The sequence below is a fragment of the Paramormyrops kingsleyae genome, chromosome 19 (genome assembly GCF_048594095.1).
Source record: "Paramormyrops kingsleyae isolate MSU_618 chromosome 19, PKINGS_0.4, whole genome shotgun sequence".
NCBI classification, from domain to species: Eukaryota; Metazoa; Chordata; class Actinopteri; order Osteoglossiformes; family Mormyridae; genus Paramormyrops; species Paramormyrops kingsleyae.
The window spans coordinates 20,026,815-20,098,903 of NC_132815.1; the positions used below are offsets into that span (position 1 = coordinate 20,026,815).

General features: G+C 43.7%; 1 protein-coding gene and 1 long non-coding RNA gene across 3 annotated transcripts; one reads left to right on the forward strand and one right to left on the reverse strand.

Annotated features, from left to right (window-relative positions):
* Positions 1 to 21,112: 21,112 nt before the first annotated feature.
* On the reverse strand, positions 21,113 to 53,185 carry flrt2 (fibronectin leucine rich transmembrane protein 2). Of its 2 annotated transcripts, none has more exons than XM_023807757.2 (3): positions 52,808 to 53,185; positions 28,452 to 28,725; positions 21,113 to 25,812 (listed from the first exon to the last, which is right to left on the reverse strand). In XM_023807757.2, the coding sequence occupies exon 3, from the start codon at positions 25,364 to 25,366 to the stop codon at positions 23,390 to 23,392; it is 1,977 nt and encodes a 658-aa protein (XP_023663525.1). In that variant the 5' UTR covers positions 25,367 to 25,812; positions 28,452 to 28,725; positions 52,808 to 53,185; the 3' UTR covers positions 21,113 to 23,389. The 2 variants fall into 2 exon arrangements, with proteins under 2 accessions (XP_023663525.1, XP_072558891.1); XM_072702790.1 differs by lacking the exon at positions 52,808 to 53,185 and adding an exon at positions 28,888 to 29,072.
* Positions 53,186 to 67,956: 14,771 nt separating this feature from the next.
* On the forward strand, positions 67,957 to 70,869 carry LOC140581115 (uncharacterized). Its single transcript, XR_011984147.1, has 3 exons — positions 67,957 to 68,068; positions 68,817 to 68,937; positions 69,056 to 70,869. It is a non-coding gene; the product is annotated as an uncharacterized lncRNA (long non-coding RNA).
* Positions 70,870 to 72,089: the final 1,220 nt, after the last annotated feature.

The following is a 72,089-nucleotide window of genomic DNA, read 5'->3' on the forward strand; positions in this document are numbered from 1 at the left end:
TGTTTATTTCTTTTATTGGTCAGATAATTGTCACGATTTATCACGGGCTTCAGTTTTAAAGCAGTGTCAATTGCATTTTGCAGATTAAATTAAGCAATTAACTTAATAATTAAACAAATTCAGTGTGGCGTCAGTGAGCGAGTGGGCTCGGCTGTTTTGCCACATTTAATGCATTACTTTTTTAAAAAACAGCCGCAGATGTGAAAAGAGTGCTGCATATTCACACTCAAAGCTTTCATTAAATCCTTTATTTTGGCAATAAATGTGCAATGTTTTACTATGATAATTCAGCAGAACAATGAAATCTATTAGGTGGCGCAGCTGTGTGATACAGACGCGCCCTGGTAGGCTGTCAACATGATTGGTAAATATTAATGCCATTCATTCTAGTTACAGTGTTCTGCTGTCAGTTTTGTTTCCTGTTTAAAAATAATAATAACAGCAATGCATATTTAAAAATACATTAATCTGCCAGAGAAGACAAAATCACATGATGTGAAGTCAGCTTTCCTGCTCCTACATGCACTGTGCATAGTTCTACAGTAGTATTTTTGCTCCTCTTTATGTTTTTCTCTGCCCTTGTTTTGCATGATCGTGGGTTCCGACCTGCGCCTATTTGCAGCATCCTGAAATCATTGGTCTAAGGGCGCTCCCATGCTCCGGTATGAAATAATCCTTGCCCTCTTTGGAAACTTTTCAGGAGGGATTAATGCCACAGCACAAAGGCCACGCTGTCTCCTCACTCCGCACCTGTTTCTCATCCTCTGTCTTGCACCGCAAAGCATGCTGGTCCGTCGCTTCCTGCGCACTGGTCTCCCCTCGCACTGGATTCTGGAAGAGCGTCTCCTCCAGCACAAACCCCCACTTCTTTTGTCACTTTCGATGAATCCCCTCTGCTGTGCTTCAGGCTACATTTCAGAGCTCGCCGTCCTGATTGCCTAATTCTGGCCATACTATCACCCGCTGCAGTTTTAATAAGCATTTCATTTGTTCGATTCATATATTCAGAAGACATGAATTATGTACTATATTCTTCATCTATCCATCCATTCATCCATCCAACAATCCATGCACCCAGTCAGGGTCACTGCCCCTGACATACATTGTTATTTACTTGTCTAGCTGACTGCTGTATCTGGCAACACCTACAAACTGCCGAATGGTTAGTGGACACACATTTTCCCAACTTCTTGATGAAACACCTAAAGTAAATTGTCTGCCAATGGGGTACAATAGCTGACTTTGGATTTCATCCAGCACTTTCACACGCCAGAGTTCACCGCCCTAACAATTTATCCGTCAATGTCTCCGGCGCCCACAAAAACATCCCAGAATGAAAGCATCATAATGAACCTCAATTATGGACACATTCCACAGCTCCAGAAACGCGCTGGGATATTTTTCCAGGGCAGACTGTTTTCAGAAAGGAATTAATTGTGAGAGAAATCAATTTTGGACTGCATTTGTCGTTGAATCTGTAATCACGCTGTTTACCCAAATGCCTGCCGTACCAGGTACTGTTCTGGATCCAGAAGACCTCTCTGGCAAGGGCCGTTTCGGCTCCTCCCCCCATCAGATTGGCTATGAGTGCCAGGCTCTCTTGTTGCCAGGGCATGCCAGTTATTTATTTATTTAGTTTGGATCTGCCATTGGCATCGCCCTCCCTCTGAGGTTTTTGTTTAGCTTACAATATACTAAGGTCTGGCAGTGAGCCTCTGGTTTGCCTGTGTGTGTCCAATCATTAGCAATGATTACATTGCAGTGGCTATTACAGTCTTTCCCCTTCCTCTCTCTCTCTCTCTCTCTCTCTCTCCCTGCCTCTTCATCAGGACCCCGGGGCCTGCTCCGCATTTTAGTCACATTTCCCCCCTCTCAGATTAATCCTCACCAGACAGTTTGAAGGTCCATTGCTTCAATCAATATCCATCATTTAAATTAATCCCCAGCTTTTTAAACTCAGTACAGTTGTGGGATTTGATGGATTTAGGGCAATCATTAAACTCCCCGGCAAACAGACTCGCACGGGACCCTCCACGCTGCCCGAAACCAGGGCTGGTAATGCAGCAGGCATCGACATCCGTAAACAGGATGTCTATGCATGAGTTGTACAAAGCCGAACAAACCAGATGCCATTGGTGCCTTTTTATTCTTTGTTAGGGTCATTGCTGACTCAGAGATATATGTCTGGAGGCCATTTTATTTACCATGAAAAAAAAAATCAACAGCATGTAGGGACTACTTAACAACATATCATCATTCCATCCATGGTGGCTTAGTGGTTGGTCGTGTTGCCTTACACCTCTGTCGGGTAGCCTGGTTTCCCCTCACAGTTGAAAAACATGCTAATATGAATTCATGTTGGCAAAGCTGTCTGTAGGTGTGAATGGCGCATGTGCCCTGTGATGGGTTGGTGCCTTTGGGTTATTCCCTACCTTGCACGTGTTGCTTCTGGGACCCAGAGTAAAACAGGGTTTAGAACAGTGTTTCCCAATCCGGTTCTCGAGGACCCACAGACAGTCAAAAAAAATATGGACTGTCTGGCAGGGAGCAAGAACATGGACCGAGTGAAGGTCCCTGAGGACCAGATTGGGAAACACTGATTTAGAAGATGAGTGAGTGGGTCACAGTGAGCCCAACAAAGCCAAAGGGGCAGAGAATGGCAGTCGATTGTGCCAGTCCACTTACACATGAAGGGCAGCTTGGGGATGTATTTGATGTCTGCATATTTTTGGAAACTGGAGGAGCATTCAAACTCCACCAAGTGATCACCCCAACTTCCAACCTTCCTACCCACCGAACCACCCTATAAGTAAAATCACATATCCCACTTTCATTTTTTCATTAAATTGGCACTCTCTGTTCCTATATATTTCATCCTAGGTAGCAGTTCATTAATCCATCACATGAGCGCGCCCTTAATCATTCTGTGTGTGACCTTTAAGAGAGGAATTGTAACTGATGTATGATCACGGACAGACATTTCAGCGCGTTAAGGCAGCAGCGGCCATGGGACTCGGTCTACTTCCAAAACCCAATATCAGGTGGGAAATTTAAAAGAGAATGAGAACGGGCCAGGTGGTGAAGAAGGTTTCATTTGGCACGGGAGAAGCAGCCGCGAGAAACATAAGAAGGCCGCCTTCCTACAGAAGATATAGTTTTATTTATATGTTTATGCCTAGGAAAAAAAATAGCCAATGTCAAGACTGCTAGAAGGGAGAATACGTCTTTAAAATATTTGTTAAAGGCCCTTGAAACTCTAGTGCTGAGTGATTGTTGAAGGTCTACACATTGGATCTCAACATAGTGCATTCTGGGTGTCTTTATAACCCAACCTTGCTCTTGAGTGTCTCTTTATTAGAAAGATGTGCAATGACTGCACTACGCTATATTTTTCCATCCCTGGGGCATTTGTCTTTTTCATGCTATTCTTATTATCTATTTACCCCTCAGACTTTTCGCTGTCTGGCATGTCAGGCATTAATTTAGCGGATACCAGTTGCGAATAAATAAGATTTTATGCACTGCATTGCAAAAACGAGTAGATTTGTCTGAATAGTGAAACCTCATTGGCCTGAAAAGAGGGCTTCTTACTCTCTGATTGTCAACCGGAATAATAATGTGCAGATTTAGTTATGATCCTTTTGCAAAAAAAAAAAAAATGGCCGTTCCATCCATCTGTCCTTAAAGAGCCACTTAACCAGTGCAGGGTTATGGCCAGCCTGCAGGCTATCCCAGTCCATCACAGGGTATGCAAACACGCACCCAACCACGCAGAAAAAGGGCAGCTTAGAGACACTAAGACACCTAGGCCATGTGTTGGGACTGTTGGACGAAAATGGAGCCTGTGATCACAGCCAGAACAAGCAAATTCCAGACAGAGAGACGCAGGAGAGATATTGAACTCACAGTGCTGGAGGGGACGAGGCCACAGTGGGACCTACTGTGCTGCCCTACATAGGAGTTAAAACTGGGGCACCGTTATAACAAGAAGTCTCATTAGAAAATGATTAACCTGTGAGATTAGCTATAAAACAGCAAACATGGGACCTAGTGGAGAAGGATGGAGTTTGAGGCAAAGTATAGACCCAGAAGGTTGTCTGCAGTGCTAAGATAAAGCTATTATATACATCTGGTGAGCAGCAACAAATATCACACGGATTCATTTGGGGAATTTTCTTCACTGGTGACTCTTCCAGCGATATGGGCCGAAACAAGCATTCAAATGAGGACCGTACGTGAGGTCCTTTCCGGAAGGTTCTTCCCCAATAGATAACCACTATACTATTTCCAGAAAGTTGAGCATCAAGAACAGCATCACACCCTACATTAAAATAGGCAGAGTGAGGGCGAGATAAAAATAGAATCGATATAGTGGCCCAGGAGTGAGCGTAGTAGATTTGAATGTAGTCCGTGTAATGATGGGAACGTCAATGAGGCGTCAAGTATCCTGAGCTGTTTTAAACTGATGTTCAGGGATAATTTGTTCATTTTTATTTATCTCCCCTTTCCCTTATATTTCACTATATCTCATATAGTGAGGAACTGAAATGAAATTTTTCTGCCGCCCCTGAGTGACCCCACTCACTTGTGCACGTGAATTTGAATTAATACAAATACAGAAATAAATCAATGTAGCAGGTTGTTATACATTCTTAAAATTTGTTTTCCAGCTATACAGACTGCATACAGGCTCGTATCGGCCGCACGGCTCCCCCCGTCCTTTCAGCTGAGCTGCCGGCTGTAGCGCACGTGCGCCCACCGCGTTGAAGCGCAACAATTTACCACCTCGGAGTGACATGCTGTAAAGAGGCCGCGGGTAAAGATGCATAAAACAGTCAAATAAAAGTCACGCTGGTCACAAAGGCAAGGCCGTTTCATGCGAGCGGATACTTTACAGCTTAACAAATACCTCCCAATTCTCTGGGGCTTTTCTCTTTTTACATCCCATTCTAAACTGTACTACAAATCATTGTAATTTAATTTTAATGCCCGTCCCTTCCTCTGTTTATTTTAAATAATCGCCGGCTTTTCCTGCCGCCGCTCATTTGATCCCTCACGCAGTCATTTTCACGGGCCTGACCGTTCTCTACGGTGTCAGAACAATGCTAATGTAATTTAGCGACAGTGCACATATGCATTCTGTCTTAGTAATTATGAGATAAAGTGTCTTTGCGGCCTGTGCATTAACCTCCTCGCCAAGCTAATGAGGACATTTAAATAGCTGGAACCCAAGGGCCCGTAGTCTTCTGTTTTCCCCAGGTAAACAAAGAACGCAAACTGGATCTTGCCGAGAAGAGAGTTTGTAAACTGTCAAACGGATTCCGCGAGATATCGAATCAGCATTTCAGAGGCGAAGTCGTGCCCAGCAAAGGCATCGGGAAGATTTACTGTCCCAGGCAGGAATATGTCCGATACCAATCCAAAGATTCACTGTCTGAGAGATTCAGCTACGTATCTGTCAGCAGCATCTGTTCCGATGGCAGCCATGTGCTGTGACTCGCATATTAAATAGTGGATCGATTGAAAATGGTAGCAATTAATTCTAGGTATATCGGGGCCAACCACTGACAAATGTGTTTTGCATAATATGTGTGTGTCGCACAACCATGATTGGCGTTAAACTTTATCTTTGTTCTGGTCTCAAAACCAAAGTCTGTTTCAAGAGTATATTTTGAGTTGTCATGTTCTGACTCCTCAGGTCAAGCTACCCTTCAGGATGATGTAGTTGGACTTTTCAGATTTTAGGGGTAAATGAGCTGTCATATCAGTGTAACTCGGGATCACGCCGAGCAAATGCTCTCATTTTGCCGAGACAAACTTCAATGCACACTTTCTGAAGATGTTGTTTGGCATGTGATGGTTGGGTTTTGACTGTGATAATCTGGCATTCTGTCCAAGATGTCATTTGCCCCTGTTCTTCATGGGATGGACTCCAGACTCAGAGTGACCCTGTGCTGGATAAAGCAGTTCTGGAAGGATGGATAGTCCATCTTGTTCCTGGTTTGAAATTCAGGGCTGGATTTGCTCTTTCAGGGGGGTGGTGCAGCCCACTAGGGCGCCTCAGCATAATTCATTTGAAAAGTGTAGAGATAATTACGACATTGCTAAAAAAGCTAGGGGTGAGCGTCTGTTGCATTAAATTGATACCGATATATTTCCAAAACTAGATGTTAGATAGTAGGATGACGTAATTACTTTAACATGGATGTACTTAATTGTGCATTAAAATTAGGACTTTATTAAAGGTTACTCATAGAAACCAATAATAGTCCTTCCTGATTGTAAGCGGCAGGAGAGCTTCGGTTATGACGTCATGCAGAATCCCAGAATTCGCAGCTAAAATTAAACAGTTCTGTTAGTGTCTCACAGAGATGTGGATGGAGGGGAATGGCGAGGAATTGTAGTTACTTGGTTCATTTAATTTTAAAACATTGTAAAAAAAATATCGTAATTTGCAATGTTTGTTTTCTTTTGTTGGAGGATAATACCTTATTAAGCATACTTTTAGTGCTTTTCAGCCTTCTGATATTAGAGCCCTTTGCCAAATAGGTTTCAGATTTACATTTACCTTCTGTAAGGCTTGGTGGACATAGTGGAGCTAAAGCTTTGAGTCACATTTAAAAGAAATTATACTTTTTGGCTGTGTTACCAAATTAAAATGTTTAAAGTTGGCAATTTTTGTCATTGATGCAGAACGCATACGCGAAAAACAATTTCTTAACCTGTGTAGGGGGCCCAGACTTGTTTTCCTGCACACAGGGGGTCATTAAAAAAAGAACCACTGCTCAAGGCAACTGCCCACTTCGCCTATAGCTAGAGCCACCTTCCAGCTACATAACCCGCGGCGTTAATCGTCGACGTGTTTGAGTCACATTTTATAAAATTCAACTTGTCTGTTGAGACTTCTAACTGAAGGTGTCGCAAATGTATGTGCTGATTTTTTATTCATCTGTTTCTTTAAATATTCCTCCCAATGATCATTAATTTAGAGATTGAGTAAAGGCATAATTAAAGATCTGGTATTTGGAAAGCAGCCAATCCCTCCTGAGTGCCCCCCTGAACCACCCCCCCCCCCACCACCCCCCCCCCATCCATGGATGCTGTGCAAAATCATCCCATTGCTAACCTTTCACACTCACAGAGAGTCGCACACAAACACCACCCTGCTAACGATGAGCGACTCCTCACCGTGGGAGTCGATTAAATTAAACCGCCTCACGGGCAATTATACCAAGGTCAGAATGATCGGGTGCTGGTGCATGGAAATAAGACTGCACTCGCAGATGTACGTCGTTCCGGCTCCTCCGGGGACGAGCCCGGCTGTGATCGTGAAATGGGGAAAATTGAGTTGTCAGTATTGATTTGGATATTTGCATATTGAGATGGGAATGAGCATTTTAACAACAGACATCAGGGCTGGAGGTCAAACCTCATATTATACTGAGCACAAATAGGGGCTGGATCATAACGCTGATCATCACTGCTGCATGTCCTTAGAATGCAATACAGTGTCTGTTTATATTTAAGAACGTGTCACCGTTATAAACTACGTCAGTTAGGAATTTCCAATGGATCACCAATCTCGCTGAATACTTAGAACTAATTTGAACATTCATCCATAAGGCAGGGCAATTCTTCTCAAGCCTCCAACCTTGACCTCCCAACCTGTGTCATCCATCTAACTTGCCCGTTATTCATATATGTGCAGATATATCCCATTACATCGACGTCGAAGCTTCAAATTGTCTTTGTTCTCAAGTTATTTGTGTCTGTGGGCTTGCACGGCCGTAATGATGAGCATAAACAGAATGCTATTATGAGCCAGTCACGGTGGATTAGTGGGTCGCATTGATGCCTCATACGCCCCAGGGTGGGGGTCCAAATCTGTCTCCAGCTCGGCATGTTTCCTGCCTTTGTGGTTGCTCGGGGATTTTTGTTCAGGTTCTCCGGTCACTTGCACAGCCCAAAGCCATGCAGGTTACGAAGATGGTGACTGCCACCACATCTAGTTCTTAGCTGCCTTGTGCTATGTATTTCCTGGTAGACTCAAGCTCTCGAAACCATCGCCTGTTTTTAATAAGGTAACATGGTTTTAAAGCAAATTAAATAAACGCACAGCAAAATATAAAGCATATTCTTCCTGCAAGCTGCCTAAAAACACATGCGCCGATAATAAGGGCTAATGCTTAAGGAACTTTCCGGAAAGACGGCAGTGTGTGGGTAATGTGGAAGTATCTGTTGTACAATCTGTCGGTTTCTTTGCCAAGACTCCCCTGCCATTTTGCATTTCGGTCAGGTTCTGAAATATGTAGAGATGCGGTCGCAACTTAACACATCCTTCTGAGTTGTTACAAGCTGCTCATTGGCTGCTTCTAAATTTCTCAAAGAGTAAGTGCTTCTCATACATGTTTTACGGTTACCCTCTCGTTCCCCGAAGGACAAATTGCATCATTAGCTGAGCAGTGCTGGGGCTCTCTGAGAACTGGCTGAAAACTGTCATCTGTCCTTATCTCGCTTTCATCCAACGTCTAAATCCAAGCTGAAACCCAACCCAGATTCCACCCTGTCACACTAAATTACATTTGGTATGCAGCCATTTTATCTGGTTCTATACAATAATGAGGTCTCTTGTCCTTTGCCCTATGAAGTTGTTTCCCATTAAAAAAATAAGAGAACAAAACATAACAGAAGTCTTAACAAAAATCCTGAAAATGAAATGCTGTTTATCGAATCAAAACCAGAATATAGATTATAACGTTTCCCCCCCTCATCACCAGACGCCTGTCAGTAAAAGACTGGGCTGATGGATGCAGAGAGATGTAGAACAGCAATCCAGTCCTGGGGACCCTCAGTCGGTCCATGTTTTTGCTCCCTGCCAGACAGTTCACATTTTTGCTTCCTCCTAGCTCAGTGGGAGCAAAAATGTGGATTGTCTGTGGGTCCCAAAGGTCCGGATTTGTAAACAGTGATGTAGAAAGTAGAGTGTCTGTGAGTGTGCTGGGAGACGATGCTCCCAAACCTTGATCCTGTGATCACACTGGGCTGTGGGCCCCAAAGACACTGCTGGTGGTAACATTAATGAAGTACATCTGGAACTCTGAGGAAGCGAGGCCCTCGCGGCTACACTGGGTATGCATCAAAAGTTAATACGCAACGAGCAGAAGCATCTGCGCCATATCCTTAATTAGCACTTTGTTTCTTTGCCGTGCTCTCCAGATTCCGAAGGCTCCATCATATTAAATGAGTCTTGGAGCAGAAGGCTAAGTTTATACTCTCATTTGCAATGGAGCTCCACTTTAAGCCCTGCATCCCCGTTATCTCCACAGAACACGAATCGTTTTAGGAAGCAGAATTTGGGGCCCAGCCACCTTAACTCTTCTGTTGCTCTAGGGCCTAAGGCGAAAGACTTCTGGGCACGTACTCGCTTTATGCACCTGATTGGAAAAAAATGTATGAAAAGCCAGTGGGTGTGGCTATTTTATATACCTGGAGGGGTGACTCGCGCTCATTTGTGTTCCTGCTTCCTTCAAAGCCGGGGGAGAAAAATTGGAAAATGTGACATATTGGTTTTGGCACTTATTTGGGGAATAGTCCTAGTGCCTTTCTCAGGGACACCAGCCATGTGAAACTCGGGGCTGTCTCTGACTATCTGTGCGTCAAGAGCGCTTAATGGCACTCCTCAGGAAGCTGTGCTAACAATTCCAGGCCACAAACACTCTCAGAATCTGGCCTCGATTCCTTAGCAGGTGGTGTTTTAATCATTTAAATTGTTCTTTCATACTGGGTTTTGGAGGGGTTGACTTTGTAAACTGAATTTCTGAGGAAAAGACCAACTAAGCTACAAATTAGTTCTTTACATATAACATAGCTGTCAGGGGAAGAAAAAACAGAAAAAAAATCTTATGCCTGTTTGATAAATAAAATTAATCCTTATGCTTTTCATTTTATCGCATGGCAAGCTTAAATTAGATGCAGTTAGAATAAGAGACCATTTTTATGCACAAAAAAAAATAATAATACAGGTTACTACTGTCTGCTCTTTTACCATGTTCAGGGAAGATCACCTGTATCAGACTGTCCCAACTCAATCAGAATTTAAACAGAAATATTTGTATAAAATGAACATACATACTTAAAAAAATGCCAATTTCTTTTTTTACCAGTATAAAAGTATAGGCTAATATTGAAAATAGAACAGATTACGAACAGCGCACAGCATTAGAATTTCATAAAAATTGTAATGAAGCATGTGACTTTAATGGCATCCTTTTCAGATGATTATGCCGTATTGAGCTCCAGGTTTGTAAAGTATCAGGACATTCACAGATGCAATTACCCAAGTTCGACTATTCCTCTACCAAAAGAAATTTACTATTGTTAGATCCATACATTAAAGGCATGTGCCTTCCAAATGAATCTCAATTTTTTATTTTTTTAAATCTTCAAATACCTCTATTCTAATTCAAAGTCCTGCGGAGGCAGCAGATGAAAGTTTCCTTTGATGCGCGAAGCTAGAAATGAATAGAAGTAGTTCCTGTGTCACACGCAGTGTTAGTGTGAAGCGTAAGCGAGGCTTTCATGTGATACGTTCGTATTTATTAGCTGGGATGCATTAACGGGATTCTTACAAAGGACTTCGGAATGGCAGAGGTCAGGATGAATACAGTAACTACAAAGCTGAACAAGCTTCAGTCTCATAGCACAGCAAGACTAGGACTTTTTGAATAGCTAAGGCCTTTAAACACATTTTAAATAAGTATCTGTATGAACTAACACACATTAAATAGAAACATTGTCTAATTGCATCTATCTAATTGCCTGTAATTTGTGAGCAGACCCTTATTGCCTATTGTTTGCATTACCTTGTAATACTTGAATGAACATTTTTCAATTATCATTATTAATATTCTTACTGCTACTACTACTGCTACTAACACCTACAACAATACTAGAATAACATAACAAAAAACAGAATCATCTAAAGGATTATCTAATGTGATCTGAGTCACCACTATTTAAGGCTGAAGTCCATCCTTTACAATTGGCTCATAAAATGTGTTGTAGGAATGACAGTATGTAGAAATGGGCTTTGTTTAGTCTTACTGAAAATGCAATATTCAGATGTGTTGGGGGCCTTGAAGGTTACGCAATCTATTTTCTTTATAGTGCGTCAAAGAACAAATAGCTTTGTTGTTGTTCAAAGCGTTCAGAAGTAGTAAGCTGCGAGCAGACTTGGGGTTTTTTTCGTGTTTGTTATTGCGCTACGTGGTACTCCGTAGGAATCCGCTCCAATTCGGGGCTATCGCGGAAGACGGGGAGGCGGGCACCTCGCTCACAGGAGCCGGCGCGACTCCCTCGGCTCCCTCGCCGCGCTTCCTTCATCTCCCTGGGCTGTCAGGCGGCTTTGCGCAAAGCCGCAATTTCAAAACAACCGGCAGACGGTGAATCCGCCGTTTCACGTTTCCAGGCACCAGAGCTAAAAAAAATTTCAAAAAAAAATCTTCCATATCATTACTGCCCCCATGACTGTTCAGTATAATTTAAAATGCATAGGTCTGACTAACCATAACGTCTTGTTTTTATTATTTATTATAAAGTTTAGGGTCGACGTGCGGTCCAACTGGACCTCGGGTAAATTCCTTTGGATCCCCTTATCCCTCAGCCTTTGGTGAGCAGGCAACAGGAGATTCTCAACCAGAAGGATGAAAGATCTGATGGTTAGCTTGATAAACATCAGGGGGCTGCTGAACTGAATGTGATCTCCAGAAAACTGTGGATTTTATATACTAATTTCCTTCCAGTCTAAACAACAGTAGTTAGGAACTAAGCAATCCTAAAGTCAAAAAACCAGCCCTCAGATTTTATGCCTTGTTTTTATTCTCAATTCAGCAGAATCTTGCCTAGAATACCAGAACACCCAGGGATGGGCCTGCTAAGGTCTATTTTTTAACCCCATGCGTTTAACCTTTGGGGTTGGCATGGTGGCCTTACATCTCTGGGACTAGGGTTCAAGTCTCCAGCAGGATTCCATGTGTGTGGAGTTTGCATGTTCTCCCTGTGTCATCATGGAGTTTCCTCCAGGTACTCTGGTTTCCCTACACAGTCCAAAAACATGTTGAGGTAAATTGGAGTTGCTGAATTGCCTGTAGGTGTGAATGGTGTGTGAGTGTGCCCTGCCATGGGTTTTTGCCCCAACCTGGGTGGTTCCTGCCTTCTGCCCATAGGCTCCAGACCCCCTGTAACCCTGACTAGGGCAAATAGTTACAGAAAATGTAAAGATGGGTCGGTGGGTTTACTGTTTGCTCTGAGGGAACACTTGTACACCTGCTCGTTCATGCAAATATCTAAACATGTGATCTATGTGACTTTGACCCCAAGCATGGTTGTTGGTCAAAATAACTTACATTTCAAACCACAGAGTGGTTTGAGTATTTCAGAAACTTCTGATTTCCTGGGAGTTTCACACACTAGAGTCTCTACAGTTTACATAGAGTTCTGTGGGCTGCTGATAAGAGAGGTCCGAGGAGAATGGCCAGACTGTTTCGAGCTGACAGAAAGACTGCACATGACCGCTCTGTACAACAGGGGTGAACAGAAAAGCATCTCTGAGCACACAACATGTCAAACGCTGAGGTGGATGGGTTACATCAACAGAAGACAACATTAAGTACTGAGGCTGATGTGAGCACAGACTCACCGAAACCGGACTGTTGAAGACTGGAAAAATGTTGCCTAGTTTGATGAATCTTGATTTCTGCTGTGACATGCAGAACTGCAAAGAGCATGAATCCATGGACCCAACCTACCATGTGTCAATAGACTTTTGATGGCGCAATAATGGTTGTAATGTGTTTCTGGTCCACAGAAATACCAATAGAACATCATTTTACGAACCATAGTCTGTATGGGTGTTGTGACTAACCATGCACATCCCCCTATGGCCACAATTTACCAATCTCCTTATGGTTACTTCCAGTAGGATTATGTGCAAATGTCACAAAGCACAAGTCATTCCAGACTGCTTCTATGAACATGACAATGATATCAGTTACTTCTCTGGTCTCTATAGTCACCAGATCTTAATCTAATAGAGTACTTATGTGATGCAATCATGTCAACACGGACTAGAATATCTAAGGAATGCTTCCAGCACAGTGATGAGTCTGTGCAATGGAGAAATTGGGCTGTTCAGAGAGCGGGGGTGGGGGGGGGTCCTACAACATATTGGTGTTCCTAATAAAGTTGCCAGTGACCGTACATTTTTGCATGGATGCATGCAACATGGAGAGCTGTGAGGAAACAGCAGCAGGGAAACACTTTTAGCTGTATTAAATAAATATCAAATGTCCTGTTTCCAGTGAAAAGAAATGCAGCAAATGAAAAAAGCAAAACAAACATTTAGTTTTGCCAACATCACTAAGACCCATATGTTTCCTTGATGATTAAGCACTGAGAGTTTTCGCTGTGTGAGATTTTTGGGCTTAGGCAAACCACTGGTGTGCTTATGTGTTACAAAAACTCAATTAACCAAATAAATATTAACATTAGGAAAATAGACTGTGTGCATAGATCATGGCATATGCAAAAATTGTAGATGTTTTCTAGTGTTTCCTTTTTAATAGGCTTTCTGGCAATAAGATAATCACTAAGCCTAAACAAGCCAATAGAGATAATAGGAGGGTAGGAAATATCATACATAATATGGACAGAGTGTGGTCATGTGATGTTGTTGTAGGAAAGTATTGATTTTATGTTAAAGAGATGAGAGTTTGCTAAATCCTGCACCATTTTTCAAGGATAAGGTGAATCCAGTGCCTAATTTTCCTCCAGAGTCCTAAGATTATAAGCATGGCTGATGAGAGTCTGTGGAAGCTTCTGGAATAAGGGTGGCAGGGAAATAAGTGGGGGCATTAAACTGGGATCTGGAGGGAAAATAAATTAGAAGCAGCTATTTTATTTGTTTTTTTTTTTTGGGGGGGGGGGGGGGGGGGGGGACAGCATCTGGGTTAATTTAGTCCTCCTGCTGCATCTGTGTGTGTGTGTGTTTGTCAGATATACATTACATTGTGGGGATCAAATGTCCCCACAATGTAATAAAAATCTGTTAATTTGACGTTCTAGAACCATTTTTTCAGTCCCCAGAAGGAGAAATTCAATTTAATTAAAATCTATGACTGCAATCAAAAAACTAAAATCTTGTGTTTTGTTTGGTTACTTCTGGTTAAGGTTAGGGCTGGGTAGGCATTAAGGTTGGCATTGAAGGTTTTGCCCATAGAAATGAATGGACGGTCCCCACAAAGTACAGGTCTGTGCTTGTGTGTGTGTTTGGATGTACTTTTTCCCCTTATACATCATTCTCATTTTTTACCAAACTCAGACAAACATACTTTTGGATTTTTGGTTTATATATGCAGTATCTACCGCCCTTCTATGGTGTTTGTTTAGTGATTGTCCCGTCCTTGCCCCATCTACTCCCCCATTAAGCTGCTGGTCCCGTGCCAAATCCCCGGCTCCCTGCGCGCGACACTCTCACACGGTGTAACGGGAGTGCACTGACATGTTGTCGCGGATTATCTACGAGGTCTGTCCATTGCCAGGGGAATCCTGGGCTGGGGGGTGATGAGATATGCTTGTGTGTTCACTTAATGGGGGAACGGGCAAGTGTCTGCTGTGTGTGTGTGTGTGTGTGTGTGTACATATGAACACACACACATGCGCGCACACACACGCACACACATATATATATTTTGGGCACACACACACACTCACACACCATTCATTTTTGGCATTAGGTTTTCCCTATTGAAATTAATGTATGATTCCTGCAAAGATATGGATACAAACGTATGTGTGTGTGTGTGTGTGTGTGTGTGTGTGTGTGTGTGTGTGTTTGTGTGTGTGTGTGTGTGTCTGTGTCAGGAGAGCAGAAAGCACTAAAATCAACTTCCATGTACTTGGTGAATAAATTCGACTGCGACTCTGATATGGGTATTTTTTTGTTCTGCAAACATATGTACTTTTTTTTACATCGATGCACCATTTTTTTGGAATAATTTAATGCTTTGAAAATTTTTTTCTCTCTTGCTCTTTTTAATGGGTTGCAGCTGGTTTGAAGAGGAAGATGTATAATAATCTTATTTTATATAAATAACAGAGTGCCACTATGCATACACACACACACACATATAAAAAAATCCTCAGTTATATTCCTACCAGAACAGGCTGATGCCCTGGACCGTGACCCAGCCCAGGAGAGTGAGGCCAGTGCTGCTCATTGTGCCTGAATCCCCCCCCCCACACACACACACATCACGGTGGCAGAGAGATTGACTCCCCGGGCTTCCCCCAGCTTTACAGCACTCTCCAGCAGGCACTTGGCAGCATGCGCGCTGATCTCAGGCCCGTTGTCGGCTGCTCTCCCGTGGAAAGCGGCACTGTGAAACCCCTGTTCCAGCCGAGGACATGTGATTTTTACGTGCTGCACGCTTCAGCGCGCATCCTCTCCGAGTCTGCATGGCCCTACCACTCTGCCGCTGAGCTCTTTGTCGCTCCCAAACGTTCCCACTTCACAATCACTTCACTTACGGTTGACCAGGGCAGCTCTAGCAGGGCAGAAATTTTATGAACTGACTTAGGGAAGATGGTGTCTTATGATGGGGCCACGGTGAGAGTAACTGAGCTCTTCAGCATGAGTCATTCTACTGCCGCTGTGTTCTGCTGGAGATTGTATGGGTGACTTAATGATACACCGGTGTTAGCAAAGGTTACACCTAAATAACCTATCCCCTAATTTGAATGGCTGCCTGGATACTTAAAGTATATATACTCAGGCGCCACTTTATTAGGGACACCTAGCTAGTACTGGGTAGGACCCACTTTATTAGGGGCACCTAGCTAGTACTGGGTAGGACCCACTTTATTAGGGACACCTAGCTAGTACTGGGTAGGACCCACTTTATTAGGGACACCTACTGTAGCTAGTACTGGGTAGGACCCACTTTATTAGGGGCACCTAGCTAGTACTGGGTAGGACCCACTTTATTAGGGGCACCTAGCTAGTACTGGGTAGGACCCACTTTATTAGGGGCACCTAGCTAGTACTGGGTAGGACCCACTTTATTAGGGGCACCTAGCTAGTACTGGGTAGGACCCACTTTATTAGGGACACCTAGCTAGTACTGGGTAGGACCCACTTTATTAGGGGCACCTAGCTAGTACTGGGTAGGACCCACTTTATTAGGGGCACCTAGCTAGTACTGGGTAGGACCCACTTTATTAGGGGCACCTAGCTAGTACTGGGTAGGACCCACTTTATTAGGGACACCTAGCTAGTACTGGGTAGGACCCACTTTATTAGGGGCACCTAGCTAGTACTGGGTAGGACCCACTTTATTAGGGGCACCTAGCTAGTACTGGGTAGGACCCACTTTATTCGGTACACCTAGCTAGTACTGGGTAGGACCCACTTTATTCGGTACACCTAGCTAGTACTGGGTAGGACCCACTTTATTAGGGGCACCTACAGTAGCTAGTACTGGGTAGGACCCACTTTATTAGGGGCACCTACAGTAGCTAGTACTGGGTAGGACCCACTTTATTAGGGACACCTACAGGTAGCTAGTACTGGGTAGGACCCACTTTATTAGGGACACCTAGCTAGTACTGGGTAGGACCCACTTTATTAGGGACACCTAGCTAGTACTGGGTAGGACCCACTTTATTAGGGACACCTACTGTAGCTAGTACTGGGTAGGACCCACTTTATTAGGGGCACCTAGCTAGTACTGGGTAGGACCCACTTTATTAGGGGCACCTAACTAGTACTGGGTAGGACCCACTTTATTAGGGGCACCTAGCTAGTACTGGGTAGGACCCACTTTATTAGGGGCACCTAGCTAGTACTGGGTAGGACCCACTTTATTAGGGGCACCTAGCTAGTACTGGGTAGGACCCACTTTATTAGGGACACCTAGCTAGTACTGGGTAGGACCCACTTTATTAGGGGCACCTAGCTAGTACTGGGTAGGACCCACTTTATTAGGGGCACCTAGCTAGTACTGGGTAGGACCCACTTTATTAGGGGCACCTAGCTAGTACTGGGTAGGACCCACTTTATTAGGGACACCTAGCTAGTACTGGGTAGGACCCACTTTATTAGGGGCACCTAGCTAGTACTGGGTAGGACCCACTTTATTAGGGGCACCTAGCTAGTACTGGGTAGGACCCACTTTATTCGGTACACCTAGCTAGTACTGGGTAGGACCCACTTTATTCGGTACACCTAGCTAGTACTGGGTAGGACCCACTTTATTAGGGGCACCTACAGTAGCTAGTACTGGGTAGGACCCACTTTATTAGGGGCACCTACAGTAGCTAGTACTGGGTAGGACCCACTTTATTAGGGACACCTACAGGTAGCTAGTACTGGGTAGGACCCACTTTATTAGGGACACCTAGCTAGTACTGGGTAGGACCCACTTTATTAGGGGCACCTAGCTAGTACTGGGTAGGACCCACTTTATTAGGGGCACCTAGCTAGTACTGGGTAGGACCACTTTATTAGGGACACGTAGCTAGTACTGGGTAGGACCCACTTTATTAGGGGCACCTAGCTAGTACTGGGTAGGACCCACTTTATTCGGTACACCTAGCTAGTACTGGGTAGGACCCACTTTATTAGGGGCACCTAGCTAGTACTGGGTAGGACCCACTTTATTCGGTACACCTAGCTAGTACTGGGTAGGACCCACTTTATTCGGTACACCTAGCTAGTACTGGGTAGGACCCACTTTATTAGGGGCACCTACAGTAGCTAGTACTGGGTAGGACCCACTTTATTAGGGGCACCTAGCTAGTACTGGGTAGGACCCACTTTATTCGGTACACCTAGCTAGTACTGGGTAGGACCCACTTTATTCGGTACACCTAGCTAGTACTGGGTAGGACCCACTTTATTAGGGGCACCTACAGTAGCTAGTACTGGGTAGGACCCACTTTATTAGGGGCACCTACAGTAGCTAGTACTGGGTAGGACCCACTTTATTAGGGACACCTACAGGTAGCTAGTACTGGGTAGGACCCACTTTATTAGGGACACCTAGCTAGTACTGGGTAGGACCCACTTTATTAGGGGCACCTAGCTAGTACTGGGTAGGACCCACTTTATTAGGGGCACCTAGCTAGTACTGGGTAGGACTCACTTTATTAGGGGCACCTAGCTAGTACTGGGTAGGACCCACTTTATTAGGGGCACCTAGCTAGTACTGGGTAGGACCCACTTTATTAGGGGCACCTAGCTAGTACTGGGTAGGACTCACTTTATTCGGTACACCTAGCTAGTACTGGGTAGGGCTTGCTTTATTAGTACAACTAGCTAGTACCAGATAGGACCAGCTTTATTAAGTACAACTACCAAGTACCGGGTACTGCTTTATTAGGTAAACCGAGCTACTACTGGGTAGGACCCACTTTATTAAGTACCCTTAGCTAATACTGGGGCAGGACCCACGTTAGCCTCCAGAACTACTTCAAGCATAGATGACTTCTGTGTTGTACTGAGCTGTTATTCTTGTATTTGTAACTTTTCTTTTAGTTTTAATGAGTCTGGCCATTCTCCCCTAACTTCTCCTATTAACAAGGTGTTTTTGGCCATAGAAATGCCACAGAATTCTTTGTAAACTCCAGACACTGCAGTGTGTGAAAATCCCAGGAGGGCGGCTCTTTCTGAGAGCTGGAACCACAGTTCTGGCACCGACACTCACACCAACTTTAAAACCACTTGGATCAGGTGTCTTAGCTGTTATAATGCTGCACAGTAACTGAACTTCTTGACCCTGGCTGCATGCTGTGGATTTAAAGTTCAAGTCCCATGGTTTGTAGGATCTAGAGGAGCAGGCTGCCTGTGTCCTGTGTTAGCAAACAGGTGTGGCCAACCAGTGTACACTGGCCATATAAATAGTGATGTATGTCCTGAGCTGAAATAAAGGATACTATTTTAAAATGCCCTTGGACAATATAGGATATATATATATATATATATATATATATATAACAGTTATAATCCTAATGCTTGTTATTTTGCATTCAGATCCTTCACTACCACTGCCCTGGTCCATCCACCCATTTATCTGGTACTGCATTTTTTTTTATTTTTGGAGGGGGGGGGGGGGTTATCCCAGGTAGGCCAGGGCATAATGCAAAATGTGGACAGTGGTGACCTAATGGTTAAGGATGTGCACTTGTAATTGAAGGATTGCTGGTTTGAACTGAATGGAATAGTATTATTCGGAATCCAGTCTGAAAATTTTAGTGGGTGAATACTATTGCAAGGCACCGTAAATGCAAATAAAATACAACATGAAGTATAGATTATATGGAAAAGTAATGATGGATGTAAGTTATTTTATGTCTGTAAAGAACCTCGATGTCAGCCACACATGACAACTAAGAAATAACAAATCTGATAGCTCCCCACAATTTGGATTTTAATTTAAGATTCCATAGTGAAAAGCTGGCAATGTCTAAAAACAAGGAGATTTGATCTTATGCCTGCTTTTGCTGTGGTATAATGATAAGCTGTGCTCCTTCTATCTGCAGATGGACACTAATAAACTCAATTCGGGTCTCTGAAACGGGACTTGCCATCACCCCCAGTCCCTGATGGGTGTTTATTAGAATGGAAAGAACCCATCAGTTCCGGGATATAGTCTCACACATGGGAGGCTTAGTAAATAACTCTGAATAAGACTGGGGAAATCAGGCTGTATGACCCTAAGGGCTCACTGAATTAAGCCGGCTGAACCGTCCCCCTGTCTCCCTGCGGCCGTTATAGCGCCGGGGGCTAGCTACCGGCAGCAGGCTGACGCGGCGCTCTCAGCGACGTGGACTCCGGCCGCAGCTGCCGGTCACCAGAGAACGCCAGGGCTAGATGTCCCCGAACGGAGTCCAGGAATAACAAACGGTGTGAGATCATGGAAAATCGGGGCTCGCCGAGAAAAAAAAAGTGGTGAAGTTAATAAAGAGGTTTTATTCTTCTTTTATACGAGTGCCTTGTCGCTGGAGTCCTCGGCTGATTGATTCACGTCCCCCATTAATGAGCGCCAGCAGAGTTTGCTCCAGCCCCCAGAGTGCACTTGGTGAATTCGTCTCCTGATATCAGTTTATCTACTGTGCAGAGCCCTGTTCCATATAAATTACAGATGCAGCTGAGCGTGAAAATCCCACCGCAGAGACACGCATGGATCGTTCAGGGTCACACTGAAACAGTTCAGCCATTCTGGGGCTGTACATGCAAACGGAAGTCATCCGGCCCATTGACAGTGTTCATCAAAGGTCCAGCACGCCGTAAACACCTGTTACAGACCCTAAGGTGACTCTACAGAACCTAATATTTACAACATCACTGTATTTACAACTGTAACAGAAAATGTTAAAATGAACAGAGATACTTGTAACATAAATGGCAATTTAAATTGTGAAAGTAAGACCGTAATGGATGAACGAACCTGAAATAAAAATCAAAAGTGTTGGGGAAAAAAAAAAACAATCTTGGTGAGGTCAAAATATTATGGGTCCTAAGGAGGATTTGTAAGAACTGGGGAAAAAATGTTTGGTTTGTAATTCAAAAAGATTAAATAAGAGTATAAATAAATTTAAAATAAAATTAAACCATGGCTTTTTTATTTCCAAAAAGCTTCACTTTTGTATTTACATTTTGTGCAAAAAACATTTAAAGGTTTCAAAGATTTTACACTGTAAGATAAATTCAAGGCACATACATCATACAACAACAATATTTTCTAAGAGAAAAAAGTAAACTTTGGTTCCTAAAGAGGGTAACAGATTTAGATGTCGACTGAAAATGCAAACAGAATGGTAAAGCATGGAACTGGCAAAAAGAGCAGTAATGAGATAAAAGGTAGTATTACCTATTGTCACAGTAAACACAACATACCGGGATATACTACTGTTTGGAAAATGGCTGTTTCACAAAAATCAATGCAGTCTTTGAATCTAATTTTTATATATCTGGAAGAGAACCTTTGCTTAGGTCAATATAAATCTGATCCAAAAATGTTCCACACACACACAGTAATAATAATAATAAAATAATAATAATAATAATAATTTACTGCCTAGTAATTACTGAAAATCCTTAAATCAAAAACAGATTTTAGGTAGCATAAAAATCCAAATTACGGGTATGTGTAGAGCTGACCTTTAATATATTTTTTGTATTTGGATTCTGACTCAGATTTATTAATTTTTTTTTGTCTATGTAATCCACAAAATCGGCATTTATACTGCGTAATAATCACTCTATATTACTCATTGAACTTGTTTGAAGAGACTTGATAATAATAAAATAATAATAATAAATAAGGTGAACAGATTTGGCTCACTTCAAAAGATCATTGTTTGATAAGCATCTTCCATTTTATGAAGCCATAAAGGGCTCTAAAGTGTGACGCTATCTTCATCTCGCCACCAAATGGCATAATATGCTGTTAATGGGACTTTGTCCTGCACAGCTAACAAATAAACCTAATGTGAGCCTTCTCAGATGGATGGCACAGAAAGAAGATGCACTTGCTGAACGTACAAAACAATCTATTACTGGTGTTATTGATGATAATCACATTCGAAACACATTGGTGTTTGCAAAAAACACTATCATCGCTTCTGCCTGGATTACCTCCTGTTTACTCTTGAACGAATAATGATATTGTGCTGTTCAAAATAAATCAATAAACATTTATTTTTCCCCTGCAAAGGACAAATCTAAAGACACATTCACACATCTATGTTCCCCTTCTTTTTTCCTGCTTCTTTCTTTTCGGAAACGAGTGAATGTCTCACTCCTCTCTTGGAGGGATTACTGGAGCACAGTGGGGCTGGAGCCAGCAGACTTTCTTTGAAAAGGGCCTAAAACAACATCTTGCCAGGGAAGATCATGTCTTTGACTAGGAGGACTAAGGGACTCTCAGGCTTTATATATTTAAACTATGGGTGGTTTCACTGACCACGAAAGAAGAAGAAGAAAAAAAGTTTAATTTTCAGTAAAACATCTTATCTTCTTCTAACTTAAGTCATCATGATAACGTAAGTATGTTCCTGTTCTGATGAATCAGCATTGGTTATTTCTAAATTAATTTATCCATCCATCCATCTTCCAACTGTTTATCTGGTACAGGGCTGCGGCTGGGGGATCTTTTGGATCGTATTTGAACTCAAAAGCAAGATAAACAAATAAATAAACATTCATTTACTGACACAATGGTTATTAATCAATGCTAAACCCAAAATATTTCACAGGCCATAATGGATGGCATAATTATTCTAATTCCACACTAATTCATCACAGTAAACAAAAACAGCTATTTCTTGTTGACTTGGTGTTTTAACTGTATGTGCAGTTTGTATTGTGTATTGTTTGAATACAGCATTCATCCTACTGATTAATATAAGAAATCAAAAACATATAATTTAGTCCCACATTCAAAGTTCCCGTTTCAATGTAGCATTTTAACATGTTCCGGATAATTGAATGTCTGGAAGCTGCATATCTGTGTTAGTTATTTGTTAAAGACAAGAGTATTGCAGCATAAATTAATAAGCAAAGTTAAAGAACACTGGCATGTGCAGAGATTCGAGATCGTCTCATGTATGCTGTACTGCGGCCGTGCGTTCGTCTACTGTTGCGGGTGAGAGCGGCTCCACCTGGTGGCCAGCACTTCCATATCAGCCTGAGCCAACAACTGAGTCAAATCTTCACATATCGCTAAAAACATTCACTGGGCTATTTTCAACAGTCTACTTTCAGCCTACACAGAGCTAGAGGGTGCTGAAATTCACTCTCTTCTTCCGAGTGACTGCATTTCCAAAAAAGTTAATTTCCTGAATGGATGGTTATACTATCGATTGCATTAAAAGGGCCTCCCCAGTTTTCTTTAAAACTACGAGACCAATATTTCGGTGACGATTATATCTCTCAGCCAGTGTGCTGTTCTAGTGGCCTCGCAATGAACACGCCTGCGCACCTCGATAAACAGCACGTTCCACCACGCTGGCTAGCAGATCACCAAGGTTCTATCGGCATTCAAAAATAAAACCAAAGACCTTCTGTAAGAAGTAAGAAGAGGACCTTGATTGTACAAATGAATCTGTACAGCACTTGAGTAATACCACTCAAAAGCCAACAAATTATAAACCAATTTGTATTTCATTTTTTTTTTTTACTAAGAAATAGAAAAGATAGCAGAATTCCACGTTATCGTCCACAGTATAAATTACATCGTAGACAGGTCTTGGAAATGTATATAGTTTTGTACAGATGTATTGTATTTAACTAGGTTCTTATTACAAAGGCTCGACATCCAACCGGAAAGCATCATGTGTGGCAGCAGTCTGCGTTTGGAACATTGCTCTTGCAGTACGCTGTGCTATTGTTACTGAGGTGACAGTCTCTAAAGCCAATGCCCCCATTTGGAGTGTAAATAGGCTGTATTCTGAAATCCCCTTTCAGCAGTTGTTCATTGTTCAGGGGGACTATCTGGAAACTAGTTTCAGTCATTTCCAGGATGGAGTTGTCCTTCTTCGTGCCCGCCTCACAGTAGTCATCTTTTCTCCTGCCCCGGTTGTATTTCCATTTTGAGGAGGAGGAGGAGGAGCCTGCCCTTTTGTGCATGTGCCAGCAGAAGACGCTGAGGAGCACCACCAAGACGACGAAAACGGCGCCGCCGATCAGGCCGGCCAGCAGTAGCGGGGAGCTGGCGTCCTGCTGCGTGGCCTGCTCAGGGCCGCCGAAGGAGGCCGAGCCCGTGGTGGCTTCGGCGCACACGCTGTCATCTCCGGGCCGATAGGCGTTGAAGGCGTCCAGCACGTGGACGCAGACGCGGTACATGGACCTGGGCTCCAGGTCAGTCAAGTCGTACTTCTGGTGCTCCCCGCTGACGGTCCGCTCCTGCGCAATGCCCCCACTCAGGCTCTGGCCCAGCTTGACCCAGGACACCTTGTAGGCCGTGACAGGAAAGGTGGACTCCCAACTCACCTGGATGCAGGTGCCGTTGACGACGTGGAAGGCAACCTGGAGGGGATCCGGGAAGGGGGGCATGGGGGGATCCGTCCTCTGGGTGTCATCCTCGGGTGTGGGTTCCGGGAGGATGGGGGCTGGGGATGTGGTTAAGGGGAGCCCCGCGGAAGGCAAGGTGGTGCTGACAGCAGCAGTGGTATTAGGCCAGTGTGGGAGCATAGGGGGTCCCAGAGTGGGCAGCCCAGCACCATCCGGGCACTGGATAGCATCCAGACTAAGCTCCCGGATCACCATTCCACGCAACCTCTCCGGCTTGTGGCACATGAACCCGCGCACGTTGAGCGTCGGTGGCAGGGCCTTCAGCCAAGTGATGACCCAGCCAATGGCGCAGTCGCAGTGCCACAAGTTGTTCCTAACGGTCAGCTGCCGAAGACTGACAAGGCCATCAAAGACCCCCTGTGTCAGCGACTGCAGCTGGTTGCTGGAGATGTCCAGTCTCTCGAGCTGCCGGAGGTTGGAGAAGGCCGTCACAGGGATCTCATTCATCTGATTGTCCTGCAAAGAGAGCTTGACCAGGACCGCCCCCGGCAGGAGAGGGGGAGGGGTGGTCAAGGAATTGCGGGCCAGGGATAGCTCCCGGAGATTGCCTAAATCCTGGAAGGTTCCTACGGCTATGTCTTCATCGGTGAGCAGGTTCCCGTCCAGGAGAAGGCGCTCTATCCGGGTGACGTTGCGGAAGGCTTCCTCGGCGACGGACGCAATGCGGTTCTCATCCAAGCGCAGCTCGCGCAGGTCCTCCGGCAGCCCGATCGGCACGCTGCTCAGGTGGTTCTTGGTCAGGAAGAGCATCTGTAGGCTGACGGCCTCGCGGAAGGCTCCCTCTTCCACGCCCACGGTAGAGATGGAGTTATCGTCCAGGTGGAGCTCCACCAGGCGGCTGAGCTGCGCCAAAGCGGCGCGCGAGATGGTCTGGATGTTGTTCTCCTGCAAGTGGAGCACACGCACGTTCCGGGGCAGGTTGAGGGGGAACTCGTCCAGCTGGTTCCCGTACAAGTAGACGGTCTCCACTGAGGATACGTGGTGCAGCTCCAGCGGAAAGCCTGCATTGTTGATTTGGTTGTTGTGGAGGAAGAGGATCTTGTAGCCCTCCTGTATTCCCAGAGGCACCGAAGTCAGACTGCGGTCGTTGCAATAAAGAAACGTCCTGTCGCAGCGGCACTCCTGCGGGCAGCCCGCGGCCTGGTAGAACTGCAGATGAAGGCTCAGCAGAATAGTTATCCAAGATTTGAGGAAGCTCGGCCAGTCCTTATTCCACAGCGCCACCTGTAACTCCATAGTGCCAAGTAGGTGGAGCCCAGAGACAGCCAATGAGATGTCAAGTTGGAATGGAAAATTACCAAAAAAAAAATAAAACAATATCCACCAGAGAGGAGTTCTTTGGAAGGCCCCCCGCCGACGCTCACTCTGTTGAGGGGTGTGCTATGGCGACGCGGACGGGGGTAATCCTCTTATAATTGCTTGTCCTAAGTGCAAGGGGCCGAGTCTCATTAACTAGTGCTGCTTTGTGGCCAGCCTCGTCCATGCTCCGCAGTCAGATGGCGGTGGGGCCCTTCACGGCTCGCTCGCCGCCTGGCGAGGGCCAATTTAGTAGCGTGCGGCGGCACGGAGGCACTGTCAGGCTCCTCTCACAGCCGGCCGCCTGCCTGCCCGCCCGCTCGTCACACGCGGTTGATCCCGCACCGGGGTGGGCTGCCTGCCTCTTGACATTTGGATCCGGAGACCTATCGCAACAAAATAAACAGGCGATTAGGAATTTCCGCCGCCGCCTCGAGATAATCGCTCGCACGCTTGCGCACGCACAATCCACATCTAAACGCGAAACAGGCTGTGCCAAACGCAAGGCCGTGAGGTATTTTGCATACTGGTTGGGGTTGGGGGGGGGGGGGGGCATAAAAGGGACATTCATTCCCCCCTCACAGTCGACAGAAAGAACACTGTATTCATTTTTAAAGTTTCTTCCCCTGGTACGTAAGCGGGCTTTGCACGTATGCTTCTCTGACAGCAAAATCTTTCATAATTCAGTTAAATCAGATTAAGCCTGTCTATGTACAGAAAGTATAACTGAAGCCGGCGTAATCAGATCACGTTCGGGACGTGCGTCTGTTCAGTAATTTCCAAAGCCCCCAGTCAATACGATCCCTCCGTCAATTTAACTCCCCCCGTCCGTCCTCCGCGGTCTCCCCAAGTGATAAGTGCGGAAACAGCAATCAGAGTCAAAAAAATGGCACTGTCTGGATTGTGATATTTCATCCCCGACTTTATGTTTTCTCCCAGAAGCATTTCATCTGCGAAGATAAAATATACTGCTGTCACATTCCCAGGTGGTTAAATTGTGGCATGAGTGTTGGGGACTGACAGCAACAGAAATGAGATGAAGGGATGGAAAGGCTGTGAAGATGAAGAAGGGAAAAAAATAAAGTTTGGGGGAAAAAGGCCTTCATTTCACGTTGAATAAAGGCCCGTGTTTACGAGATCGTTGCCTCTCTTCAGTCCAGTAAAAGAGGACACTAGAAAAACAGTAGATGGCCTGGGAGGGACTGTGATTGACAGGCCCGCCGTTCAGGCCTCCGCTTTCGAAATGCAACCTTTTCACGGTAATAATTCAAAGAAAAGCGTTTCATGCTGCTATAAAAAAATCCAGCTCACTGTGTCCATGAGGGCTGTAATGTTATCTGTAGCGTTTCCAAAGACATGGCAACTAAAAACACAAAATAGAGTAAAAGTTTATAAAAAAAAAAGAAAAGAAATAAAAACGTTCGTATGACGAACATGGGCTGCCAGACGAAATGTGATTGGAAAATAATTTAGCTGCCCTACAAGGGATGTATGATCGATCGTGGCTATTTTCTCAGTGGAAAGGTTTAGAGCGAGCACAAGGTCACAGGATTACACTGAGTGTGACACCCAGTCTACCTGTTTTATAGTGCTTTGGATTAAAAGGGAGCACCGGTGGTGCATTAGAGAGCCCAGACATAACTTAAGGCCATTATTGTGTAGATGGGTCTGGAGGAGGTACGAGTTTCCCTTCAGAAAAAGCAAAATGAAGACATAATTAAAGCAGCTAAGCTGTCAATCACAGGAAAAGCCCGGTGCCAGTTTATTTTAGGATATATGCCAGCCGAATAATCATGACGTGCTGACGTTACGGCCGGTGCGGCCCGCCGGGCTGGCTGTGGATATATCTGCTAAGCGCAGGAAAGACAAGTAAACGGAAGGGTATTTTAGCCTTGGGGGAGCCAATGAGAAAGAATTATAAAAAAGATTAAAAACCGGCAGCAGTACTGGCATGTTTGTTCTGCTGTATTACCGCATTAAAAATAAATAATTAATAATAATAATAATAATAATAATAATCATAATAATAATAATGCTATGGAGTCTGTTATGGACATATGTGCTAGATTTAGGAAAAATCACACAAAAAATAAATATATAAAGACTACGATGCATCAATGAATCACTAGACAGTGAGGTCAGACATAAGCCAGAAAATAAAACTGTCAATAAATAAATGGCTGGAGAGGAGAGCAGCGCGTCTGTAAATCAGGTGTTCTGCACTCGCCGTTTCGTCTGCCGCGAGGGCACCACGTCCTTCCCGGGTTGGCGTTCAGCTGGGGGGGGGGGGGGGGGGTGGCAGGGAGGTTATCTTCTGACTAACAGGGCTCCATGACTCCCGAAGCCAGCTGCACCAGCGGCTTTCGACGGCCTCGGAGTGCGGGTGACTGTGTGTGTGTGTGTGGGGGGGGGGGGGTGCATCAGAGGCTATGCGCTCGGAGCGGGGGCGCCTTTAACGCCATTAAAAGTTGAAGAGGGTTATTACGGAAATGGCGGGCCGAAGATCTGGTGAACTTCAAAGGCGGCTCGGTGAGGGCCGATCGTCTCGGCGCGGCATGACAAAGGGGGGGTTTGGGGGGGGGGCTCAGGGACAGCGGGCACGGCGCGCAATGAGCCCCCGCGCTGCACAGCGCACAGCTGGGGGCTGGGGGGCGGCTGTAGCTCATTGATCCTCACCATAATGAAAATGTAATTAATGAATAAATTAACAAATAATAGTGCGTGAGAGGCATCAGCCTAACCCTTACTGCTCAATTTAAATCATGACTTTCTTAAGCCAGGAAAATAGAATAATGTATTTCGGAGGCGACACTGAGTTACAATATTTTAATATGCAGAATTATTATTATTATTATTATTTAATCTTTTGCCATTAATCATGAAGTAGTTGCATGCAGAAAACTAGGCAAGTTGACACTAATCATCTAGGGGATTCATTAATAATTAATTAATAAAACTGAATAAAGGAATAAATAAATAAACAAACAAACAAACAAGCAGAATGTGATGTCATGTTAGTTTTTACCTTCTGGGGAAAGTCTCTTGCCCTTTCCATAGTAAATCCTCTCAGTACGCGCAGCACTCCTCTCGCTCTCCGTCCTTCATGCAGGCTGGGGATGCAACAGAGTCCACGGCTCCGGCTGGCTTCAGGCTGGCGTGGACGGGTCGGTGGCACGTTCCCCACGGCTGCATGCTGCCCGTGTCCCGAGGCGAGTCTCCTGCAAGCGCTCGCCGCTCTGCTCCGCTCCCCCCGTCCGCCCCCTGACGGCTCAGCCTGGCGATGTGAGCTGCGCTGCTCCCTTGGAGAGATCAGAGGATTACATTAGGCGCTGGGAGCGCTGGCAGGGACGCGAGGCTGTCTCTTCCCCGTGCATCTCCCCGAAACGGCGAGCCACTTTCCCCGGCTCTGCCCCAGCCATAGTGCCTCCACTCTCACTGTTAGCAGCTCATGTAGGACTTGCCTGCTCCCCTCGAGACCCCTGGGAAATGTTTACAGTAATGAATTCTGTTGATAGCGATCTTTTTACACTCCTCTCTCCTCTCTCTCTCCTTCCTCTCCTGTTCTCTCGCTCTCTCCTCCTGCTCTTGCTTCCTCTCGCCTCCTGTGCGCACTCTCTCTCTCTCTCTCTCTTTTCTTTCCTGCTCACTCAGTGTTTCTCACTCTCTGTCCCTCCTACCCTCCTGGAATGAAAAATGCCTCCCTAAGAGCCAGCAGAAGCAGCTGTAAATGGCCCAGAGCCACCCTCTTCCTCTCTGTTCACCTCATTTGTTATATTTTCCATAGTTCTGAAACGGATTTGATACATGCTATTTATTTTTCGTACCCCGAGATATGCGGGAGGTAAATATCCTGTTTAATGATTCTACGAAGACTTTAATATAAAAACATTAATTATAATTACATTGTGTATTTTTGTTCTTTGAGCTTTTTATTATTTATTTTTAGTTCTCTGTTCCTTTTTTTGTTTTTTCTCGGCCCGAAATAACGTTCGGTACATTATACTGCAAAACTGGATTTAATTTGTCACTGAACTCTGAGGTCGAAATGAATAAGGGAAAACATTAGCTTTGGCGAGGTGACCGGTTTGCGCTTGCATGTAAACGTCGGCACGCAGCGTATCCGCTGGCTCCTCCACAGCAGACCTGAGCTGTTTTTCTGTGCAAAGCGCCCATGGCAGATATAGCTGTGATAAACGGAGCGACTGGCTGCTTTTTCCTTCCCCTTGCCTGTAAGAGAGGGGTGGTGGCTGCAAGGTTTCTCTCATGCTAATCCCAACACTGTGATGCTCAGAAGTGAACCGTCCTGGATCTCCTGCAGCTGGGGGAACGCCCCTCTCCCAAATCGCTCACGAATCGATGGGCCCCCCACCCTGAGAAATGCTTATACCCCCATCACTACTTTTTAGATCCATCCAAAAATCCTCTCACCGTTTACCCTGGTCAGAGTGCCTGGGGGGGCTGTGCCAGGCAGCACGGCGGACAGGGCCGGGGGGGGGACAGGAATGGATGCCAGTCCATCATACGCAATTTAGAGACTTTAATTATCCTAACTGCATGTTTTTGGGCTACAGGAGGAAACTGGAGAACCTGGAGAACACTCATGTGACATGGAGGGAACATGTAAGAATGTACAGGGAGAGCGGTGACAGGAATCAAACCACAGGCCTGGAGGTGTTAGGTGACAGTGCTGCCCACAGAGCCACCGTGTCACCCTGCTACCATGTCACCCAGCCGCTGCTTATGTAGGACTCTCGCGGACAAGGAATGGCTGACTATGTTTCGATGTTTCGACAGCGGGTGTCCACACACACACATACACACACACACAGCACATGTGCACTGGGACTCACACATGCACACACACACACACACACACGCAATATACAGACACCCCATCCGCTAAAATTATCCACCATGTCAGATATGAAAATTTGGCTGCTTGACCAAGACCCGAGGCGTCCGCATACCGCACAGACCCACGGCCACTGGAAGACAGGCGTGTGTCAGGCCCCTAACGGCTTCTCAGGAAGGACCGAGGCACTCAGGCATGCTGGAAGACCTGGGCCTAGGGCACTCCTAAGATAGTTATATCCATGCGACCTCTGTGCTGCATCGACGGCCTCCTGGAACCCCCCTCAATGCCCCCCAATGTGCTATCTGCCCTCTGTCGTTCAATTACCGCTAACATCTCAGCTATTAGCGCGGGTGTCCGGGTGACGCCCCGCGGACAGCGGCGGGGGGCAATAATGGATGGCCTGAGTGTGGGAACAGGACGCGCTGGCTGCGTCACGCCCCGCAGATCAATCGCTCCCCAGTCATTAGTAGGGGCTGACTGGGGGGGGTTTGGACACTTCACTGACAGTGAGATACGTCATACTCCGACTGCAGCATCCACGTGGCTCAGAGGCTCGCTGGACGGCTTCCTGGAGGCGTGGCCTTTGTTCTCTGAACTCTCCCTAATTCATTCTCGCTAGGTACCGTCCCCCAGCATCGTCACACTCCATTTCCGCGTGACATTCTCGCTGTCTTTTGGGTTTAATTTCCTACGGTAAATGCTACAGCTGTCAAGTCCTCCCCTGTGCCCTCCCCCTCTGGACAGACGTGCCCGTCTCCTTCCACGGAATTAAATTCCGTCAAAATTTGCCCGTTGGACATTAATTAATTACTGGCCTGTGCGAGGCGTGTCCGACTAGGGGGTCTGCCATATCGAGAGGTCATGCGCGGTTAGATAAACACTGACAGAGATGTCAACCAAAATGGCAGGAAGCATGCGGCTTGTACACAGGTTCCACTTCCTGTTGCATTACTACACTCTTCAAGCCATAATGGACCCATGCTGAGATGCAGCTCCGGCCCAAAGTGAGTAAGACCTAGACGCGGCATCCCAGACAGTGCCCCAATCCTGTGAGTGACGCCAGCGAGGATGAGCTTAGCGGGGGTGCCGGCGACACACCTGCCGATGAGGGTGGCCAGATGTCCTGGCACAAGTCCCTCAGGCGGCACCGCTGGGACGCTCTCTCTTCACCTGAAGTGCCCGAAAAGGAAGCACCTTCTCAGATCTGCAGCGATCATCTGGTGCCAGCCTTTCCTCTTCCCTCTCAGACACTCAGTCGACTCCCCTGAGGCGTCATTAGCTTTGCGTGTCATCTGAATTTTACACATATGTCTCGTGTCGCTTCCAAGCTACCCCTCTCCACCAAACACGTAAACACCCCACCAATAACGGTAACGGCAGAATAGGAACGTTCCTGGGTTTCACCGTCATGATTCCCTCGTCACCGTCTTCCCGAACTGTGAGCGATTTCACAAGAGCTGCATTAACGTGTCTGTGTCGTATCACGTCTTAGGAAACTCCTGGAATCACTCTGTTTCTGCATTAGCGCGCTCGACGGACTCCGTCTCTCCACGGAGCCGGAAAATGGTCATGCAGAGCAAATTCACGGTAGATCGCACACCGCTACCAACTCGGCAAAAAGCATTTTTAACACACCCAGCCCTGCGGCAAATCTATAGTGTCATTAAGCTTTCATTACATATAAAAATGCTGAGCATTGGTAGAATTGCCCATGGATATTTTTTTCCATCCGAGCATTTAATTACATTATTAGATAAGTTATTAAGTATAATTAACATGTTTGAGTCTGTGCTTATCATTTTCAATGCTTTATTTTTCATTTTGGTGTCACAACACCCAAAGATTAACGCTACCCTTTCTCTGAAAATATATTTTAGACCAAGAGGCAATCAATAGGTTGCTGTTTCACAGTCTGTGCATCGTAATAAGGTGGCAGTAGTGCACAGGAATTCATTAATTACTAACCAAACACGAGGAAGACTGTGACGGGAAATGGTCAAGTGTTTTTCCATTGAGTGTTTTCCATGATGATTTTTTTGTCCTCCAACAGCATTTCGTTAACTGGTAACTAAATCCACTGATTTTGTTTCTTCCCATGACTAGAATGAAATATCCTCCAGAGACCCCATCCATTCATTTATGTCCATTGCAGTGGACATTTTGTTTTTGCATATATCTTTTCACTGATGTAAGGAAACATATGTATTCCTGTTGTACACTAAAGAGGACATGCTGTGAAATTAAAAATAAATTTGAAAAAAGATGTCTTATTTCCTCCAAAGACAGAAAATCACAATTAACCTAAAACTGAAGGATACTTTTTTCCTTGGGTCTCAGGAGGATATACATTTGTATCCAACACCAAAACACAAACCATAGCCCAGTACCAGGCATATCTGCCAAATAAGTTCATTTGACTTTAGGATGATTATTATAGTATTATAGTATGTTGATGCTTCCATGTCCCACTCTCGCCAATGTGGGGAAGCAATAAAAAAGGCGAACAGAATGTTGGGTTATATCTCTATATGTGTGGAGTTTAAGTCAAGGGAGGTGATGTTACACTTATATGATTCCTTGGTAAGACCCCACCTAGAATACTGTGTGCAGGTTTGGTCACCATACTGTACCTCAAGAAGGACATTGCTGCCTTAGAAAAGGTGCAACGAAGAGCTACGAGAATGATTCCTGGTCTTAGAGGAATGTCTTACGAGGAGAGGTTAGCGGAACTGAATCTGTTCAGCCTTGAGCAAAGGAGACTAAGGGGGGATATGATTCAGGTCTATAAGATTCTAACGGGTCTGGATGCTGTTCAGCCAAATGACTATTTCAATATTAGTCTAAATACTAGAACTCGTGGCCATAAGTGGAAATTAGCGGGAGAACATTTTAAAACAAATTTGAGGAAGCACTTCTTTACACAGCGTGTAGTCAGAGTATGGAATAGTCTTCCTGCTATTGTAGTGGAAGCTAAAACCATGGGTTCCTTTAAATCAGAGCTAGATAAGATTTTAACAACTCTGAGCTATTAGCTAAGTTCTCCCCAAACGAGCTTGATGGGCCGAATGGCCTCCTCTCGTTTGTAAATTTCTTATGTTCTTATGTTCTTATGATTACATGTAGCCTTATTCGTCTAGTGAAAGTCCATTTATATATTTTGCCACTTCACAAAAACATGCAGTAGCTCATTGTAGATAAAAAAAAATCTACTACATAATTCAATAAATGGACAGGTCTCCATGACAACCTCTCTCACTCTTCTTCTGTCTCTAAACTTTAAAGTATATGAATTTCATAAAATAAATTTCAGAATTAATTCTGTAGCCTTGACACTTAATTACTTGCAGCGCATGAAGGTCATCACAGGCGTCTCTGTAATGGAACAGAGTTGTGTACATCTATTTGATGCAGTCGGATCGCAGTGTGCCCATTTATGCACTGCAAATCATTAGAGGATATATACATTCAACAGATGTTATCATGCTACACTGTATCAACTTTAAGATTTCACTGAAAGGTTACGCAATTTAACATCAGTGTTTGTCAAAAAGTCCATTCACACTAAATGACTTGTAAACACAAACGATTCGTGTAATCCAGAGCTTGTGAAAGACAGATTCCACTACACTTACATGCACACACCCACACGTATCCCAATACACAGCCTGAGGAGTGCAAAACATCACCGAAGTCGTACTCAGACAGATTTCCACACCACCTCCAATATTTACATACCCGTGCCAATAGACTGATTTGAATTTTAGTGAGATTAACTAATCGGTCCGAGAAAATGAGTGAGAAGATTTGATTTGAAATTGAAAGGAACATTTTCTTAATTAATGGTGCACAAAGATGGAGGTTAGAGGGAATTAATGCAAGAAGTAATTATACAAGGCTGACTTTATGGTATATTTACAACGGCCAGTCAAAATTAAGTATAGTCACTGTTTAGATTAAAGCAACCATATTTCAAAATGACAGTGTGCGAGCTAAGGAAGAATTCATCTTAGCCTTTATCAATTACATATCCATGAAGAAAGCAAAGTACCATTAAAACGGGGAAATGCAAACCAGACGACTGCCAAAGAAACATGAGACGGAGAGAAGTTGAGAACAGAGAAACGAACAGAATTACGTTCGCGATGGAGTTCGATCGACGGAGCTGAGGCGATCCAGGGCTGCAGGGGGAGGTTGTTGGCTCACGTGGTATAAACTGCAAACCCACAGGCCCCAGCCGGTCAGCGGACAGCGAACATCATTCCCGGGGGGGGGGGGGTCACCGGGCATGGCCCCCTTTACCTTATATTCCGATCCTGTCAGGTCACATCTGCTTTTAATACCCAATCCCCATCTTCTCCCCCAGCCAAAGCGTCATTGAGAACCATGGGAACGTCCAGGTATTCGGGGAGTATCTTGGATCCGATTCCCTCCTCTTTCGAGCATCTGCTGTAGCTACAAGCTGTCTGACCCAACAACAGCCACCACATCCAAACCTAAAGACCGTGGTACCACTTCACTGGAGGCTCGGCCTCCGGGCCGGCCCGCCGCGGGATCCTGTGGTGTCCGTGTTCAGCCGTCTGCGCTGGCCACCGTGCAGCCGGCAGGAATCGGTGTTTGGTGATACGAGATCGAGCGAGAGGCCCTCGTTAAACGCACGTCACCCCCGTCTCATCAGTATCACTCGACTGAGTAATTATTCCTCCTGCTTTCTCTGGGGGATAAATAAGCAAGAAAGTTAATAAATAAGCAGACAAACGGCGACTGCAGCTTAGCGGGTGTTTAGGGGCCGGTTCATTAGCGGTGCTCCTAATGAAGCGGGTAAATACGACGCCTCGGGGACGCACTGCTGGACAGATGTGTGCTCCCAACGTGGGCTCTGCAGCGGCGTCCCCGACACAAGCGCTGTTGTGGATATTAATCTGCCTCGCCGCCACTCGCGGTAAACGGGCCCCGAGGCACCGCGAGCCGGGCTCCTATCTGTTAGCGTCTCGTACCGTGTGCCGACAGGTGCCCTCCGCAGAGAGCCGGCCCGCCGCACGGGCGGCGACCTCAGGGACCGGCAGCATCTCAAACGGGAAGCAGATGCCGGGAACGCAGGGGATGTGGGCCACCTGTCAGAGCGTGTCGGCGTCGAGGGGCGGCGGGCGCGGCAGAAGATGCCGCTGTCATGTCGGGATGTTTTACGCTGGGTATCAGACGGCCTTCCGAGCCAGAAGCTCAGAGATCCATCTTCCGGGCCTGGTGGTATCACCGTGCACCCAGATGGTGGGACCCATTCTGCATCGGCACAGCACCCGCCCCCCCCCCCGACCACCCCCCCAACGCCACCCATTAAATTTTAGTTTTAACACGCCTTAGAGCCTCATTAGTGCGACCCAGATGCGGGGGAGGGAATCTGCTTCCGTGTCACACAGCGGAGGCCATGTTAACAATGGCTCCTCTCTGCCAAGAGACTTTTCTCGAAACAGTGAACCGTTTCTACGTTTTTGCTTATCAACACACCGAGCAGTGACTTAAATGCGTAGCTTATTTATTTATTTATTTATTTACTTACACGTGAAGAATGATTGTAGCGACATGTGATTCCAGGAGTGAATTTCAACAATGGTGAAAAAAAAACATACCAGGGTAACGGCGTGGCACCACTTACAAGTCGCTCACGTCCGTGGTCAATAACTTTGGATCCCTCACCCTTTCACTCTCGCTTTTGCCTTTTGGGTTCAGTCGTTCGCTCGGCGTCGCGAGTTCACTGCTGATCAAGTCATTTGTCAGAGGATCATCTGTGATGCCCTAATTCAGTGGCGAGAGTGTTATCTGCCTGTCCACCTTCACGCACCGCTATGAGAAGCTGTCCAAGAGACAGGGGGATTTTTCCGACATCCAAAGCTTAACCATGCAGAACCATGTCCAAGCTGTCAGATAACAAACTCTGAGATCCTCTTAGTGACACGCAGAGGCAGCGATCTACACATAATTCCAGATTAAATCAATCCACTAATATGTGACTGGGTTATACAGCTATACTTGCATTGTTCAGGAAACAGATATTGTGTTATAACTAAATTACCACCCACTCCACATCTATCTCAGCTCTGGACAGAAGAAATAAATTATAAAATGATGTAGTCAAACAACTGTCAAATACGTTTCAGCTCTGTTGTTTTAAAATGTCAGTGAAGATAAAAATATATTCGTCATATTATGATTCAATATTCGGATTTGCATGGCTACTGCGACACTGACCAGTGACACCATAATTACCACTAGTTTTACAACAACAGAGAACAAACAGAAGATGACAGTGAGAAAAAAACAGCATTTTATTACACTAAAATTGAATTAAAACTCTCCTAGTCTCTTCCTTGGCAGTGCTGATTATCTTAGAGCTGAGCAGAGGAATCAGAGTGAGCTGTTTGTAACTTCTTTATTCTTTCCATATGGCGTCGCTGAAACCATAAACCCGCTATCTGAAAGTCCATCTGGTGCTTCCAGCGAACGCTTTTTTCGGTACGTTTGAACTTTCCCATTTCTGCACGTTCCCAAAACTGTCAGATAAAAAGGCACCGTCGGACTAATTAAAGTATAATTTAAGAATCGACCACACTGATAGGAAATTTAAGGAAAGCAAACAAACAAACCAGACAAATCATAGGCTTGTGATAAATACAGGGTGTCGCAGGTTCCCGCGGTGAGTGATGATATTCTGTGCTGTATCAATGAGAAAGATCGGTTTGTGCTCTAATTAATCACAGCCATACCTAGTGTGGCGCTGGGCCGAGTCCCGGCCTTTGCTACCCTGGGCAGATTAATTGAAGCATGGTGCCATAAATGAATCACACATGGCTGCTATACCTCAGTGCAGAATAGAAACGAAAAAAAAAAAAACAAAGAAAACAGGAAGTGTTTTTTTTTCTCATTTTACAAACTTCCTTAACGATATTTCAGTTTATACACCAAGTCAGAACTTCCGTCTCTTGGCACTGTGAAATCCATGCGTCCCCTCGCCGTCCCGCCCTGCCATGCACATGCCATGCTCAAATTGATCGCCGAGGTCCGGTGGAGCGAAAGACGGCACACCTGTCCGCCTCCCCGTCACACGTCGCGATTGGGAAAGCAGAGCCCCCGTGCCCGTTAATTGGTGGAGGCCACAGAACGCACAGCCGGCCCGGAAGAAGGGGGCCGCTGACTGAGGCTGTCCCATCAGCGCCAGAACCGGGAAGTTGGTATTACTCTTTGTGTGAATGTAGGTGCGCAGCAGTAACAGCTGTGTAAATACACATTCTAATACAACTTTTATTACTACAAAAGGGGCTTGTGGTTAGACTTTAATGATGGCTTAGACGAGGTTAAGTTTGCTGTGTAACTGTGCTGCTTATCTGATTACAGTGTGATTACAACGGCACATGTAGAAAACCATTTAATATAACAGCACAGTATATAATTTCCTTACTATTCAATTTATTTCACGGCAGACTGCCTTGTCTAAAGACAAACTCACGCCCCATCTATAATTTGATCTGTTCCTTAGAAGTATGCATTGTGTACAGTCCACTCCTACACAGGGGTAAACTCATAATTCTAACACTTAATTAAGTCGTCAGCCGGTCAACTTTCTACTTGTTGCCCAATCAGATAAGCATTTCCCTGGTCTAAGAAAATCATGTCTGCCAAGATCAATGGACGTCTTTGCCTTTGTAGGGCTTTTAAAAATGCACAAAAAAATTGAAAAAAATCATAAACCAGTAGTTAGAAATACTAGTGTTCCAAGAGGCTGTGGAGATTGTTTCATTGATTCAATGGCTTCTAATTCCTCTCTAAGCTCAAACGCAGGGTAGAACACAAATTTGAAGAACAAAAAAAAACTGACTAAATTGCAGAAATGAGGTCCTGTATATAGTATATGGTGCTGTGTGTTTTACTGGACCTACAGATTCTGTGCCTGCTGACTGAAGTTCTGCTGTACTTTTAAGCTCCATTTGATAAAACTATCTACAATGCTAATAAATGTAAATGTAAAATCTGTCCTTCTGCAAGGATTGGATTAGGAGGATTTATTTCAGTGAACTTTTATTAGGAGAATTTCCTTTTAAATTAAATGTGCACAAATCTTTGGATAAAAATGGATTTGAAGTATAATTTTACCATCATTAAATGCAAGCTTTTTTATTTGACTTCTTTTACACTTCCACAAAAGGGTATATGGGAATATTTGCTTTAAAAATATATATTTGATTTAAGTCAAAGAAAAAAAAAACAATTAAAAGATAAACATTTTATATTTGAACAAATTGCAGAAGTCTTGGAAAATAAATCATTTTGTCCGATAAACAGAAATATTTCCATAATGCAGTACATACTGTTACTCTGCGTCTTTAGCTTTGTTATTTATTTCAAAGCCCTGTATGAAGTGTAGTGTCATTTATATGTTTTTATATTTCATATGTCGTTGAATAAAAAATGAGTAAACAAATAATCTGTACATGCACCCACTGCCCATCAACATACATGAAGGCCAGCGGCTTATTAAGACCAATTGCTCGTTCTGTGGGAACCAGATGCTGTCGTCTCGCCACTGAGCAGCGCAGCATGCTACCACGCGTCTTACGTCACCTGTGCCATGGGAAACAAATGCCACAGATGCAAAACCGTTCCTCGGACACCGACGAGGTGACTTTTCAAACAACAAAGGCATTGTTCCCACTGCACATTCCTGTGTTCACTGCAGAGATAATGAGCTCCAGTGCACGGCCAGCCGTCTGCGTCAAGATGCCCATTCACACGCACACGCACATCCGATCTCTGGCATCTCACCTACCGACGTAACCTTTCCTCCTATCTTCAGAAGGGATTTTCTCATGAGTATCTTGTTGTTCCTGGCTGAAGCATGGAATCGGTTATTACCATTGTCAAGGCATGTCGGGGGAACCGCGGAGCCAGAAATGCAGGCCGACGCCGATCCTCCGCCAAGCGTGAGCGGACCCGCGGCTAAGACCCAATGACGGACTGGACAGGGAGGGATGCTATGAGAATGGGGCCGGTGATTAGCGCCCGATGAAAAGGCAAATACGCCGCTGTCACATTTTCTGTAGGCTAAGCGGCCGTGCGCTATGCAGGAACATGCCTCAGGGGTTTGGGCCTGGCCCACATCCAGTCGAACTGATAGGTTAACAAGAAGAACTTGTTTTTCTTTTTTATCAATAGGCTCTTTATGCTTTCTGTGGTGACATGGGGAGCTCACATATACAGCTTGTGTTCATGTCCCGCAGCCATCAAAAGATCCCACCACACCAGCCTGGCCTTCCCTCACCCCGGAGTACACATCACGTCTTGCGTAAGTCACATCCGTACGGAGTTTTTGTTATCGTTATTAATTTTTTTCTTAAGATCTGTAGTGTGCACCGATCTGATGAGCACAGGTCTGTCTGCGTGACAATAGAAACGTTTTGTTTTTTTGTCCTCATAAAAAACACCCTAAAAGCCATTTTGTCAGTGAAACTTTTTTTTTTTTGATGGTTTGTTTGGCCGTTAAGTGAGAGACGCCTCAAAACAAGCTGACCGTGGTGATGGTGTCAGCGAGAGACGGCAGCAAACCGGTTTTTAACGGCGTTTAATTACTATCTGTCACCCGGAATGATCACATTTCAGCCCGCTGCACTTTCATTGTTCCCCAAATATTTTCTCTCAAGTAGCCAGAAGACAACTGGCCTGCCCATCCTGGTAACGCGCTCAATGGAGACGCGTGTTTAAAGTTACATGCCGCATCTTGCCTTTCGAAAGGCGACACGACGCTGAATGAATGAATACTTCTTTTTTTTTTTGGGTCTTTGTCTTTGGTTTCTTTTACACATACTTATTTTTGTTGGCTGAACTGATTTGTTTATTTAATCTCCCTTAGTAAAACTCCCCTTAGCTAACTGCTCATTTTTATCGAGACAAGGCGGTGACACCTTTCAAGAACGGGGCGAAAAAAAAGATTGACTGAAAAATAGCAAAGAAACAAATAAAACTCAGACTCTGGGGAAAACTTCTAACAAATAATCTACAATCACTCAAAGTGGAAAAGCTTTAAAAACAATAATACCAGACATTTTCCATATGATATAAATTCATCTGGCATTTGAATTAAGAAGTGTTTATTTTGACTACAGAGGTTATTAAAATGATCATCTCTGAGACTTTGCGTTGTGTAGTAAGTATTTCCTCAGATGATTCATATCAAAATGCATTGTTTGGCATTTAAAGGCCAGCATTTCTGCAAGAGATAGCTATCCAAATAACCCTAATATGCTAATGTTGTCTAAATGTCTCTCCAGTCTAATTGCATTGAAATAATTCATTAGTATTTTTTTTTTATTACAAATTGTTAATTTTGTAAAAATAAAAAGAAACAGCCTTTAATTTCTGCTGCTTGTCGATTGAGTCATTCTGCTCAAAATACAGGGTCGCGGGGCGTGTGCAAGACGTCCCCACTGGGCAGACGGCTGGTCATCGCAGTCGCTCAAACTGTCACGTGGCCGAGGTGCGGTTTGACCCCAGCGCCACGGCACCAGGCCGCGCGACTCCCGAACCGGCTGGGCGTGAGAATTATGTACTGAGTCTAGGGAATGATGTAAACCCACATCACTGAGACTGAGAGTAGGAAAAACCCTACCCACAGTGAACTTACACCACACTGCCCAGACAAGAATAATATCTCTTTATCTGAGAGCCAGGTAGGTGGTTTAGGCACAGCGAGAACAGCAACAGTATTAACAAATTAGCTTCGCTTTCAACTGAAAATGGTCTCCCTTTTTAACACTTACTGAGTGCTGCTTTGTACCTGCAGTACTCCATTATTCCACTACTATAACAATAGTGCGACAAAGCGTGCGAGCACGCTCCGTCTCGTGGCCCTTTCGTGCACTTCCCGAAACCTCACTTGCTTGTCAGAAATGCAGCTGAATCTAAATGTGTGTTCTTGCCGAGCACTTTGCAGGTGATAGCCAGCTAGACATCATTTTATATATATATATATATATATATATATATATATATATATATATAAATAAAAAAAACAGACACCAGTGAAAGCAGCAGGGAAAGTGAAAGGGCTTGTCAGAACATTCCGGAGACGGAACGGAACATTAATGGCCCTGACATTCCATCACAATACATCAGTGTTCCGAAACAATAACCTTAACAATAAACAAAGGACAGTAATGGATTTGTGAACATATAAGCAGCATTAAAAAGGTTACAAAGCCTTGCTTACTATCACTCGTGCTATGAAGCCTATTCATTACGGTGCATAAAAGCATATTTGAAGTTACTCTGGTTGATCTCAGCGGGAGCAGTACTGCGTGGAGCTCCTACCATAATCCAGTTAAACACTTGTGAAATCTCTCACTACGGTGACAATGTCGGCCACCTCCGTTAAATGTTGTTAAAAACTGCCCCAACTTGCTAGACGTTTCCATTCATACAGCAGCTGTTAATGGGCTCATTCCAGCGTTTCATAGACACAGACAGGCAGCGCACATTTATTACAGAGAGACAGCACTGCAAAGGAGAGAGTGTGTTTGCAAAATAAGCAATTTGCCCCCCACCCCCCTGCCCAGGACAGGTTTCTACCCCTCAGGTCACCCTCATGAGCTTCATTTCTTTTCCCTCCCTTGTCCTCTGGGGGGTGTCTGACATTCAACCCTGTACTCTCTTCTTCCCTCCAATCACAGGCCACCCCATCCCCCCCGATTAAAAATTGAAAGAAGTGTCCCAAATGTGACTGTCAGCTGGATGTCATAATAAAGCAAAGCTTACATCCATTTCCCGCCGAGCTCCTGTTTAACAAACTACTGTACTAATGTGACACGAGTCCCGTCGATATTTTCTGGGAGCATATTGTCATTCATGTCCAGTGTGTGGGATCCCATCACAGTGACTATGCAGTCCCCCCCCCCGCCCACACATTTGTAATGTTTATATTTACCTATATGATATTGCATTTTATTTAAAAACATCATACAAGGAATGACAGGAAATGACCTGGTGGGACACTAGTCTGCACACAGCAGATTTCCATCAGATGGCGTCATAAGGTGCGGCCTCATCCCAAATCTTACACCTCGTTTTATTGACAAACAACCTGGTTTAAAAGCTGCAGTGGAGTTTCCTTGGGAACATCATGCTACCCTGACCTGCCGACCGGAGGACAGATGCTTTGTAGGGCTGGTGAGAGTTCTGAAGCTCAGGAGTGAGGGCGAAGTACAATAAAAAGTAAATAATCACCATAATTTAGTTCACCTCAACGGAAGCCCGGCCCCATCAAAGGGGAGCCTCTGCAGTTTTACTGAACCGTAAAGACTTTAGTGGCCTGGTGAGCTGAGGCAGCCCTGGGTCCTAACAGCCAGGGCAAGCGGTCGCTTCAGCACCATTACGCAGATAAGCAGTAACGCTTGTGCCAGTCATACAGCGGGACGGCAGCTGGGAGCCGCGAACGTCGCCGCAGCACGTCGACAGATGTCCGAGAGGTAAACAGCTTCCTGTCACTGCCTGCCTACCCCATGCCCCCCATCCCCCCCACCCCCCAATGCGAGACAGTCAAACCGTCGTCACGTAACTTTTAACCATAATGTATTTTCAGAGCGGGAGCAAGATTTTAAGTACTAGCAGATGGAAAATAAATGCTTGCCATTTAAAGAAAAAAAAAAGTATCATATTGCCAACAGTTCATGAGACTATTGCGGTGCTTTCTGTGGGGGCGTTTTATATTTCATACCATCGCACATCCATGTTTTGTTTCATTTTTTATTAGAAATATACATTATATATTAATATATTCACGCATTAATGAATTAAAGCATTTCCCTTCCTAATTGAAACCAGTGATTCCATAAAAAGCACAAGTTTTGCGACGTGATTATGATGGTTTGCATACAAAAGATCTAAGGTTAGAGCTGTCTCTGGCTGTGAAAGGCCCAGAACACGCCACGTCATTCTCTCATAAAATATTGATGCCAGAAGGTGTTACCCACCTGATTTTTTGGCTTTGAAAGTTTCTCAAGGGATAATAGCATGTGCAAGCTTACTGAACTTATAGAAGACACATCATGTGGCTGAACTTGAATAAACTGACATATTTTCAGTAATGAATGTGAATTTGCATCCTAATTTAATTCATGGTTTTCAGGTGGCTTTCTTACGGTGGCCCCTAGAGACAAAACACACACAAAAGAAAAAGCAGAAACAAAATGAAAATGCGCAGCAAATTAAAAAAACACACAAAAGAAAAAGCAGAAACAAAATGAAAATGCGCAGCAAGTTAAAAAAACACACGCAAAAGAAAAAGCAGAAACAAAATGAAAATGCGCTGCAAATGAAAAAACACACACAAAAGAAAAAGCAGAAACAAAATGAAAATGCGCAGCAAATTAAAAAAACACACGCAAAAGAAAAAGCAGAAACAAAATGAAAATGCGCAGCAAATTAAAAAAACACACAAAAGAAAAAGCAGAAACAAAATGAAAATGCGCAGCAAATTAAAAAAACACACGCAAAAGAAAAAGCAGAAACAAAATGAAAATGCGCAGCAAGTTAAAAAAACACACGCAAAAGAAAAAGCAGAAACAAAATGAAAATGCGCTGCAAATGAAAAAACACACACAAAAGAAAAAGCAGAAACAAAATGAAAATGCGCAGCAAATTAAAAAAACACACGCAAAAGAAAAAGCAGAAACAAAATGAAAATGCGCAGCAAGTTAAAAAAACACACGCAAAAGAAAAAGCAGAAACAAAATGAAAATGCGCTGCAAATGAAAAAACACACACAAAAGAAAAAGCAGAAACAAAATGAAAATGCGCAGCAAGTTAAAAAAACACACGCAAAAGAAAAAGCAGAAACAAAATGAAAATGCGCTGCAAATGAAAAAACACACACAAAAGAAAAAGCAGAAACAAAATGAAAATGCGCAGCAAGTTAAAAAAACACACGCAAAAGAAAAAGCAGAAACAAAATGAAAATGCGCAGCAAGTTAAAAAAACACACGCAAAAGAAAAAGCAGAAACAAAATGAAAATGCGCAGCAAGTAGACAATCCCAAACCGGAAGTGCTCCACCACCCTAGGGGGCGCGGTGAGCTCATGTGGCACAGTCGCTACACAGTAGTGATGGGAAGTTCGACTGAATTAACTGATTTGATTCTTTCGAGCTGTCCGTTGTAATGAATCGATTCTAAAATCGATTCTGTGATTCACTTTTTTTTCCGTCTTTTTTGCGCCTGACCGTATGAGTCAACGAATCATGGGATCGGATAATAAATCAAACGGTGTATCAAGGTTACGTTATTTGACTGAAAGATGGGGCTGGTGTTCAACAAAAATGTTCAGCTTGACTATTCACAATAAAAAAAAACAATATATAAAAAGCAGAAAGGGTGTCGATGCTGAATAAACACGCGTGTATATATAGTTCTTATTTTCTTGACTTTAGCCAAATTCATGTGCATGAGTATCAAGGACTACATCACAGTTAACAACAATTGAAATATTACCAATACAATCACACATACACATACAATGAGCATGAGAAAACTTGCATACGTTGTTGTGTAAACGTCAAAGTTAATAAATATATTTGGTTTTTGATGAAAGACATATGGTTTTATTATGCAGAAATGCAATAATTTACTGTTGTGATAAATGAACACAGGGCTGCCAACTCTCACGCATCTGGCGTGACACTCACGCTTTCGGATTCTCACGCTCGTGCAAGAAATCTTACTGCAAATTTATATTATTACATTATAAACCTAAAATTAGCTGCAGCAAAAGCGTTGGGGTAGTTTGCAAACCCTACAGACCATTTACAAGGGAATAAAACTGTCACAAAGGTGTAAATGCGTGTGCGGACTTGTCTGAAATGGAAAATCTCTGGCCAACCGGCTGACCAAAGTTGACAGCCCTGTGAACAGCTGCGTTAATTTTATTCCTTTCAACAGCGTAACTGCATTTCCGCAGCAAATGCCGCGAGGCGGCGAGGGCTCTTGGGATCGGTTCGCAAACCATTCGTTTTAGTCACCGACCGAGTGTCCGAAAACCGTAAGTTCGATTTGTTCATCGAACGGACTCTCGGACACTCCGTCGGCAAGTCAAACGGATGGTTTGCGAACCGATCCCAAGAGCCATTGCGGCGTTCACAACAGTAAATTATTGCATTTCTGCATAATAAAACCATATGTCTTTCATCAAAAGCCAAAGATATTTATTAACTTTGACGTTTACACAACAACGTATGCAAGTTTACTCATGCTCATTGTATGTGTGTGTGATTGTATTGGTAATATTGCAGTTGTTAACTGTGATGTAGTCCTTGATACTCATGCACATGAATTTGGCTAAAGTCAAGAAAATAAGAACTATATATACACGCGTGTTTATTCAGCATCGACACCCTTTCTGCTTTTTATATATTGTTTTTTTTATTGTGAATAGTCAAGCTGAACATTTTTGTTGAACACCAGCCCCATCTTTCAGTCAAATAACGTAACCTTGAGACGTTTGATTTATTATCCGATCCCATGATTCGTTGACTCATACGGTCAGGTGCAAAAAAGACGGAAAAAAAAGTGAATCACAGAATCGATTTTAGAATCGATTCATTACAACGGACAGCTCGAAAGAATCAAATCAGTTAATTCAGTCGAACTTCCCATCACTACTGTGTAGCGACTGTGCCACATGAGCTCACCGCGCCCCCTAGCGTGGTGGAGCACTTCCGGTTTGGGATTGTCTACTTGCTGCGCATTTTCATTTTGTTTCTGCTTTTTCTTTTGCGTGTGTTTTTTTAACTTGCTGCGCATTTTCATTTTGTTTCTGCTTTTTCTTTTGCGTGTGTTTTTTTAACTTGCTGCGCATTTTCATTTTGTTTCTGCTTTTTCTTTTGCGTGTGTTTTTTTAATTTGCTGCGCATTTTCATTTTGTTTCTGCTTTTTTTTTTTTGTGTGTTTTTTCATTTGCAGCGCATTTTCATTTTGTTTCTGCTTTTTCTTTTGCGTGTGTTTTTTTAACTTGCTGCGCATTTTCATTTTGTTTCTGCTTTTTCTTTTGCGTGTGTTTTTTTAACTTGCTGCGCATTTTCATTTTGTTTCTGCTTTTTCTTTTGTGTGTGTTTTTTCATTTGCAGCGCATTTTCATTTTGTTTCTGCTTTTTCTTTTGCGTGTGTTTTTTTAACTTGCTGCGCATTTTCATTTTGTTTCTGCTTTTTCTTTTGCGTGTGTTTTTTTAATTTGCTGCGCATTTTCATTTTGTTTCTGCTTTTTCTTTTGTGTGTTTTTTTAATTTGCTGCGCATTTTCATTTTGTTTCTGCTTTTTCTTTTGTGTGTGTTTTGTCTCTAGGGGCCACCGTACTTTCTGGTGCTACGTAACACTGTCAGAACATTTTCCTTTCTCACAAACCAGTCCTTTCAATGAGTTTATAGCCAACATTGAAGCTCCTGACATAAACGTACCAGGAGTATACAGAATCACATTCCTGTTAATAGATGTGCCTATTCAAGGAAACATTAAATTATCACAAAGACGGGATTTATTTTAAGTAAGCCAGTCCTTCAGAAACACAGGAGGCTGTCATGGCTAATGTCCTCTGTCGAGAGATTCGCCATCACGAAAGTGGGGCTATGATCAAATACCCTTACTGCCGTCGATTTCCACAGCAGTGTTTTAACAAAGTTACTCTCTCCGAATTGTGATCCTACCTCAACATCTTGACACCAGGAGCTGCCGTCCGTCTGTCTGTCAGCCAGCTTAAGGCCTCATTTCTCTGAGTGTACATTACTCGTATATAAATGGAAAGTGCTTGACCCCCTGAGTCATAATTTACTGTGCAGCCTTAGTCTCTCTCTAATGGTTGCTTTCCCCTAAAAGTGCAAGCCTGAAGAAACACCAATATTTTATGTCAAACGGACTCTGGCTTGTACGTTGTGGCAGGCCAATGGATGAGTGGTCGTGAGGGGGGGGGGGGGGGGGGGGGGGGTGCAGGATTTAAGTAGTGCAGCGGTATTACCGAAATAAAAGCGCGTTGTGTTTCTATAGAAAAACCGTTGCAGTGTTATTCTCGCTGCCCCACTGCTTTGCAGTGTTTCTGTCTATGACTCTTTGATTACCATCAGCTTGTAACAAAGTATCGGCACAATGCCTCTATCATGCCTGGAGTGAAATGCTGTGAAAACTAAAAAACCATTACTTTAAACACTGTAAAAAAAAGTCTACGATTTCATTATTAATATATTAAATACTGTCATCTGGTTACAGGGAAGTGTTTATCAAGCCTTCATCCGAGTCTCCTGCAGTAACACACACATTTTTATCGTTCTGTTTTTTTTTTCTTTGTATGGTGTCACTATTGTTTCTTAAATAGCTTTAACTACTTTTTATTAGCGTTTACTATTATAATACGGTTACTGGAGGCGATTATATTTGTGTTCTCATTCATAATTCACTTTCACGTCAATTAAACAGGTTCATTAAGCAGCTGTAATTTAACAATGTAACACAAGTAGTCAAGACTTCACTTTTTGGTTAATGTCCTGAACACAGCGCCTTGTACTAGCCTTTGGGTATTGAAAAGGACCCGTATGGGATAATCCGGCAAATATTTCAGACAGAAATATGTCTGGACTTGCCGCATAACATCATCTCAATCTATCAGGTGCACATCTCCTCTCTGTTTGATTTTGAAGTTGCATGAAGATACACTTGGGAGGATTCGGGAAGTCGGCGTGACGGGCCGCCATCTATGATTTGATATTTTTTATAAGAGTGATAGTGGCCTTTGGGATAAATGCAGTGTACAAAAGGGGGGAGGGGCTTTTTCGCCACCATGTTGACTGTAACTGACCCGCTCTGCACTGTGCCAACACAAACTGACTCACTTCTTGGAATCTTTCAATTTGCCGTAATAAATCACGGTAGGAAGTGGCGGGAGCCCTTTCTGCTGAGGGACTGAAATTGAAGCTGTTGCCGTGCTGGGTCGCCGCTGGGGGGGCACGCTCACAGGGGACCCGCTCCCCAAGGGTTTCTCTGACATGTGATCCCAGCTGAACAAATCGGGTGGATGTTGTTCACAATTGTGAGCCCCTCTGCTCGAGCACACATGAGAGAGGGGGACGGAGACATGGAACCGATGTCACAGATGTCATTAAAGGCGTGACGGACTTACCATCTTCCCCTATCATTCACTGTGTTCACGTTAAACAGAAGCTAAGATATCCCACTGGCAACAGCAGTCAGTATCTATACCAAACAACCAGGCTTTTCTCAAGCACCAGGTGCCGGCCGGAGAGCCGGTCGGCTGTCGTTCGCTAAAACTTAACCCGGGCCTAACGTATTTTTCCTAAAACGTAACACGATAAAAGTTATTTGAGACTTCACGGTCCATACCGCAACTGGAAACACAGACGAAATCGAGTGTGTCACCCCGCTGTAATGCAGACAGAATGAAAACAACCAGCCCGGAAATTTGTCTCACAGGTGTTGGGGCATCTCGCAGGTGTTGCCGTTTGTTCATAGACCGTCAACATTCTTAAAAATGTTATGGATTAAATGGAAGCATTACTGGATACCTTTATGTGAAGTTAAATGCAGCTGAAAATTAATTATACAGGTGTCTGCTTTCAATTTGCTGAAATGTTTTATGTGTACGTTGCCAGGAATATAAAAAGTAATGTCAGTCTGTATCATATTGTCAGTTTTGGGTAAATCAGATGATCCTTTAGAATGTCAGCAACAGCATACAACTGAGCCATACTGTATATAAATAAAAACGTGACAAGCAGTCTGGAGAGGGAACAAACGTTGTGACTGGTTCCACCTGCATGAAAGTTGTGTCTGCCACACATATCTAAGGATCAGTGATTATCCTGATGGCGTGAATGTGTTTTAAAAACACGTTGTTTTTTTATTTTTTGACCTTGATGTGTTTTTTTCTTTTGACAGCCAGGTTACATCGACATCTGGAACGGCGGTAGCGGCAGGGGCGGATTAATGCACAGGCTAGATATGGCTTAAGCCTAGGGGCCCCACGTGTGCCTGCCTGCAAGGGGGCCCCCATTGGCGCGGAGGGGGGCGGGGTTGGGGGGCCCACAGACTACTGTAGCCTAGGGGCCTCTGTGCACCTAAATCCGCCCCTGGGTAGCGGATATGCCATCGATCCGACTGCATGCCGGTTTACACCCACCGAAGTGCCCTAAAGTAGCACCGAGTTCAGGAATAATCATTACCGATTAGCTTTTGACCACAAAACAACGGCGCAAGAAAAAGGAGGTCCTGACACAGTATTCCCTTTTTAAACTATTGGTCATTTGATCCTGTTGCGTTGAGGGTGATTTTTTTTTAGCAAAATCCCATTCGGCAGACGGAGAAGGGTACCGCCCAGTTAGCGCCCCCTCATCTCCCACCTTGGGACAGCAGTACTCACTAGCGCCCCCCCCATCTCCCACCCTCGGACAGCAGTACTCACTAGCGCTCCCCCCCCCCCCCCATCTCCTACCCTGGGACAGCAGTACTCACTAGCGCCCCCACATCTCCCACCCTGGGACAGCATTACTCACTAGCGCCCCCCCATCTCCCACCCTGGGACAGCAGTACTCACTAGCGCCCCCACATCTCCCACCCTGGGACAGCAGTACTCACTAGCGCCCCCACATCTCCCACCCTGGGACAGCAGTACTCACTAGCGCCCCCACATCTCCCACCCTGGGACAGCAGTACTCACTAGCGCCCCCACATCTCCCACCCTGGGACAGCAGTACTGTGGCACCCTCACCACATCTCCCACCAGGCTGTCGGCAGCACCGAACCGCCTCATGCCCGAGATGTGAGGTCAGGAGCTCTGCTTGCCCAACGGCTCAGTTACGGGCAGCTAATCCACTGAGCGTGGTGTCGTAATTCGACCCTACACCCTACTCTCCCCATTAAAAGCCAGTAGTGGTGGGTGCGCTGTAGCAGACAAGCAGTGGTGAGCAGGCAGGCGTAAGATCCACAAACAGCACTTTATGTTTTAACGACACGATAACGTGACCGGCTATGGCTGCACTGCTACGAGGAGAGGAAGTCGGCAGCATGCAACATTTGCATTCACTCTATGTGCCGAGCGGGACGTGCGAGCGACGGGATAGCTCGCGGTCAGTCGCGGCCCTGGTGAACGAGCGAAAGCCTTCGGCCCGGGAATGCGATTCAAGTTAAATTAGACGACTGGGACCCAAACAGAAAGCAGAGACGGAACACTAAGTCGCCCCTTTTGCCAGGCCAGAATTCTGCTCCAGGGTTTCCTGACTGCACTATTAAAGAGCACAAAACAAATAACAACTGCCGGCCAGACCTTACACAGGCCCATAAAATCTCAATCAAAATTAATTCAGTCACATATTCCCTGACTTTGGAATTATTTTCCTGCCAAGAAGAAAACAAAACTCGACACATTCATTAATAGCGGCAAACGCTGGAACGCTTTTTGAACGCCTACCCTTGGCTAATGGAAAACACCAGGTTTCTATAACGATAAGCATGACTCGGCCCGTGATTCTTTATGAAGCGGCTTCGTGAAAATTTGCGTATTCTGCTTGCTGACGCAGCAACAAATGAATATAGATCAAATGAACAAACGAACAAAAGTGAACTTAGAAAATAAAATATTGGCTCTGAATCTAGTTACTGATGCTGAAGCAGTGTTAATATACAGTACTACATTTGTAACATATCAAATTCAGGAAATAAACTGCCTAAAAGTACAGCATAATTTAAACCGGTTTGTCATAAACTGTACATATATAAATATCTATATATTTAATGTTATGACTTATCATAAAGTATGTGATTGGCATGGTTTTGGACCTTGTTTACTATATGGCAAAATGTAACCCCTGCCCGTATATAAAATGACTGAAATGTCCAGTCCATGTTTATATTTGACTATAAATTAAGTGTTTTAGGAATCTTGGAATATGAAATAATTTAATGATTTAAATAATTTAATAATTTAAAATGTTTCTGCGAAACCCAGGCCAGATTGTGATGAAATACCAAACACACTCTCATTCGGCCCGAACTGGCAGTTCATTTAGTCACAATGTGTTCTTCCTACATATTTCATAGACACCTTCAGGCCAAAGTCCTACTTTAGATAACTTCTAATTCACTGAAGTATCTCAGTTCTGGGGAAAGACAGAGAGTAAAGTTTGAGACACCATGTGATTTTTAAACCGTTCCAGTAGCTTCAGTACAAAATGAAGGCTAAGCAAGCATCTGTTTGTACAACACAACCGCTGTATTGGTATAACAGATTGAGAAATGGGCATCTTCCTCAGGGAAAGGTTTCAGCACAAGATAAAAGGTACACTTAGATACAGCCAAGTTATATGATGAGGCATTGTGAGTTTCTGCTTTTAGGTAGTTTGTTTAAAGTAAAATTATTTTATTTTTATTTTGACGACTGTATGCGAATTTCCCTTTTTAATTATAGGATGATTACGGGATTACAGACAAATTACACTGTTATACTTCAACAGTATTGATTTCATGAACAGAATAAAAAACTTTGGGCTAGGCTTCCCTCCGTGAGTTAGTAAAACCGAATCGCAATAAGTTCTGCAAAGAGCTCCAAATGTGCACATTTTATAGGCTATGTTAAGTTTCGGTTACACCTTCTTTTGTCTACAGTGCTGTAGTCACTCCAGCATTTTTCAGGTACTAAAATTAGTGCCAGTTGCCTATAGAGATAATGTGGTTAATCAGATAAAACCGGGAAACTCCATAAATTCTCCGTGTAACAAACGCCAATGTTGGATCAGTACTTGGCTGTCACTCTGTTTCACCTCCCGTGGTGAATTATTTCTAAATTTTTAGAGGCAAGATGAATGAGAATCAAATCTTTCCATTTGCCCCTAATGTTTTCTACAGCTTAGAGATGTCCTGCACACTGCCTTTCCCATCCCATAGATTTATTTTAGCGCTGGATGGTCTCAGACTCGTAGCGGCCACTTATCACGTTTATTTCACTCAATAAAACGGGCCTGTACTTATTATTGTTACAGTTAGATCAATTTAACTGACTTCGGGATTTACTGCTGGGTACACAAAGCACAACTCCGGTAGGGTTTTAAGTGCGTGTGCAAATAAAATAAAAATGAACGGTGTATCACCATCAATGTGCCAGGAAAACAAGACACCATCTCAATAATTCACAAAAGCAAATCCTATTATTTTACCGTATCAATTAAACCTTAAAAAGTACCTCTAAAAGTTTAAGCTTTAGTTACTTCTCAGCAAACATGATCAACTTCAGACCGCCAGCCGACTGTGTCGAGTTTGATTTTGCAGCGACTTGTTTAATTATCATTACACTGATTATATTTGCTTATTCCGATTGTCATTATAGTTCCTGTTTAAATAAGCCGAAACAATTAAACGGGCGCTTAAATCCGCAGCGGCGGACCAGCCCGATCGTATCCAGGCTCGGTTACTGGGTCTCTTAGGTACCTGGCGAAGCGGCGCTTACCTTAAACGGGCTGATCGCAGCAAAGCGCCTCCGGTGCGGTTTAGTCCTTGGGTGCGATGGACCCGACGCGCTTCTCCGCTCAGGAGCGCAATTTGACAACTTAGATGCAGCTTGGGAGAGGATCAGCGGCACGGAGAAACTGCGGACTGCGCTCGGAGACAGAGACGCCCACTTCTCCGCTTCCTCTCCCCTGGAGAGCCTTAACCCTTCGCCAGCCGGTTAAGGATGTGCCGGTACAAGTACAACCCGCTTCAAAACATTTCTTATTTTTTCCTTTTCTTTTCCGCTCTCGCTATCTGTAAAGCCCACAGACGCGGCCAGCTCACTGAGTGAAAAGCCTTCAGGAATTCGTGAGCATGAGTCAGAGATGCAAAGGGGGACAGCAGCAGGACTGGCGAGGTGAAGGAGACTTCAATGTTGTAGGGACTGTGATCTCCTACTCGGATGGGATTTTCCTCCTGGGAGTATTTAGGCTAGTTTAACTATTGAGTAAAAAGCAAGTAAGTAAACAAACAAAATAATAATAATAATAATAATAATAATAAGAAGAAGAAGAAGAAGAAGAATACATTATTATTGCATGCATTGAAGTGTGCGTGAAGAGCTCTATTAAACAGGATAAGAAACAAAGACCTTCTCTCTGAGTGACAGCATACAAAATGACCCAAATTCTCATTAATTATTGAAAATGTGTTAGTTTATTCAAGTTCAGCTACAGACTGTGCCTTCTATAACTTTAATGAACTTGCATGTGTTATAATCCATTGAGAAACTTTAAAAGACAAAAAAATCAGGCAGGGAAATGTATTTAATACATAATAACAACAACAATAATAATAATAATAATTATTATTATTATTATATTTACACTAGATTTAATCTTTCACTATACTTTTTCTTCTGAAACATGCAAACTAGTGAATATTTTAAATATAAAAGAATTGACAAAATTAGCTGTCTGCTGCTCTGCAGACTCTCGCCTCGGGCGCCAGAACACCCAGGGGGGGCCGGATGTATGATACGCTGCTCACAAATGTACACCACAAGTCATCACACAATGATAATGATGTTTCTAAGCTTTGAACAGGTCCCCTTATTTAGGATAATCAGGGCCTTGAGAGACAACACAATAGCAGTCCTTCCCATGACACTCTTCAAGCAGAACTGGTAGACTAGTAATACAGAGGTTACTACGGCAACTTTGGAAGTTTGGTGCTGTGTTTGCACATTTGTAACAGAGTAATGCATCTCGTATCCATATATAGTAACCAGACAGAATTAATTTGCATATGGTACAAGGTATGAGATAAATGGGTATGAGATGAGCATTGAGATAAGCGTTACACTTTCTGTATGCAGATTCCTGGTTCAGTATGTGACAGGGTAATGTCAATAGTGTTATTTTTATTGCCTGCCGGGACGGAAGGCCAGGGTATGCGCTCCGGTGACACCGACTAGCGAGGGAGTGGATCTATGGAGCCGCCGGTGTTTTATAGCTGACATCCACAGGAGGCTGTGCTGGGCCTTGGGGGAATGTGTCTCATAGCCAGATGTGCTCTGCTTCCCCGGCGCCCAGCGCTCAATTTATCTGGAGTCACACCGCGGTGGAGTTCTGTCACCTGGCCGGCCGATAGCAAGCCACAGCTCAGCAACCATTCAGCATCTTCCGTGTTTTTAGAAAAAATATAAATGTTTTTATGGTGCCATGCTGTCTTTGCAGGGGTCTTAATGAAAAGCATCTATAGCTGTTTATATCTATAAAATGTTGAAGAACCAAAAATAAAAAACAGCTTTTGAAGCTGCTCTTTTCCTGCTGTTTAGTCATGCGGCTTTCGTTTGTGCATCTTGAGCTCAGCTGTGTGCCCCCCACCACTACCCCCCCCCCCCCCCCCCCCTTGGGTGGGCAGAGGGAGGGGGCACTTCAGGAAGCCCCCTTGCCCACCCTCCCTCCATGATCTCCGGCTCTGTATGCTTCATTAAGCACACACCTTACAGCACACACCTTACAGCACACACCTTACAGCACACACCTTGCTGAGTAGCCTTTCACCGATGGGATTAGCCATGGATTTCCATGGGGGCCCAGAACGCCACACCACATCTGCTCCGAGTGTTTTTACAGATGAGTTTCTCGGGGGACACGCCCTCAGGCGCCTTTTGTGGTTGTTAGTAAGACGCCTGGTATTTTTTATCTGTTTTTTTAATGTTTTTTTTTGCTACTGGGGATTATGTTTGTCCCTAAATGGTCGTTACACCGAAAGGGCTCCGAATGGAATATCCTGTGCTCCCTCAAACGAGCCTGTTCATTTGTTAATTTTCACATCCATAAAGTTTTTTTTCCCTCCAATAACTTTTATGTGCAGATTAATTAAAATACCAGCCAGCAAATTAATTCAGAGTAAGAATGACTTATTTAAAAAAATCACTATTATATAACTCATGGGAAATTAACAGAAAATCTGTGAAATTTAGAATGTGAATGTTAGAATAAAAATGTCTTTGATGCGTTCTAAATTACATGTGTAATTTACACATAAGCATCACCCATCAAAAGTTAATTTTAGCTATTGTACAGTAGAGTTTAAAAGGAGAGGAAAAATATATTACAACCTGTAGAAATTTAAAAATAGCTCTGTACATGTTGTTGCTCCCAGTGAGGGGCGAAAGACCATTTTTGGACATAAAAAAGTAAATATATGGAAGTAAATATAGCTATTCATCTCCGCCAGCAACAAACTCAAGTTCATTAACTGCTAAATCCCACCTTTCCTGTTTCTATATTTTGCATAGAGTTCTAACATTTGTGATGTCATAGTGTAACATTTTCTAGTTACTATGGATGTAAAAAAAAACACACCTCAACAGACGGAAAAAACAGATTATTAAGGAAAATGTATTACTTTCCAGTTGATTACAACACCATTTATTTGCATAGTCAGAGCTGAATCACTCCTGTTCCAAGCATGATGGGAGGAGAAGACATGTGGGAAAATTTGACGGTTGCTATGGTGATGACCAGTAAACAGACCTGCACTTTGCCTTATTAAAAATACAGCAATTTGCAAAGCTGACACAGAATGAAAACAACTGCTTTAATGCCACCTAAAAAAATACTCTGAAACACCAGAATATTTTGTCTGTAAACACTTTTTTTGCTACTTACTCCAAGCGTCTTGTATTATACAAGAATATTTAATGTAATCTCATTAAATAATTACATAAGTAAACATGGATTAGTGTAATAGGGAATAAATACTATTTACTGACAAAAAAGCTTAATTTCTCGAACTTAATTACTTGCTGTTGTACTATGCATTCATAAAATCCATTTTGGTTTGATGCTTTTTATGATTATTTCTCCTCATTGTTTACCTACAGCAGTCGACACAAACCTAGCAGAGGCGTTAAGAGCGAACCAGACAAAATTGAATATCAAACATTGATTCTACATACAAAATCAATCAATACCACACAATTATAAATCGCACATCGTGTAGAAATAATGAGCTCTCATCCATCTCCCGCAGAGTACACAGACCTCGGGAAAGTTAGAAAAAAATGTATGTATGTATTATGTGAAGAAATATGTGAGACGGCTAGTGTTCTGTTAGATTTCGGGGGTCATGACTGGTCGTGCAGTATTCTAAGGCAAATACGCCTCACCTTGGGGACAGAACCCACCTGGAAAATGTCAAGATGATCAGGTAGAGGATTGTAAGAATATGACAGATACACATAAAACATAAAAAAAAAAAACTGCATATGAGCATCTACAGTCTTCACTGGGCCCAGCTGCAGCAGTGGTCCAGTTTTAACCCTATGTACCACATGCTTGTTTAACCAATATACCTAAAATAATTTAAAACCAAAAGAGAAGCTACATACCCAATAGGAAACAAAGTACCATTACTTCTGCAAAGTACAAAATTATCCAGTTAAAACAGATGATCCATTTCTGCATTCAGGTACAAAGAATACAAGTACATCATTGAAAGAGATATACAGTGATAAAGTGAGAGACAAATAAAATTGACAGACTCCCATGGGTGTAATTTCCAGGGGGGTTAGGGGGGTCATGACCCCCTCAATAATCAGATCCAGCCAATATAACCCCCCCCAATAATCATGTTTCCCCTGTAATGGGTGGAGACCTCGACCCCCCCCCAATGTTACGCCCTTGCATACTCCTGATACCTTTACGCCTTATAATTTGCACAGTGACAGAGATGATAAATTATAAATGAATCTAAATGATTTTAAGGTTTCCTGGAGTCAAGCCAGGATGAGAAACATGGGTTTAAAGTCTTTAACAGTTTTGTTTCTTGTAGGCATCACACTTATGACCACGACACAATAAAAACTTCCAAAGTAAATTTAAGCACAAGTTTATTGAGTACAGGAATGCAGCACCCCCTTCCACCACCGCCCCCCACATCTTTCCCTCCCTGGCCCCCTGCAGCATAATGAGCCCCGAATGAAAAGCGAATTCGAAATCTCTCAGCAGTGGCCTTCTGACGTGACACTTTTAAGCGCCGGACAGAGGCGTGTGCCTGCTTAATTGAACCATTTGCAAGTCGGATGGAAACATTTCATGGGCAGTGAGCCACTGAAATGCTTTATTTCTGGAGGAAGTGACAATGAAACACAGCACCTGGAGACCAGGGGGGGTCACTGAGTCATAAACCTTGGGACGTGTTTAAGCTTTTCACTTCCACCGACCAGGCTTTCTCTCTCTTTATCATAGTTATCTCTTTATTAGGTATAGCTTCTGACTGCATGTTGACCATTATTTACTTTTTTGACATTCCTTGACATCCAAAGTCTGTTTATTTTGGTCTATGGCAGGGGTAAATGTCAGTTTATTCAGCAAATGCTACTGAAAGAGGAAACTTCTTCAAAGACATCCAGGGCCAGACTTCTTTAAAAAAAAGAACACCATATTGCCGTTGCCATTGCAACGACTGTAGAGTGTTTTAATTGAGTTTCTAATTGCGTTTAACGTATGGACCGGCGTTTGTTGATAAAACGTCGCCATGTTTGCTGCACACACCCCAGCTATTTTTCCGTATGCATGAAATGTCAAGGCTGGAAACAGGAGTCAAATAGACTGTGACACGATGATGAATTCACAGCATGCAGTAAATCAAGGAAAGATTTATTTTGGAATGAGTTAACTGGCGGTGATGGGTTAATAATTGTGAACCAAAATGTTATTGGAGCCCAGCGGAGTCTTGCTTTTTCCTTGATTTTTAGCATACTGTGAAATGTATGTCATTTCAATCACTTCACTTGTTGATGTGCCTTCATTTGTATTATTTTTATACGCCTGTATCTTTACTGGTGGCCCAGGAATAGTAGCTCATAACGACAGAACATTATGGATCTCTTTCTTCCTTAGGTTATGTGTTCGGAAAGTTCAGCGCCTACGCTCACGTCAAATCTTAAGCCTTCTCCCTTTCTTCTCCTAGCAGTCCTTCAAAGTGTTTACTGCTGTATGTTCAGAGTATTTCAGGAAACCAAGAGCCCTGTATTATTTAAAAATGATGCTCTCATTTTAACATCACTGGGCGAATGGATTCACTCTTCTTCCCCATGTCTTATTTCAAAAGCAAATCCCTGATTCATGTACAGAGTAGATGAAGCATTTTATTTTGAACTTGATGTATCCATGTAGCGGGCAGTGCAGCGTGCTTAACGAACATAAAACCAGCCTGTTTGATCATGCATTGTCTGCTCCCAGACACCCAGCCCACTAGAATGCATGTGATAGCCGTTTGATACACTAAAATATTAATAGATGCAACCAGACCAAGGGAGATGGCATTATGTGTCTAAAAGGCTGTAACGCGGCTGCTGTTTTGTCTCTTATAAACCAGGAGCCTAGTGCATGGGATTATATAACATCTCATCCATGAATAATCTGTGATGAAATACAGAAACAAGTGAAGATGAAAAAATGATAACTTCTGGATTTCTTTTGCCAAATGAAAATTGCATATTCGTCAATATGTTAAGTTCAATAACATTATACTATACAAGATATGTTTTATGATTAATTAAACCGCAGTATAAAGCGGAACAGCATTTGTAACAAGGTGCCCCTTAACACGGCCTGGCTGGAAAAACACATCCATATCTCTTGGCTCTTTTTCTTAAAGGTATAATTGCTTATAAAACCACCAGCTTTCATTTTAGCCTGTATGTGGTCTTATCATTTGCAATAATGCTTATAATGATCAACTTTGAGTATTCAAACACTAACAGATACAGATTCAGCAAGTAAAACACTTTTCCAAGACCTTATCTTTTGCTTTTTTCTGCATTATTCTGAATGTAATGAAGATGGAGGATCGTTAAACCTAAATGCCGCAACTGAGGAGTATCCTTCTCACTTCAGATGCCAAGCACAACAGAAGGACGACGCAAATGAAGAAAAATACAACTTAGGACTGAAGTCAGACATTAATCAGACATAAGTACTTATATTTGATTTATGTGACAAAGTCTAGAAAAGCACAACTGTGGTTGGAGCAGTTAGGGAAAGGAGTTGAGCATGTGAGATATGTAACGTCCACCTCAGATGAACCTTCACTGCGCTGTCTGCTCTCAGTGTCGGCTTCATACCGCAAGCAGCCCAACGGTGCCACAGAGTTTCTTTTCCAGACATGGCCGCAGAGACTGATTTACATTTTTTAAATATTTCCCAAGAATAAGCCCTTTATCCAGCCTGCTTACTTTCAGGTGACCAATTTGCTCATTATCACTGGACACAGCCAGACCTTTGTCATTATAAATACATCGCAGTCAAAGTTAATTTGCACTGAATGAAAAGGAGCTGAAGGTCAGTTGTCTTCCATCTATCGATCTATAAACAAAGAGTATTACTTGTACTGAAATAAATCTGCATTTTGCTGCCTAAAATGGCAGGATTTGCTAATATTTCATATTGCAAAAAATAGGTAAACCAAAGCATAGTTTCATACTGTATATTCTGCAAAATGATAGGCTTACAAGTGCCAAAAAGTACAACACTAAAAACTAGCAGCACTGTAAAACGATTAGGTTTGAGGTGGCATTTGCTTTGTTGTAGAGTATGCATACATACAAAGCTGGGTGCACTGATTAGCTCTCTCTCTCTCTCTCTCTCTCTCTCGTACTGTGTTTATGGAGCTGGGAATGTGGTTCTCATAAAACGTAATGGAATTAATAGCATTTGCATTACGCACAAACACTTTAACGTATTGTCTAGGCCCACATTACTGATGGGCCTACTTCCTCGATTAAGGAAACGAGTTCTGTCATTAGGTTCTCATTTGCAGCTCTAAGACTGCCCCCCCCCCCAGCTCATTAATAGACCTGCCTGCTGCTCCCCTTAGTCTTATGACCAAGTGGTGAGATAGCTCTCCCCAAAACGTCCACTCGTCTGCCGTGGTCTTGCCGCCATCCGGCCTGTCATCTGTGGGTCCCTGCACCGGGTCACCTAGATGAACCTATTACACCCGTGAAAGAAGTGCTCTAGGGCACATTGTGTAATTTAACAGAATTTAGCCCATTACTGGAATTCAGGCAGGAATCAGAAGGAGGGGTTGCTATGTCGTAGCAGTGAATCATAAATCGGTATGTGTTGTTCATGACGTACGTGACATACGTTTCTCCTCAGACGACAGTGCTATAGAAGCTCTCTTTGGTGTAGTATCACCACTTGGTGCATGAGTAACTCTTACTGTAAAACTCCACACTACACAGAAACACACACGCAGACCCACACAGACCCACGTACAAACCACCTCCTTCCATTAAATCTATTAAAAATATGTCAGTTTGGAAACCAGACAGGTGTTGCAATGTGTTTTTTTTTGTACTGAGCATTCTTTACTTTATTTGGTCATAACTAAGATTTTGACTCACTTCTTTGGGATATGGCCGGTGAGCCCTGGAACCAACAGAACTCTATTTGGGGAGAGCTAACGTCTCAGGTAGGTTCAGCTTCAGGCTGTTTCACATCTTAATCACAGATTGCATGGCTGACTCACCTCGCAGGCCAGATACAACAAAGGCTCTTCTGTCCAGACTTATGAAGTGAACTAAGTTTGGCTAAACGCTACACTGGGATCGACAGGTCAGGTTTTCATTCGGTGGGTTTTAAGCTTGTCATTCTTGTGTCAAAACAGAGAAGTATAGTGCTGTGATTTTGTAAGACTTATGACATAGGTAGCCATCACTCGACATTCATCAATTTCATCCATCAATTCAGCAGTACCAAAGCATATAAACACATTTGAAGTTCGTAAATGTAACAAAAAATACTGCTACATGAGAGTATGATGTAATGCGTATGAAATGTGTTATGACACTTTCTTTACACTTGATGTTATCAATGTACAGATGAAAATATAAGACTTTTTCACCTATACACACACGCACACACACACAGTCACGTAAACATATCTTTATGTGAACCGCTCATTCATTTCTATGCTATGACAATCTTAATCCCTACCCAGCCCTAACCATAACCATTAGTAACCAAGCAAAATACAAGAGTTTTTGCATTTTTAGTTTTTTCATTGTAGTCACAGATTTTTATTAAGAATTGGGAAGCTGGTCCCCAGGAGGCAAAAAAAAATGGGTGTTCATCACATTGTGGGGACATTGTGTCCCCATAAGGTAAGGTACAGTATACCCGCTCACACACACACCAATCAGTCATAACATTAAAACCACTGACAGGTGAAGTGAATAACATTGATTGTCTCATTACAATAGCACATTGTCGAGGGTGCTGTTATATATTAGGCAAGTGAACAGTCAATTCTTGAAGTTGATGGGTGGGAAGCAGGAAAAATGGGCAAGGAAGGATCTGAACGACTTTGCAATGGGCCAAATTGTGATGGCTGGAGTTAGAGTCAGGGCATCTCCAAAACCACAGGTCCGGTCCCATGCAGTATATAGTGGTCAGTACCTACCAAAAGGGGTCCAAGGAAGGACAACCGGTGAACCAGCGATGGGGTCATGGGTGACCAAGGCTCATTAATGCGCATGGGGAGCAAAGGCTAGCCTGTCTGGTCTGATCTTACTGGAGAGCTACTGTACCACAGTTTGCTGACAATCTTAATGCTGGCTATGATAGAAAGGTGTCAGAACAAAGAGCGCATCACATGCTCATGCTGACCTCTGTTCATGCCTGAAAGGCCCTATCCTGGGCACGTGACCATCAGAACTGGACAATGGAGCAACGGAAGAAGGTGGCCTGGTCTGATGAGTCACGTTTTGTGTTATATTCAGTGGGTGAGTGTGCATTGTTTACCTGGGGCAAAAATGGCACCAGGATGCACTATGGGAGGAAGGCGAGCTGGTGTGGTGCTCTGGAAAATGTTCTGCTGGGAAACCGTGAATCTTGGCATTCATGTGGATGTTACTTTGAGACATACCACTTATTCACCTATACACCCATTCATGGCAACGGTATTCCCTGATGCCAGTAGCCTCGTTCAGCAGGATCACGTGCCCTGTCACAGTGTGGAGAATTGTTCAGGAAAGGTTTGAGGAACATGAAAGAGTTCAGTGTGTTGACTTGGCCTCCAAATTCCCCCGATCTCAATCCGATCGAGCATCTGTGGGATGTGCTGGACAAACAAATCCGATCCATGGAGGCTCCACCTCGTAACTAACAGGACTTAAAGGATCTGCTGCTAATGTCTTAGTGCCAGATACCGCAGGAAGCCTTCAGAGGTCTTGTGGAGCCCATGACTCAATAGGTCAGAGTGGTTTTGGCGGCAGCAGGGGGGGCAACACAATAGGGGAGATGGGTGGTTCAGTGGCTCAGCCTCTGTGCCTGTGATCAGACCCATTTCAAGTCTCAGCAGAATAGTCACATGTCCATGCGCACTTCAGCAAGGCCCTTAACTCACTCCCAGCTCCAAGGGCGCTGCAGGCCGGCTGACCCTGCACTGTGACCCCAAAGCTTGCTCTCACCTCTATGTGTGTCTGTGTGTCTCAGGAACAGCATGATGGGGCAGGAAAAGAAAAAGAATTTCCCCACAAGGAATAATAAAGTATCACTGTTCTATTCTATTAGGCAGGTAGTTTTAATGACACACACACACACATCTATGCACACAGACACACACACACACACACATATATATAGTGAAAGTGGTACAAAGTAAAGGCCTTTGATCAGGTATAAACCACACACGCCGGGCACCTCATTGACTAACCTTGATTAACAATGTGCATTATTGCATCTGGTGGTCTGTAGATCAGACAAGACTTTTTAACAACCAGTCAAAACATCCGGATGTAACGCTCCTGCCGTATCTTCAGCCAGGTACTAAATGTGACTTATTTCTTGATGAAAGTGATCTTTTCAGTTCTGATGTTGCATTGTTATTCCACCACTCATTTGCATAATAATTTTAATACAAGATGAAAACCTATAAATGGGCTTTAATTATATTTATTGACAAAGGCTGGGAAGATCAGGACGAACTTATTGTGGTTCTAGTGCCCTTTTATCTTTGAGTCATATTTCCCTTTATGAATTGATAATCTTTTGATCTTAGTGTCTTCCATCTCTTTGAATTCTGTGCAATTCTTCTGATGTTACTACTCATGCATATTTTTATTTCTCTTTAATATAAATCCAAACAGAAGGCAAAAAATATACTAGGTAAAAGTTTTCATGAGAATATTTGAATAGTATATAAATATATATAAATACATTTGCATTCTTGTATGGTCATTTGCAATTCCTGTGCTTTAGTTAAATTGTTTCCTTAATATTAACAATAAAAAACAATAATAGTACATTTCTACGTTCTCCATGTTCACATATTTGTCCACTCTATAAGTTAATGCACATGACTCTTCACCTAGAGACCCTGCCTTAAACCCTGCCAGTCTGCCAGTGATCCAGAGTGGAAAAGTGAGTACTGACATGGATATAAAGGAAAATAAAGTATTGACTTCTTGCAATGTCCTTAGTAAATTCCATTTTAAGAATCCTTCTCCACTTTCTAGATATGTGTTCTACAGAGATAATTCTGGATCTCAGAAATAAATGTATAATTTAAAATAGCAAAACAAAACAGCTCTTGATCATTTATTTTCATGATATACTGATAACCTAGACAGTACCTTTCCTGATGTGATATATTATATAACAAAATAAAGTAACCTTGCTTTTGCTAGCCAAAGTATATATGTCATGCCATTTTCTTCACATGATCAGCCTCTATAATAAAAGTGTTTAAACTATAAAGTCGTTGTGCATGAGAAGTCTCAACAAAGACTTTTCAGTAGGATTGCTTTAACGTAGATGGTCAAATAAAACTATCACCCCATGAATAAATTCAAAATGAAAATGACCCAGCTAACTTCTTCTTCCGTGCAGTGCTTCAACAACTGCAGTGTACCACTTCATTTGTAAGCTCTCTGTGTTGCGTGGATGCAAAACTCCTTTCAAAATTTCCCAAATTCCATTGCCCCCATGCCACAATAATTAAATTCAGTTGCTACAATAGAGTGATAGGATTATTAATGCAGTGCTTATGCATTCAGGGCTGGAACTCGTGATTCTGATACAGCTGAATCAATACATTCGTCCCTATCTTCACCACAGTGGGAGTCCCTGTATTGGCTAATTACCCCATGGACCACAGAAAATCCCACTGCTAACAAAGCTCTCTATTAGCAGAGATCTCTGCAGGCAGTTGCAGACTGATGGAAGGTTTCCTCCTCTGCTTCCTGTGTATATACTGCACTCCCAGCAAACATATTGATCTAGCATCTGAGCAAAAAACATCATCAGCCACTAGTGCTAAACACTATTACACAACCAGCCCATTTGAATTTTTATTTTAATGAACGGTTTGTTTTTTGGAGTAACTTTTTTTTATTTAAGTCGAGCATTTCTGCGCCAAGCGGAAAGGACCTGCCTCGTATTATATATTTTACATTATGTCTGCTATAGGCGGAGCCTGTGGTACACTCAGCCTATCGCGTGCCTCGAAAGGCACAGCCAATCAGATTGCTTCAGTTGTCTGTTTTCCTGGCATGAGGTTATCTACAGTACTGCCCGCCAAAGCTTTTGTTAGCACTTTTCGCTTTTTCTCCTCATCCCTGCCAGCCTGACCCCCGGCCAGGATTTCTGCGAGTGTGCCACAGCTGGCCCTCGTTTTGTTAGAGGGAGCTGCTGGGATGAGTGGGCCAGCTGTGTTTCCTGATGAGAGGGGAGACGGGAAATGCTGGGCGAGCTGAAGATGAAGGAGCGCAGCTTGTCAGAGCGGTGGCCCATTGCCTCCTTTCCTCGGGTCTTGGCTTTGTGCTGACTTGTTCCAAGGTCTTTTGGAGTTGGGTCTTTCCCTGTACCTGACCACTCAGTATGGACCACATGTGGAGAAAAGGGGCAAGTCTCGTGGATTTTTTTACTGTTTACCCAGCAATTTTCATGCTATGAAAGACATTTCAAAGTGATTCACCTACAAACTTCAGATTGTGAGCTATAATAGTAGTCAAACACAGCGCAACATTTATTAAAAAGTATAATACATTTTTTTTTTTAGAAATATTTATCCATGGCACAGAGCAGAATAAGAACATGGATAGACGGATGGATGGAGGGGTGGATGGATGGCAGTATGGGTGGATATTTCTTATGAAGTCTATAGTGGTGCATCGTTCCTTTGTCAACTGCACGCGGTGCTACTGCACTACATTTAGTTATTTAACAGAAGAAGAAGGTGCCCCCGGCTTTGTCTAAAGGCAGTCAGGGACAGGGACACGAAATTGAGAGTGACAGTCCAGTGAAGCCGATGTCATTTCAGCGCATCATAAGCCCAGCCTGGTGTTATCTTTCCATATGCTTTTCGACAAAACACCGTGAACATCTCTGGGTTATGGATGTGTTTAATAATACCCCAGTACGCCTCAGTAAGCCAAAGCCAAAAAATGATGGAGCATTATGTTCCTAAGACAATATAAAGTATATTTACCACATTTAAACAAACCTTATGTTTCTGGTTAGCAATATGGTATGTGGAGAATTTTTATAGGGGACGAAATGTCATTTGCGCTGTCTGTGTAGGCCTGTGTGTTCTTATGCAGAATAAACTGAGTAACAGTATCTCCGTGGCTGAGTCTACAGTTTCAGTTTTTGTGATTTCAGATACGAAAAGCCAAGAGGTTGTGACTCTGCTGGAAAGCACAGTGTGTTTGCCAACATTCTCTAGCCCCCCGTATCGCTTTCTCTGTTCCGCTGACGGACCCGAAACCGAACACAAAAATTTAACACCGCTCCTTACAGCCTTTGTAACCGCAGTGGTGTCCTCAGCGCTGACGCTCAAATTTGTCGCCCAATTAGGCAGCATGGAAACCACCACTACTCAAATTATTTAGCGGTCATGTAAGATTTAAACTAAACAAATAAATATCTTGCTTCATGCAGCTGACTATGCATTTCTGTGACGCGGCAATGCATATATTTATGTAATTAAAATGCATATATGTCACACGGCCCTGAAATGTGGCCCCTAGCCAGATTATTATATTTTGATCCTGGCCCCTGTAATAAGGCACATGAACACAAAAACCTTTGTGCAGCATAATGAAAGAGATTGATGGAGACTTGGTTTCCATCAAAAGGAAGTAACTAGTGAGAGGGGCTGGTACCCACTGAGAGGAAAAATATTCTCTCGAACTCTACTGCCCCAGCTCCACCCCCCACGCGAGTGTGTACACACAGATACGCTTCCCTGTCAGCTTGGTGGGGATTTAATCGCCGCGTCTCCCGCTGACAGAGGAGTTTCACTCAGGAGGTGCTGGCGGCCAGAGCGGTGCAGGTGGTTTTGGCCTCTTACCGCGGGGGGAGCAGGGCGTGCTCGTCAGACTCAGCGCCTCCTGTGAGACAGGGGGGTGGGATTCACCTCCCCCATGGGGTCGATGAGTCAGCCCTTCACGCGGCCCAGTTGGCGTGAAAACTTAAACAAAAGGTGCGTAACGGAACGTTCCTGAGGATTTAATGTCCGATCCTCCCTAAAATGTGACACGTGGACAAGTGTGGGAATTAAGCGTGAGCAAACGCAGAACGGGGGAAGCTGACAGCAGAGAGAGCTTTTGTGTATAAACACGAGATACGTGGAAATAAGCACTTATGTTACAGCAATAAATAGAGAGGAAAGGCTTTACAATTAGGCAGATAAAAATGAGTGTTGAAGTATTCTTGAATTTTTGCATCATAGGATTAGAGATAAGAGGTAGATAAAATGAGGCTTATTCTGTCACGCTGTCCTCTGACTGCCCTCCAACTTTTCAATCTCCAGACCGAATGAAAGCAAAATAAAAGCTTATCAGGGACTGGGAATGTTATCAAACATCACATGTCATCACACCTCACATTAATGGAATAATAACCTGTGATATTCTCAGAGTAACTGGCTAGATACTCACAGATAAACTTGGGTATTTACTAAAGCCATCTTTTTTACGTCAAAAAAAAAGAACTATTTAAGAAAAGCGTCTGTTTTGCCTTTTTCAAAGGTGACTGATGTCGGGGCTTGAAGTCAGACATAAACAAACGGCACTTTCGCTTCTCTTTGCCACCGACTCACCCAGGGAATGCTGTCAGGCAGACATCAGACAGCGTCGCAGGCTACTGAAACTCGGGAAGGCGACAAAGGAAGACGGGCTTCAAAACGGCGAGCGGTGGAGTGGAGAGAGAGCGCCGTTGTACGTCTGAGAGCCGGGGAACGGCAGAGAGGAAATGGACTGGCCCGAGTCCTACAGAGCCTGGCCTTTTATGTGGGAATGGAACTGCAGGCCCCGTCTGATTGGACAAGTCTCCCATGAGACTCACTGCATGGATGGTCCGATAAGGTGCGGTCTTGTCTGTTTACCTCCCCGAGTTCTCAGCATCCAAAACAGTTACAAACGCCATGCTATTGCATCTCACCTTCCGCATACAAGGATTAACAATGAGCACTGTAACCATAAGCATTGTGCAAATGGTTTGTAGCAGGGTAGTTTACCTACTACGGCTGAAACATCTTTGCCCCGCCTCTTTTGTGTAATTTTAATTACTGCAGTGGTGTATAAAGAGGGAAGTTTGGTGCCATTTGAGCATGTGCCCTGTGTGTGTGGGGGGGGGGGGGGGGCTGCTTGCACTGGCCGCTTGTCTGGCGAGCCATCTCTTTTCAGCGCCTGGGATCCGGCGTCGTGATTTGGCTGCCGATGTTGCAGCGTGAGCAGTGGGTCCGTAAAAACGTAAGATTGTTCCCGGTGCCATCTGCCCCTGGCTGCTCAGGGATGGGTGGTCACGTACTCCACCTGCTTACCGGTGCCCCCTTACTTGTTGCTGGATTGTCAGCTGTTAAAGTATGACTGTTTTAGTATAATTTATAGTATGTGTGCTATTGCGGCAGGCTAATTTGAGGTGCCGTTTTATGCAGTTTACTAGCTTTGAGCTGCCGCTGCACATCTTGTTGCTTTTGTAGGAAAACTGTGCGGATTTAGAAGTTACGACGGCCCACTGCTGTTTTGCTCTTGCCTGTTTCTGCTCTTCACCTCCATCTTTGTTTCCTTGTTTGCTTGTTCGTGTGCTGTTAATGTTATCAGTATTTGGCCGATATTATTGTGTTCATTTGTTGATTTTGTATTTGGAATTTGATTATTTTTTAATTCATGTGTCCTGAGCCGTGCCCTTCGAGGCTGAAGCCTTGTGTTTAATTTCATCTTCGCCACCAGCTGTTTTCTAGCGGGGCTGCGAGCTTGAGAGGGGAAGGTCAGGCACCGTTGTATTGTAGTTTAGTGTTTTTTGTAATGTTAACCCTCTTGCCCTGATGCATGGATCAGTACAAGCTGTCGAGGGCAAGTTTTTGTTTTATTTGATAGTTTTTTATAGTATCACTCTGTATTAATAAATTATATTTGGTACTTGGAGACACGTCTGTGTCTTCTGTATGATCTACCGGGTCAGGTTAATGGTGAATATGTCCTTGGGTGTCATTCCCAGGGTGGACTACAGGCGTGCTATGCATCTGCAAGGCTTTTCAGACACCTCCTCTTCGCCAGTCTGGCGTAGTCCGTGGGATCTGCTCTGCAACAGCATTCTCCTTGCCACATGTTGATATATGGTGATTTTTCTACCTTCTGAGAATTTTTTACAAAAGCATGATTTAGCTGTAAACCTACATAACTCATGAACTCTTTGCTTTTTTTTCGTTTTTTTTTTTAATCTGAACTTGGATGCAGTGTGAGGTCTCCACCTTCCAATAAGATGCTGCCGGTAAATAAAGCAGTGATTGTTTTACGGGTTGGGTGCCAGTTTGAATAACGTCCCAAGCCCACGGTGCTGTTACCTCAGACGACTGCTACGGAGATGAAAAGGAAACGTTTCAAGGATGGACTCAAGGGGTCTGCATGACGCAAGTCCTACAACCACTCCACCTAATTGCTGTAATTCTTGCTTTCTTTGTTCATAAGGGCCTCTTTGAAAAGCATCTAGTTAGTAAATTGCCCTGTATTGATTTTGGCTGGGAAGTGATGAAACGGTGTGACAAACAGCTGACAGACATTAGACATAACATTGTCTCTTTTTCAACGTTTAGCCATGGGTTTAGCCACAATAGCTTATGCCAAGGCCATTGTACCTAATACCACAATAAAAGCTATCCAGTCTTTCTAATCTATTTAGGATCTGGCTGGAATTCATTAATGAAAACCATTCATGACTGAATTCTCCTGAAAGCACATATGGCCTATTAATATGTTGCTCTTGTACCGATTGTACCGTTACCGATTCCAGGCCTCAGGAGAGGTCCTGCTGTAGCAGCCCTGTGCCTTGAGTCACTCCGGTAAATTATCCAGTCACGGAACAAGAGGAAAACTTTAGCTAAGCAGCATAAATGTCAAATAGTGCAGACTGCATTCCAGACAATGCTGTTTCATAAGTGGAGCACAGAACCAAGGAATCATCACTAATGTGTTCTGGGTCTCATGAATCCGAAATCTAAATCACGATAAACCCCCGAACGCTGATATAAACCCTGTAAAACCCACTGGCTGCTCATACATGGCCGGCTGCAATTTTGTGCTTTTCGCTGCCAGTAGCTCCAATATAATTGGTGACTCGGAAAATGTGGGTTGGTATTACGCTGTTTTCCAGGTCAAGAATGAATTAGGCCTTTGTCTGTGTGCCGAGTCGACAAGAGCCCAGTGCCCCATCACAATCCAGAACTGCTTTTGTCCTTTTAATTTATCGCTGGGGATTTTTATGTCACAAACCATTGCGCGCAACCCCCCCTGCCCCCCCGCCTCACCGTACCCCCAGCAGATTCAGGGAAATTGACCTTTTCCACAGAGCACAGTGATGGCTGCTTTCTGCAGGTCTCCCTCAGGTTCCGCACACTGCATTTCCCACTCATCGACTATGTTTATTGAAACTTAATTCTATATTTACTCTGAATTTAATATTCCAGGGGAAATATGTTTAATCAATAAGCTTTTGCTTTTACAGAATTGTCTAAATGTCATGTGGTATGAAACTAGAGCCCCTTTTTTAGCCATTGTGGTTGCTATGGGGGACTAAAATGATTGTATTTACAACAATACTCAAAAGGGGGGGTATGTCTGTATCAGATGGAGGTTTCGATTTGTACGTGGTGATGTGGGGTTTTTTTCTGAAATGGTGCTCAGATGTCATTTTCAAGGTTTCAAAAGATGTTGCCAAAGTATTAGCGGATGCATCTGAACTATAAATTCTGGCAAGACTTCCACAAGCAGCAAGAAATATACTGAAAAGGTACATTGTATATGTATCCCCCACAATGTAATAAAAGCCTGTTTTTTTTGACGTTCTGGGGACCATTTTTCAGGATTTTTTTATGCAATCAAAAAAAATGTCAGATGTCATTTTCAAGGTTTCAAAAGATGTTGCCAAAGTATTAGCGAATGAATCTGAACTATAAATTCTGGCAAGACTTCCACAAGCAGCAAGAAATACTGTATACTGAAAAGGTACATTGTATATGTATCCCCCACAATGTAATAAAAGCCTGTTTTTTTGACGTTCTGGGGACCATTTTTCGGGATTTTTTTTATGCAATCAAAAAAAAATACAAAATCCCTAAGTCTTGTATTTACTTTGGGTACTTATGTTTAAGGTTAGGGCTGGGTAGGGGTTAAGGTCATTGTGTTGGGATTAGAGTTTTCCCCATAGAAATGAATGGAGAGTCCCAACAAAGATATTCAAACCTGTGACAAAAACAAAGATAATTACAAACCTGTGTGTGTGTTTGTGTATTTACACATATATAATAAAAAACAAAATGATTTTTATTAGTATTTTCTGAGTTTATAGATGTCAGACATTATTTTAATAGTAGGGACTTGGCTGATGACAATGTCTAATTCATAAAATTCTTATGAGTAGGGAAATGTCTTTTACCGCAGTAATGAATTGCCTCCCTTGACCTGCCTCTGTCTATCACTGCAGTGCAAGTGAGTGTGTTAGCTGTGGAAATTAATAAAATGTCACTTGTCCATCATTGCCTTTCTTTGAAAGTTTTCATTATCATGTCATCAATTCTGAATGGAATTCCCTTTCATGAAATATAACCCTCAGATTGACTGAGGTTATTTTTTTCTTTCTCTGCCATACAGTGCATGTTACCTGGTGAAAGACAACGCAAAGACCTGAAACATTCCTGCACTTCTGCTACAATCCCATTGAAACACAGCACCAGAATTGTTCATCTTTTTGACTCAATATAGCGATATCTTTTGATTAATTTAATACCTTACAATATATACATGCATTTACGAGTAGGTACTGAGTGCACATAAGAGCACGATTCCCACAACGTACCCCAGCCTTTATATTTTTTGAAAGCAGGTCCAGACTGTGTGTGGATGGTTGCAACATCATACCCTTGTTGGATCCTGCTGGCCTTTCACAGTCTGTGCCCAGAATAAATAACAGTGTCCAAGGATGGATGTAATAGAGGTACTGACTGATCTAATCATGTCAGAGGGAGGTGATTGCGGCTCCTTTGCCGCTTACTCACACAAGGCCGCTGACCACAGATCCGTCGGCCTTTATTGTGGCATCCTGCTACATTCCGACGGACAGAAATGCAGCCCGACGTGTGGTGTCCCGAGCGGGGCGGTGACACTTCCTATCAGGCCCTCTCTTTGTCCTGTCTCCAGTGGAGTCCGGTGTCTTTAACCGACAGAAAATGGCCAGAGGAAACCTGGCTGAGATGGAGGAATGCTGATGACCAGCCAG

Excerpts from the sequence above, each read along its gene's own strand:
- flrt2 (XM_023807757.2), bottom strand. The coding sequence starts at position 25,366 with ATGGAGTTACAGGTGGCGCTGTGGAATAAGGACTGGCCGAGCTTCCTC.